The following is a 72089-nucleotide window of genomic DNA, read 5'->3' as shown; positions in this document are numbered from 1 at the left end:
AATCTATAAAAACTCTAAAATTCACTAACAACGAGGCCAAATATGAGGCTATGATTGCAGGTCTCGAGCTGGCAAAGAGCCTAGGAGCATAAGTCATCAAAGCAAAATGCGACTCCCTCTTAGTGGTTAACCAAGTGAATGGGAGCTTCGAGGTTCGAGAATAAAGGATGCAGAGATACCTAGACAAACATCAGGTCATATTGCATTGTTTCAAAGAGTGGACTGTGATACACATTCCCCGAGATCAAAACAGTGAGGTCGATGCACTCGCGAACCTGGGTTCGTCCGTTGAAGAAGATGACGTACTCCCAGGGGTTGTTGTTCAATTGTCCAAATCAGTGATCGAAGAAGGCCATGCCGAGATCAACTCAACAAGTCTAACATGGGATTGGAGGAATAAATATATCGACTATTTGAAAAGCGGGAAGTTGCCCACAGATCCAAATAAGACGAGGGCCCTCCGAACCAAAGCAGCTCGATTTTCACTCGAAGAGAGTGGGACACTATATAGAAGGACCTTCGACGGACCTCTAGCAGTATGTTTGGGGCCGGGAGGTACCGATTATGTGCTTCAAGAAATCCACGAGGGCACTTGTAGGAACCATTTCGGCACCGATTCTTTTGTTTGAAAGGTGATCAGGGCAGGCTACTATTGGGACAACATGGAGAGGGACATCAAAGAATTCGTTCGAAGATGTGACAAATGCTAAAGGTTTGCGACATTGATTCACCAACCTGGTGAACAGCTACATTCAGTCTTATCACCATGGCCGTTCATGAAATGGGGAATGGACATCGTCGGCCCCTTACCAACGGCACCAGGTAAAGCCAGATTTATTCTATTTATGTCTAACTATTTCTAGAAATGGGTGGAAGCACAGGCCTTTGAGAAAACAAGAGAAAAAGAAGTCATCAACTTCATCTGGGATCACATCATATGCCGATTCGGGATCCTTTCCGAGATTGCATGTGATAATGGGAAGCAGTTCATAGGCAACAAGGTGATGGAACTCGAGGATCATAAGATCAAGAGAATCCTGTCAACGCCCTATCACCTGTGTGCGAATGTACAGGCCGATTCCACAAACAAGACTATCATCCAAAACTTGAAAAATAAGCTAGAGAATGCGAAAGGAAAATGGAAAGAGGTATTGCCCAAAGTGCTATGGGCGTACCGAACAACCTCAAAGTTGAGCATAGGAGAAACACCTTTCTCTTTGGTATACAGGTCCGAGGCTCTGATACCGGTCGAGGTCAGAGAGCCAAGTGCTAGATTTCGGCATGCCACTAAGGACTCAAACAACGAGTCCATGACTATAGCCCTCGAACTACTAGATGAAAGGCGAGAGGCTGCACTAGTCCCAATGGACGCCCAAAAACAGAGGATCGAGAGATATTATAACAGGAGAACAAACCTTTGATACTTCGGGGTCGGTGACTTAGTCCTAAGGAAAGTCACCCTCAACACTCGAAACCCAAATGAAGGGAAGTTAGGCCTAAGCTGGGAAGGACCTTACCGCGTCCTCGGTATTGTGGGCAAGGGGCCCTACAAACTTGGTACCATGGAAGGAGTATAACTCCCAAGCAATTGGAATATATCAATGCTCAAACGCTATTATTTCTAAGGTATAATCCCCTTCCCCTTTTTCACTCTATGACTCACACCAATTTCTTACAAGTGTTCTACAAAAGACGCCGAAGAATCCTTCGGCTCGAAAAACTTGGGTTTTTAAAGCATGCACTACGCTCTTTTTTCCTTAAACTGGATTTTGTCCCGAACGGGTTTTACCGGAGAGGTTTTTAATGAGACAACATCCATATGCTACTCAAGGATAACTCATCAAGTACTCGAGGCTTCTCTTCGATCAACCTCAAATACTAGGGGGCATCACCCCGGGAGGTCGCCTTTTCAAAGAACTCAAACTACACCTAGGAGGACCTCGATAGGCGAATGATGTAGTAGGACAAACGGTCAAATGAACCGTGTCCATGTAGAACAACCGGGCCTCCAAAGGCAAAAAACGTGTACGCATACATCAAATAATTGAGGAAGCCTCTTTTGCTTATCAAAACACTCAAAGAAATTCAATACTTTCACCCAAAACGGCTCACACGCCAAAAAATTCTCAAACACTTGGGGACTGTCATCAGTAGTTAGCTTATTGAGCCATCAAAAACTCGAATTCGTAAGACCTCGATCAAGCAACTTCAAGCTCGTAAGCCCTCATTAAGGCAACCCTAAATTTGTAAGACCTCAGCAAGGCATACCAAACTTATAAGACCTTAAAAAGGCATAACCCTGATATTAAGACCAAGGCTATATATCGAATTTATAAGACACCTAAAAAGGCATACCCTCGATATAGATGTCGTTGTTATCTCACCCGGGGACTATCGACTATGGCCATATCAAAAGGCTCCAGCCAAACTAACGCGGCTCGGAGACGTCCGACTGTCGCCGTAAAACTAAAGGAATCTAAATACTTCAAAAATACTTCGAAAAGAACTGGTTAATCAGGCTACCCTTGCATAAGCAAAAGAGCTTCGATCATATCAGCTCCAAACAATGACAAGGCTTCGAGACAATTAGCCTTCAACAAAAGGCTTCGAAAAATCAGCCTTCATGGGAACCTCTCGAGGTACTTAATTATCGTCATATATCGATTCATAATCGAGGTTCTTATTTGAGCCGTCGAAGAATCGGACAAACAAAAACATGCCAAGTCATAATCAAAACTTCAGCCGAAATGGGGAAAACTATAGCCATATCAGAGGTCGCATTGACCCAATCTAAAAAGCGTCTAAGGGCCAGCCTATAAAGCCTCCAGGCTATCTTTACTTCGAGTTCGAGCGAACGCTCGCTCGACTATTAAAGCCTAAGAGATACTCGAGTTCGAGCCAGTTCTCACTCAGGGACTACTCATAAAGACTCAAGGCTATCTTTACTTCGAGTTCGAGCGAATGCTTGCTCGTTTATTAATGCCCAAGGGCTACCCGAGTTTGAGCCAGTTTTCACTCAGGGACTACTCATAAAGCCTCAAGTCTATCTTTACTTCGAGTTCAAACAAACGCTCACTCGACTATTAAGCCCATGGTCTACTCGCGTTTGAGCTAGTTCTCACTCAGGGACTATTTATAAAGCCCCAAGGCTACCTTTACTTCGAGTTCGAGCGAACCCTCTCTCGACTATTGAGCCCAATGGCTACCAGAATTCGAGCCAGTTCTCACCCGGGGACTATTCATAATGCCCTGGGGATATCCTTATTCAAGTACGAGCGAACGCTTGCTCGACTATTAAGCCCTAAGGTTGCCCGAGTTCGAGTAAGTCCCTGCTCGGGGACTATTTGTGAAAGCCTAAAGGCTATCCTTATTTTTAGATGATCAAATGAACACCCCCGGCAGTGAAGCCCAAAGGATATTTCGAGAAAACTCTTAATCAAGAACTATCAACGAGATCCATCTCCCACCCAATTCGGACTCAAAAGTCCCAATGACCTAAGCTCACATCGAATCGATCCAAGCTTAGCCAGAAAGGTAATAAAGGACTTTAAGAAGCATCGTATCAATCAATTAATAACCTAAGGGTTTGTGTTGTTCCGGGCCTAGTGTTCGGACTAATCGTTAGAGTCATACATTAGGAGTCTTCGCAAAAGAAGGCAGAATGGGGCTCAGCACAAATCGAAGGCAAAATTAAGAAATTCTTATATTGAAGAAAGATGTTTACAAAGCCCACGAGGGAACCTTACACAAGAGCAAAAAGAAAGCCTAATTCTCGGCCAGAGTCACTTGGTCGAATGGAGTTCCCTCAAGAGCTATGTCCTTAACTGCTCGACCCTCAGCACCCTGGTCATCAATGGCTTCTTCCCCCTCGGGGACTTCTCCTTCATCTCTGCCACTCTCCGAGCCACTAGTTGAATCCTCATCAGAAGTAAGTGAGGCCGCCAACTCTTCCATTAAGGCCTTCACCTTCTCGATCTCAGCAGCAAAATCAATGTCCCCTGCATATATATCCTCGAGAGCTTGCTTCTGAGACTCTTACTGGGCACGCTTCCAAGCTCGAGCCAGTTCAAACTCGGCATCCTCAAAAACCTTCCTAGCCCGAGCATTTGCAGCAGCGGCATGTTTCTGGTACGTGGCCATGAGCGCTTCGGCCCCAGACTTGGCTGCGGATAGCGCAGCAACCAATTCAGCATGGAGATCCGTATACTTAGAGGGTATCTCTCTCGGAGTCCATCTCATCCACATGCTGCCTAAGATCGAGAATCTCAGCATCCTTGGCTCTGAGCCCCTCTTCCATCAGGGCATATTTCTTCTCAAGCTACAAAAATCCACCTTAGGTGTTAAACGCTAAAGTTGGGAAAGTGCAAAAATAGAGACATGCGAAGACTGTATTACCTACTTGGCAAGATCGGTCCGCTCTTGAGACATCATCTCCAAACGAGCCCGAATGTCGCAAAGTTCTTCCTCCTTCTTGGTAGAAAGAGCTCTGAACTTGTCAACCTCTGATGAGAGCCTTCTGCACTCTTCCTCATGGTGGGCCAGCTCGGCCTGGGACTTAGCAAAGGCCTGATTGTAAAGCACTATCACCTGAAAGCATAAAAGAACAAAATTAGGAAGACGAGGTCAGAGCTCAGAGCATAGTCGACGAATGATTACCTGTTTGCAGAGCCTCTCATCTTCCTAAAAAATGAGCAAGGCGTTAAGATCGGGGCTTTCTCCGACCAAAGTATAGAGTCCTTCAAACAAGTTATTTCCCCCGAGGGATGCCCATGCATCGGAAATTTCTTTATTGTCGGCGTCTCGAATCCCTCTCAGAGGGAGTGTCGGGCCCGGTGGGGAGTCACCAACATCGATAAATCCAGCTGGATCGATCGTGGCTTTCCCTTGCCTCCGGGGAACTTCAGAGCTAGGCTCCCTTTACTCATCTACCAAATGCCCCTCAGCTCGAGAAATATTTTGACCATCAAACGACCCAGGAACATCGTCTGACCCATCCTCGAGAGCCTTATCGGATCCAGATGGGATAACATCTGCAACTTTTAATTTATCTGTCGACACCTCAATAGTCATTGGCTCAGCAAGATCCGAAGCGCTCATGCTTTCTCCTTCCCTGGGCGCTAGCATGGAGTCATCTTTCTCTCCGCCCTCAACTCGGGGGCTCTCTGCTGCTTCCAAAGTTATGGCCGCTAAATCAACCTCGGGCTTTTGAACTTTTTCCTTCTTCGATTTCGTGGATTTAGTTGGCGATTTTCTTTTTCTCTTCTTCTCCTTGGCAAGACTTGAAATATTCGCCTCCCCGGAGGAACCTTCCTTCATCAAAGAAGCCTCTCCCAGGCCTGCAAAAATGCGAAATGTAGTTACGAAAGTTAAGAATACGGTTAAGGAGTACCTTCTAAGACGATTTCAAGTACGGCCGAGGAGAAACCTCACCGTGGTTTTTAGCTTCCCATCGGCCCTTGGCCAGATCACGCCATATGCGCTTAACATATGCGTAAGTCGAATCGAGCTAGCGAACCAAGCCCAAAAGATCCTTCACTGCACCAGGGTACCACTCTGCAGCTGTAGCAACAAAGGAAGTTAGTTCTAGAGGGAAAACGGTCCAAAGAAAAGAAAAAGTACCTAATCGAAGTATTCACGCATGGTTCATGTTCCATTCCTTGGGGAATGGCATCCTTTCAACAGGAATTAGATCCAAAGTCCTAACTCGGACAAAAGGACTCATCCATCCTTTATCTTTACCTTCGTCGGTATAGGCGAAGAAAGCCTTCGGAGCCTGACGTTGAAGCTTAATCAAGCCGCCTCGATACAGCCGGGGGTTATACATTCTAACCAGATAATCAAGGGTAAAAGGTATCCCCTCGGCCATGTTTATAAAATGCCTAATCATGTAGACAACATGCCAAAATGATGGATGAATTTGGCCGAGCATCACCCAGTATTTTCCACAGAAATCAAGGATTACGGGCTCTATCGATGACGAGGATAGTTCTATCGGACCCAAGGTAAAAGGATATGTATATACACTAAGGAAACCAGGTTTGTGTGTAGTTATATCTTCCTTCTGATAGGGCACCTCCACTTGCACCACCTCTCCCCAGCGGTAGTTAGTTTTCACCCTCCCAATATCAGTGATCAATCGGGATATGGGTTCGCACCACTCCGATTTTGAAGAAGGCTTGTCAACTGAAAAATCGGAGGATGTCTAACAAAATCCAAGCGTGCATTCTTCAAGACTAGGGGCGTTATGATTTTGACCTTAGATGAGCGTGAAGATGAAGAAGCTTCATCACCTTGAGGGACAGTTCTAGAGGTCTTCGCCATCTCTACTGAAAGATTTCAAAGGAAAATAGAAAAACTAGGCAACAAACAAGCGCGTGAAAGAAGTGAGGAAAGCTGTTGAAAGTTCAAAGGTATGATAAAGAAAAATGAGTAAAGGATTGAGGTATTTATAAAGACCAGTATTGCGCACTGGGAAAACCTAACGGGCGGCCAACCGTCGTAATCAGTTCGAGGCTTTTCGGGAACCGTGTGAACGTGGCTTTTGAACGTCTCTTTTTGTCACATCAACCGATCACGTAGTGTAACTAACATATTGATGGATGCATTAAAGAATTGAAAAATTCAAATAGTTCCTTGTTATTTTATTTCAAGGAACGTGGGGACTATCTGTATGCGGTTAAAATCGGGGAAGGCCGATTTTACGGTTTTCACGGTGTCTTAAAGCCCGGCCTCGGTAGGATCAACACACAACCTAAGGCTCATCCTCAAAGCACTCACCTCGGCAGGTCACATCGAAGACTCGTTATGACGCACCTTAAGGCATCGTAGAAATCGACGACCGTTAGGAAAAGACGGAAGACCCCTGAGGGCACATGATGAGGACTGACAGAGTCTGCAAAGAATAGTACTAGATCCACATTGAACCGTTATATAGTTGTACCAATAGAATTTTCCCATCATGATTAGACATGTACTATATAAAGATTCTCCCTCCTATATAAGGGGGATCCTTATCACCTTGTAAAATGGGGGGACGATTTTTTATTACGCAACACATTGAATAAAATACAACACTCTCTGCTCTCTTTACTAATATTATTGTTCTCTACATTTATTGCTTATTCTTTCATTGTTCATTTATTTTTTTTCGTTTATTGCTCATTATTAGTCATAAAAGGTCATCATTGTCATTGATCTTCATCGATCGTTCATAGCTATTAGCCTCGTCTAGACCTCGAGGCCCTGTTCCAGCTAGCTCGAGGTCCAGCCTTGGAACCCTATTGGTTTGTATTTCTTATTTTCTTTACTCACACTTAACATCTATTGCCTAACAACTAGCGTCAAGATAAATCACGTATTTTTAGAACCATAAAATCAAATATAATTGCAGTTACCATTTTCAAGGTAAACAGTTTGTTTTCCAAGCTTTAATAGAATTTTCACGACACAATCAACTGTACTAGATATGTTGAAACAATTGAGCTAAACTTCCACTACGAGAAATTAGGACTTCAACGAAAGATCATCAATTATGTACGCATAGAAAATTTCCCTCATTCCCTAAGAGGTCGTTTGGTTGACGGTTAGAGTTATGCAGGTATTAGTTATACACGTATTAGTTATGCAGGTATTAGTTATGCAGGGATTAGTTATGCAGGGATAAGTAATGCAAGGATTAGTTATGCGGGTATTAGTTATGCAGAGATTATTTTTCTGAATGTTTGGTTTGTTGTATTAGAAATTGATATACTTTATATAAATTTTAAAGTAAAATGCTTGTTTACAACTATACCCCTGGCCTTCTTTTGCATTGTTTTTTCTCTCTTTCCATTCATTTAGGCAACAATTTAGTTAGGAACTTTGGCTGTTACTTTCACTTTTTCGTCATACTACTGAACTATGTGAAGTTTAGACATATTTGATTTTCACTTCTTAGTTTTGGTATTTTCATTTTCTAGTGGCTTCTCTAGTTTGATTTTGGTAGTTTGTTCTTTAAAAAGGAGACAAGACAAGGTATATAGTTGGCAAGTGAAAGCAATGGAATTAAATCCGTAAAATGCAATTTACACTATCAAAAGTCATATGATGCAACAATTTAGACAAGACTAGTATTCTATTATTTATATTCGCAACTTACACAATCCATATCGTTAAATTAATGAAACTGGGCACATAGTAGAGTGACTACCAAAGTGAACCAACTCAGACTGAACTTACTCGATTTGGACTAAAGTTACTCTGTTTGGCCGAACCTGAACCTCACCTTATGGCTCTACCCCTACATATACAGTTATAGCAAGGAGGTAGGATGTAGAAACAAAATCCTATAAATCACAACACAATTTGGAAGAACAAAGAATAAACAAGAAACAATCAATAATTATCATGCACCAACTAACAAGGTTGACAGTAGAACTTTAATCCCCTCTTCAGAAAGAAACATAAGAAATCTAAATCACTCAGCTACCGAAGAATTTTTCTTTTACAACTGAACAACATTAAAATTTAAAATGGATTGCACTTTTTGTCACCATTACTATATCATATTACTGTTTGATGTCCTGTAGTTTGACAAACATCCAAAACCAAGACAAACAATAAGCAAATTAATAAAAGATATATTCAACAAAAAGAACCCAAAGGAGAACTACTCTGTCCACCAAAGTAAACACCAGCTGAAAATAATACCAAATTACTATTGGCTACTTCACAAAACACTAACGTCAAAATATAGCAAATTTCTATGTGCATTTGTTATACAAAAACAACCTACTTTAAGGCTAGAACATCCACATATATTTACATTTGTGGATATTGACGAGGTAACAAAATACAACATTTAGATATCATAAAGTAGCAAAAAAAAACCATCGAAATCTTTAAAGCTTGTCATTAATAATCATCCACACCATGGTCTGACGATCAAGTTCACCCACGCTTAAAAAGAATTCCATTCTTTTTACATCTTGAGTAATTTCCATTGTTGCCCTGACTCGATGATCCGAGTTGTATAACTCAAATGTTGGGGATCCAAGGATAGAGAAGATCTTACCACGAATATCAGATAAGTCACGCTCCCCTAACTTGTCAATTAAAGCACCCATTCTTTTATCATGACTTTCAGTAAATTGTTTCATCACATCCACTAGAACTTTAGGAACAGTCCCATTCTCATCCTCAATTGTTCTTCTTCTTCTTTTGCATTTACCTTTTTCATTAGCATTAGAAGATGATGCCTTAGAATTATTACCTTGTTTCTGAGTTTGTTGGGTTTCACCACTCTGAGTTGTTCCGGTGAATGAACTTTGTGCTGCTCCAGTTGATATATTAGGTTCCTCTTGATCAGTAAATGGACTTTGTGCTGCTCCAGTTGGTATATTGGGTTCCTCTTGAGCAGGTTGATCTCCTCCCGTGGCTGGAGCATCCCCATCATCATCTTTATCAACCATAACGAGAGGAAATCCCTAACACATGTCATTAGGAGTTTTCTGAGCTTCAGTTCTTTCTATTTCTTCAAAGACATCTTCTGGACCCTCAGCAAACTCTCCAGTTGCTCTATCCTTGCCAAATATCTCTTCCCAATCAGCAAACAATGGCCATTTCTTCGAGTTCATTGACTTCGCAAGTGGATCAATCTGATGAAACAAAAATAAATACAAGAATAATTAGCAATATTCCAAATATATAGATCATATTTACCAAGAAAAAGCATAAGTAACTAGCAATATTTCACTCATGATTTAAAAAGATGTAATTCACCTTTATAAAGGCATCTCAAGCTTTTGGATAGTCAACTAAGATAGTTCCATCGCTATATTGGAATCCCAAGCCACTTCGACTCTTTAGTAACGATATGCTTGAATAACTCATCTTCCATGCTCTATTTTTAGAATCGATATGTGGTTGAGATTTCAATCCGGAATTAGGATGACGAGCATGCATGTAGCGTTCCAACTCCATTAAATGTCCGTTCTTAAAAGTTTCATTATCTCCTCTCCAACCATTAGTACACAATTCTTTTAATGAATCTACAAAAGTGAGTTCCTCTTCTAGAGTCCATACCCTTCGAGGCTTAGGTGTTATTTTTCTTGTCCTTTTTGAAGTTTCATTAGATGGTGTTGCTGTGAAACTAGTCATTTCAATCTATAAAAATACATAAAGATTTACTATTTGCCAAAAAATAATGTGAGGCATACATAATGACTTACTACTTGTCTTCAAAAAGATGTTGTCAAAGATACATTAAGATTCACTATTTGTCTCCACAAACAACAATGTGAGACATACAAAAAGATTCACTATTTTTCTTCATAGAATAATGAAGCTACTACTATTTACAAAGGTAATCTAAGAATTACAAGGATTAATTTCCAGATCTTTCATTCCACATAGATTTAGCTAACGCATCCCTCCAAGAGGTCCACTCATCAGATGGTTCAACAATATTAATATTTTCATTTTCATGTTGATGCTCCATATGGTTTTCCATTTCCACGTCTAAGGGGTCGACATTCATCTCTCTTCGAATGAAATTGTGTATCAAACAACAAGCAATAATAATTCTATTATGGACATTAACTGAGTACCATGAAGGACTTCTAAGATTTCCCCAACGTCCTTTCAATATACCAAATGCTCTTTCAATAACATTACGCGTTCTAACATGCTTCATATTAAAGAGATCCTCTCGGCATCGAGATGGTGGATTGTCACCTTGCCAATCCTTTAGCCAGTATCTATATCCTCGGTAGGGTGAAAGAAAATCATTTCCATTTGTATATCCTCCGTCGCATAAATAATGATTACCTAAAAAGTATAAAAAAGGATATAATTACTTAGAAATATTAATCTATTTTCTTAATTGGAATAGATAGGTGTGTGTATATAGCATACCCTTAGGTACTTTCAAACCATTCCTTCGTACAACTGCATCTCGCAGTACACGACCATCAGCAGTCGATCCCTCCCAACCAGGCAGTACATAGATAAAATTGAGATTTTTATCACAAACCCCCAATACATTAGTTGCTATATCTCCTTTCCGGGTCCTGTATCTTGATTTATGTAGAGATGGAACTCTAATGGGAATGTAAGTACCATCCAACGCACCTAGACAACCCTATAAAATAAATTAAAGTCTAAATACTAAAATAGAGTTATCAATAAAATACTTTAATAATAATATTTAAATCTTTCTATAGTTAATCAAATGCTAGACTGAAATTTACCAACCTTAAACCATCTTCATCGGTCATCAGTCTCATCTTCTAGCACCGGCTTAGGTTTAACAATTAACAATGGAATTAGTTTGAGAATAGCTCTTAAACATTCATTGAAGGCTTGACTTACACTCCACCCTGATCTAATATAATCAACCTTGATAGACTTGTTCTTCTTGTGATGAGCCAAAATATTTAAGAACATTGCTAACTTTTCACTACTGGACATATTTGTACTATCCGTCAACCCTCCAACGTCCTTGGCTAAGGTAGCTAATATGTGAAAGGCACTTCTATCCATCCTAAGCTTATCAATACATACAGTATCATTGTCACGGATAATAAAATTTAGATGAGACAGGATTTTAGGAATTCTAGCGCTCATGCAATATCTAACCCGTTTATTTCTACTTTGTGTTCTTAAGAACATGCTGTAAATAGCCATAAAAAGACAAATAAGGACAATATAAGATTGCACCACAATCTCCTCAAGGATGATAAAGCATTCGACATCGCATAATTGTTGAGGATCCATAAACACCTATTTGCACTAAAAGATGCAAAATCATTGTTAAACTGAGCATATATAGTGAAACATACATTGTATATGAAAGAAACTTTTTTCAAGTTCTTATTTTCTTCTCCTAAACATATAAATTTCACAATTGCTACACAAAAATAAATGTTTCTGGAGTCTTATCAACCAAAAGTAGCCTTATTAGAGTATCATTTTTTTGTTATTTAATTAATCATCATGTTTTAGACCTTCGATGTTTCTAAATCTTCAAAGAAATAACAATACTTCAAACACAAAGTCAAGGTTGCTCTCATCTTGCAATTTCTGAAGCTAAAGAAACTGATTATACAAGAACCCCCTTTTATTGGAAAGAATTTTTTTTTGCTTTTAACAAACAAACAGAACCCGTATCAAATTTGGGTGTACTCAAAACTTAAACTTTATTAGAAAATATTGAAAAAATTAAAGTTTCTTCCAGAAATTCGTCTCTCAGCAGATTCACAAGAGGAAAAAATAAAAGGAGAAGAAATAAGAAAAGAAAAGTTTAGGGTTTCAAAAACTTCTTACCTAAATGAGAGAACAATCTGTAGGCGCTAGATCAGAGAAATATATGTCAATTTACTGATTTTGTCTCTTAATAGATTGAGAAGGGGAAGAGCCTAGCAGTGAGGTCCATTCTTGCTATCCAAAAGTTTGATACAGATTGATATATCTAAGGAAACCTTATGTGTAAAGTGATCGGGGTAAATTTGTCATTTCAGTATTTTATCCATGTATTACTAATACATGTATTAGTTACTCCATCTTCTACCCCGCATAAAATAATACACAGATTGAGTCATAACTTATACATGTATTATTTATGCATAATTGAAAAATGTCAACTAAACATGGTTTAAGTTATGTTACCCCTTATACATGAATAACCTTTCTTCTAACCAGCTACCAAACGACCTCTAATTGTATCAGTTGAGGGACCTAGCAGATCCAAGTAACTTCAGCAGTATTTATGATCATCTGAGATGAAAAATAGTATCCAATGAAAATTTTGAAACAACTTCAGAAAGTACACTACACACTGAAGTCTGATTGCTAAACTTCTCACTATTTCTTTAAACCTGATTTGCAAGCAAAGAGAACACAATAGTAACAACAAACATAAGTTCGCAAGATATTTCCTATTACTATTACAGTATCCAAAATATATTTCCTATCATTGTTTCTTAAACTTTCCAGTCTTCGTTGGTCCAAGAACTTCCATTGTACCTACAGAGCAACCGCACCTGCCTCAAAATTAAGAATAGCTCTTCCATTAGGTGGAGCCATTCTTTTAAGTTCAGCTTCCAATTCTAGATAATGATCTCTAGGTAACTTGATCATTCCCTTCTTATTAACACCTTTTTTTGCTGAAGCAAAATTTGACTTAAGACAATCTCCTGTGTCTAACTATATATCAAATTCAGCAGCTTTCTTAAGCCTACGACAACCTGGTTTCTCACATCCTCTACTTGTTGTACATACTGTAATTGCTAAAAGAGCTATTGCTGCAAATAAAATGCTAAGTCCTAGATAAATAAACACCATTGGAGCTCTAAAAATTTCATCTTTCACCACATAAGTGAATGCTCCATAAAATTCAACTATTTATGTACCAAAAGATTTATGTAAGGATATAATAAAACCCTACATGCAACAACTACAGCAATTGAAATCACTACATCAATGATAGCAGAGTGAGACTGTTGACAATCACTTGGTGGCATGTTGTTCTTTCTCTTGTGCAACTGATTCATTCGCCTCAATTTAAAAAAGGGACAGTTGAATTCTTGAATTTAGCCCTGGTTAATTTTGTGTCTGCTGGAGGAATTAAGCTATGTAAACAGACCATTTCGGTTGAAAATTCAAGACTGTAACTGGGAATATAAAAAGACTAAATATTTAATGAAAATTAAAACCAGGTTAATAAAGATTGAGAAATTCAGATCGACCCATCTTCTTAAATTCAATAAAGAGATTAGAAACTGTCAGTGGCTATTGGAATTTGGAGGGGCAGTCGATTTGGTTCTTGATTGTCCAATATGTAGAATTCAATCAGATTAAGTTAGAAGATTGAAAGTTATGTAGCTGAGAATTGATTATGGAAATGGCAAAAATTTGGAGTTTTGAGTATTAAAGTTCTTTCACATGAATGGTTTATGGTTCATGAAGTAACACACGTCATACACGCCAAGTGTCTTTTTACTTTTTGGGTTTGTTTGGTAAGAAGTTCCAATCTTTCTCATGTTTGGTTAACTTAAATGTTTTGAAAAATATTTTCCTCGTGACATGGGCTAAATGCGGCTGCAATGCAACTGAGAGTAAGGCATTGGCGCCTGATTCAATGCAAGGCACGCACATGGGTAACAAGCTTTAGTATGACCAAGTAAATGGCGGTTACAAGGCATATGTTGTGCACATGGGCAATAGTTGGCTTTGTTCAAATTTGGCAGGCAGTTGCTAGAACATTTTTGTAACCATGTTTCCATTATATTAGCATGATCTACATGATTCTAGTAGTTGGAGGATGTCAACTAAACTAGGTTAACATGGTGGGTTGTATAGGACAAGCGACTAAGCCTAAGTGTGACAAGTGTAAAGGCAAAGGGTTGTCACATGTTTTATAAATGTGCAACACCCTTATGCTTGTGATAGACAGAAATACGTGTGGGGTGCATGTTTGAGTTAGGAAAGAGTTCCTAAGTCTGTTTTGAAGAGTGAAAACGCCAAAGGCTAAGAGCAATCTTGTGAGAAAATATGAGGGTCAAGAGTGATCTTCTTGTACACAGCATTGTACTTTGAGTTTGAGTTTCTTTGTATGCTCGAATTAAATACAAAGTTGGGAAAAGAGTTTCCTACATATTGTGCCTTCTCTTCTTGTTCTCTATTGCCTTCACTTCAATTCGTTACCTAAATTATTTCTAAACTTACTACGTTGAAAGCTGCATAAAAATATTCTAAGTTCAAAGTTGTCGTAATTTTGGCTAAGTGTTGTGAGAAGGTTGAAGTTGGGTGTGAGGCTTGGCTACCGCACAGGAAGGTTTTGACGGACAAAAATTTTCCCCGTGACAACTGGTATAAGAGCGAAGTAGGTTCATAACGGAGACACGATGAGTAGTAGCTGATTTCGTGATCTTGTTCGAGAACATGGTTGGTGGTACCAACGAACTGCGAGAAAGGCTAACGAAACTGGATGCATTGATTGGAAATGTCCGTAAAGGTGACGAATTTCAGACCCTCATGATAAGGCTTGCCTACCTTGAGGTAGAATTGGCAAGGCTAAGCCAAGATAATGCGGATTTGAAAAGTGAGACAGTGGTACTGCGACATGCTGTGGGCGAGGATGCCCCTCAACGTGGTGCTGATCATCTCAAGGTAAAAATTCCTGAACCTAAGGCATTTGATGGTGCAAGGAGTGAACGTGAATTGGAGAATTTTTTTTGGGATATGAAGCAGTACTTTCATAATATTCATGTGCAAGACTAGAAGGAAAAGTAATCTTGACTAGCATGTATTTGAGTGAAAGTGCTAAATTGTGGTGGGGCACTTGTGTGGTTGAAGATGAAAGTCTGGGCAGGCCAAAGATTGAGTCATGGGAGTAGCTTAAAAAGAAGTTGAAGGATCAATTCCTCCCTAGCAATACGTATTGGATTGCTAGGGACAAATTGAAAAAGTTGAGACAAACCGGATTAGTGAGAGCATATGTCAAAGAGTTCATTTCTTTGATGCCGATTATAAGCAATATGTCAGAAGAAGACAAATTGCACAACTTCATGAGTGGGCTGTAACTGTGGGCACAATTGGAGTTGTGTAGGCAGAATATTCAAAACATCGCAAGTATTGTGGCTGGGGAAGATGTGTCACGACCCAAAATCCACTAGTCGTGATGGCACCTAACCCAACCCGCTAGGTAGCCAACTAATAACTATCCAATTCCAATAATCTTTAATAAGACAATTAAACAAAAGAAATTATTTGAATCTTATGCATTCCCCAAGGACTGGTAGAACAAATCATGAGCTTCTAAGAATAGAGGTTACAAAGCTGAAATGAAGTAAATACATCATCTGTTTGAAAAGTACATAAATGGAGTTTTATAAATCTAAGGCTACCCTAAACAAGAGGCAGCTACAATCGGAACGCAGGTACATCTTCAATCCCAACTCCCGTGGATAACAACAATATCATCGGTCAACATTTGCACGCAAGTATGAGTACAATTGACCCCATATACTAAATAGTAACAAATTTAACCTTAGGTTGAAAGTAGTGATGAGTTGGAACAAAGGTCAGTTCCACCACAAATAGCTAACAACAATTCATACAACGTAAATCAAGTAATTAAAGAAGCAACTCAGAGATAAAATACTCAACTTTCTCATAGTTTTTCCGAAAGATAGTTTCGCTTTTCAAGTATATCAGTGAAAAACTCAAATCCTTTACCAAAATCATCGAAATACAAGTAAGTTTGAAAACTATGATTTTTCCCAAAAATCTTTTCAACAATGAATAAGATGTTTCATTTTTTTTCTTTCTAGATAGCAAGTGTAAAATATCTCTTTGTGCTCATATTTTAATATGTGTGAGAAGTCATGAATGACGTGATACCATATAGCATGAGAAAAAATGTATCTCTATGCATGTATGTCATGTGTGCATGTCCATTCCATATATCTTAGAGATGAATCATGTACTCACACTCTTAGAGTACTCAATCTCACTGTCTCACACTTTTTTCTCATCGTGCCCAATCACTCAGTACCGTATATGGACATTCCGGCCCAGGAAAGATCCATCTCGAAATATATACATCAATTGACCAACAGTCACTTAGTACTGAGTAGGGCCGATCCAGCCCTTGAAGAAGATCCATCTCCAGGTATATAATGCTTCGAACAAGATCCATGTACAGGGAAGATTCATCCCTCAATATAATTAATCGCGCTCATTGGGGGTGTGTACAGACTCCGGAGGGGCTCTTACAACCCAAATGCTATCATAAAAATCAATATAACCGTTGCGTCGTGCAGCTCGATCCCATAACTATCACTCATAATCAGGCTCTCGGCTCACTCAGTCATCAATCTCTCAAGTCTCATTCATGAGCTCACAATGTCATGAAACTAGCCCTACAATAATGATATGATGTATCGATAAATAACAACTGAGTACTGAGATATGATATGATGTATGAATATGACTGAGTACGAAATATCAATAAAATCAGTGAGATGACAGCAAGAAACGATCATTATGGGTCCCAACAATATCTGCATAAAGCCTAAACATAATAGGACCACTATATAGTGCCATGGAAACAACGGAGTCACAATTCACAGGGTGCACGCCCACACGCTCGTCACCTAGCATGTGTGTCACCTCAATACCAATCATACAACATGTAATTCGGGGTTTCATACCCTCAGCGCTAAGTTTAGAAGAGTTACTTACCTCGAACAAGCCAATTCCACTACCGAGCAAGCCAAGTTATGCTCCAAAAATATCATCATGCGCGTAGAGATCTCCGAGCGGATCAAAACTAGCCAAAAGCAACTCAAATATATCAAATAAAGTGCAAGAAAATAATTCCAAATGATAAAGATCGAATCCTTAATCAAAACCCAAAACCAGCCAAAAATCACATCTAGGCTCGCACCTCGGAACGCAACAAAACTAACAAAATACGACAACTCATTCAATTACGAGTCCAACCATACTAGTTTCACTCAAATCCGACTCCAAATCGGTGTTCAAAACTCAAAAATTCATATTATGAAACTTTAGGACCAAACCCTCAATTTCCTCTTTAAAATTCATCAACCAAAAGCTAAAATAGAAGATAATTCATGAAATATAACCAAAAACGAGTAGAGAATACTTACCCCAATTCATATGATGAAAATTGTTTCAAGAATCGCCTCAATCCGAGCTCTCTAGCTCCAAAAATGTAAAAATAACTAAAACCCTCGAAATAGAGTACTTTATAATCTGCCCAAGCATCCTCTTATGCGAACGCGGGAAAGCCATCGCGTTCGAGATGAACAAAAATACACTACCTCCAAACGACTCTATGCGATCGCGAACGTACTCATGCAAACGCGAAGCACACAGGCGACCAAGCTTCGCGAAAGCGTATAACAAATTCCAAATTCCCAGCTGCCCAGCTCAACACGATGCGAACACAGCCTCATTGTGCAAACGCAAAGAAGATCTTGCCCCAACTCTTCACGAATGCGAGACTTGATCACGAAGAATGATTGATGATGTCATCAAAATACATACGTGTTAGCAACACTTGCCACGCGAACGCGATGAAGAAATGTGACACCAGATATCAGCTGAACATAACAGTGAAAAATGAAGGAAAAAATAGCCCAAAATCAACTCGAAACACGCCAAGACCCTCGGGACCACATCCAAACATCCCAACAAGTCCCATGACATAATACGGACCTACTCGAGGCCTCAAAACATATATAACAACATAGAAACGATGAATCACACCTCAACTCGAAATGAATGAACTTTGAAACTTGAAACTTCTACAACCGATGCCGAAACCTATCAAATCACGTCCGATTGACCTCAAATTTTGCAAACAAGTCACATTTGCCATTATGGACCTGCTCCAACTTCCAAAATCAGAATCCGACCCCGATATCAAAAAGTCCACACCCGATCAAACTTTTCAAAATTTCAACTTTTGTTATTTCAAACCTAATTCTACTACGGACCTCCAATCATAATCCGGACACGCTCTTAAGTCAAAAATCACCCAACGGAGCTAAAGGAACCATCAAAAATCCAATTAGAGGTCAACTATTAAAAAGTCAAACTTACAATTCTTTCAAATTTAAAGCTTCTTAATTGAGAACCATTCTTCCAAAATCAATTCCGAATAACCTGAAAACCAAAACCGACGATTCATATAAGTCATAATACATCATACGGAGCTACTCATGCCCGTAATCTACGGAGCAAAGTGCAAATTCTCAAAACAACTGATTGGGTTATTACAAGATGCATTGGGTGATTTTTATTTGGGTGAAGAGACATCTACGTCAAAGTCCATCGATGGAAAGAAGGACAAGGCAGATGAATGGAAGATATGTCAGAATAACAATGCTAATGAAGACCAGGGAAAAGGGAAATCAAGAGGCTGGAACTTAAAGAGCAACGAGGAGGACAGTAAATTTAGTAGTTGTTTCATTTGTGATTGTCCACATCGAGCAAGGGACTGCCTAAAGAAGGCAATGTTGAATGCTATGACTACCGCGGATAAGAGGGATACATTGGAGGCAATGACTAGTGACAAACAAGTGGTTGGGGTAAATGCGATTATGGTTGATGAGAAGGGAGGCCTAGGGGCATTGCATTTCAACCCCTTAGGACTCATAAATTGAGCTAACCTCGACGAGGACGTCGAGTTTCAAAGGGTGCGGGTGGTTTGTTAGGGGTATGCTTCTTTGAGCTTGACTTGACAACAAGAGTGTTGTCATAGGGCAGCATGAGTGTTTCCAAGCTAAGGTGCACGATCTAGAACCAAGGCAAAAAACAAAACGGGCAAGTGATAGCCAAGGCATTGAGGGAGGCAAGGCAGCTTAGCAAAGGCTTGATAATGAGATGCAGATTGTGGGCTGAGGGTGACACTTGGTCATAGCAAAGGCATTAAGGCATGGGGAAGTGATGCCGAGACAAGGAAAAATAAAGTGGGCAATGGCAGGCTAAGTGCAACGAAGACATGCACGCAAGACAGACTTGTCATGACATTGTGGCGCGACAAAGGGCCATGTGTGTGGGCAGTGGCATGGGCTAAATGCAACTGCAATGCACCTAAGAGAAAGGCATTGGATCCTGATTCAAGCGAAGGTACGCACATGGGTATCAAGCTTCAGCTTGACCAAGCCAATGTCGGTTACAAGGCATATGTTGTGCACATCGGCAGTAGTTGGCTTTGTTCAAATATGGCAGGGAGTTGCTAGAACGTTTTTATAGATATGTTTCCATTATATTAGCATGATCTACATGATCCTAGTAGTTGGGGATGTCAACTATACTAGGCTAAAATAGTGGGTTGTGTGAGACACGTGTCTAATCCTAAGTGTGACAAGTGTAAAGGCAAAGGGCTGTCACATGTTCTATAAATATACAACACCCTTATGCTTGTGATAAAGAGAAAACGTGTGGGATTGCATGTTTAAGATAGGAAAAGGTTCCTAAGTCTATTTTCAAGAGTAAAAACACCAAATGCTAAGAGTAGTCTTGTGACAAAATCTGAGGAACAAGAGTGATCTTCAGCTGACAGGGCTGCCACCCAAAAATACAACATAACTAGATACTGATCTTCTAGAATTAGGGCAGGATGCCCAATCAAAATCACAATAGGGAGCAACTGAAAGACCATCTACATTGCTGAAATATATACCCAAAGTAGGGTCCTTCTTCAAGTACCTCAGTGTTACAACCCATATCCACATGTGTTAGTTCATGCCATATATTAGTTAACATAAATCCAAAAAGGAATTATCTTTGAGATGATAAGAAGTCAATCCTATTGGTCTTAAGTGATACAAGAGTGTATAAGGGTGATTAACCAGTATTAGAAGTTAAACGAATCAAGGATGTTGTAACTCGTATTTTTAGGTAATCTAGCGGTTCTTAATACACTCAAGAGGTCATTTATTAATGTATTTTAATCATATAATATCCGTATCATAAGTTTTGAAGTCAAACGAGTTACGAAACAAAAGTCGACAAAAGTTGTCGCAACTTAGGTTCATAATTCTACTTAAACATTAGGTCAAATGTTTCTAATATTTTCTCATAATTTACAAGGAATTATGGGGTGATCTACCAACCAAATTAAATATCTATGAGTCTAGTTTCCAACTCATTAAACCGTTCATCGATACGATCTCGGAGTAGAGAGATATTCACGTTTTCGCGAGACTGCGCCAAGCACCTCTCTATGGGGCCCACTAAGGCGGTTTAAGATATTTGGACCTATATAGGATGACTCCAACCCGTTTTAAGTCATTTCTTTTCACTATTTTCAGACCTTAGAACCCTAGGAACATCCTCTCAAGGTTCTCTCAAGATTCAAGACCCAAAAAAAGGGCAAACAACACAAATCAAGTGTCGGGAATTCCGTGGCGCTAGTAAGTCTCTTGTTCTTCTTGTTGTTGCTCATTTTTGTGTCGTTCCAGCTCGTGTGGGAGGTGGTTTTAAAGGGTTTATGTTCTGTAAATACTCCCTCATGTTCTTAATATCAATCCTAGGTGATTTCAATCCTTCTAAAGTGATTCTAGTGCCGAAAAACACTAATTGATCGCTAGTTTCGCTTTGTTGTTGTTGTGGCAGCATTGGAGGGATATTTCATGGAAATTTAAGGTCAAATTGGAGTTGTTCTTTCTGTATAAAGGTAAGGAACCTCTTACTCTATACGTATTTAAGATTATCCAAGTTGCGGCTAAGCCATTGAAGCTAGAACTTGTGAGATATATATCGAAAGGCTTGGTAGTAATGTTATTATTTTGTGGACTTTTTTGTGTTGTTGTTGGGCTGCATATTTTACTACTATCTTGTGGAGTTTTGGAGGAGGAAGGGTGTGGAGAAACACCATATATATGTAGGTTTATGGGCTGATAGTTATTCGTAATATTTCCAGGTTGTTTGACACGACTACGGTGGTCGTCGTATGTATGGAGTGATTAGGCTGTGTGTGGACTATTTTGGGAGGCTCAATATGTTTATTATTGATGTTGTTTGGGCTGTTTGGTGACTGTTTTGAATGGTGTGAAGTCATATATATAGGGGAGGTGTTGTCCGTTTTATCGTAAAATAGGTTGTGGTCGATACATAATAGTTATGACGCTTAAATGATAACGATAGTATCGTTTCTCTTATTGTAGACTAAGGAGTTTTGACAATTGCATAGCTTGAGATTGGGGCAGTATATACAAGGTATGTGAGACTATCCCTTTCCTTCTTTTGCACGACTCCAATTGTACATAATGTAATGAACGAGCTTCCAAAGATACTCATCTCTTAGAAGCTAGCAGTACTTACATTGTTTTCCCTCTTATGGAACGATTGATGTTAATGTTGCTTCTCTTATTCTTATGTTATCAATGTTATTGGTACTTCCTGATTCTTATAAGGTTCATAGTAAAGAGTTAGTCCTAATAACGCGTATAGAGGATACCGACCTTACGTCACTCCGAAAGGTTTAGAATGTGATTCCATGAGTCGAGCATGCATTATATATATGTATCTATTTTACTCTATCGAGCCACGCTATAGTTGGCCGGGTACGGCACCTATTGTGCAACCACTGATCAGTTGGGTTTTACCGAGCTCCACGTGGCCGTGTATGATTCTACCAAGCCTATTATGGCCGGGTACGATATGATGATGATGATGCCCACAGAGGCGAATGCTTTAAAGGTTTATGTATTTATACATATGTATCATGCATTTCATGTAAGTAGCCCTCAGAGGTACTAAGATGTTACAGGTTGTATATTCTCTACTGATCGTATTTGTGGTTCCTTGCCTTACATACTCAGTACTTTATTCGTACTGACGTCCTTTTATTTGTGGACACTGCATGTCGTGCTGCAAGTTCCTGATAGACAGGCAGGTGCAGCTCCCCCACCACAGTAGACTGTCCAGTTCAGCGGTGATTGGCGAGATCCCTTCTCCGGACTTGCCTTGGTCTTGGTATGCAATTTTTGTTATAGACATTATGGGTATGTCGGGGCCCTGTTCCGGCTATGTTGCAACACTTATGTTCTTTTAGAGGCTCATAGACAGGTGTCGGCTCATGTATAGTTTGGTATGCCTTGTCGACTAGTTTTTGTTGTATAGTCTTTCATAGTAGCGTGGTAGCTCATACCTTATATGTAGTTTCTTGATTGTCTGGCCATCCCCTGCTATGTATGTTCATGCCGTCATATTTTATTGTTGGTTGTCCATGATCTAGGTCTACCATTTATATTGATCTCGTCAGCCCTAAAAGATAATAATGAAGGTTAGATGAAATGTACGTTGGTGCTCGGCAAGTGTGGTCGGGTGCTAGTCATGGCCCTTCAGTTTGGGTCGTGACAAACTTGGTATCAGAGCCAGTCTGTCCTAGGGGTTGTCTATGAGCCGTGTCTAGTAGAGTCTTGATTATGGATGTGTAGCACGCCACATTTATAATCAGGAGGCTACATGACATCTAGGGTTGTTACCTTCTTCCTGAATCTAGATCTGCGTAGAGTTGAGTCGTAAGTGTTCGTCTCTAATATTCACCTTGTTTTTTTCAGTGATGCCTTCGACTAGGAAGCAAACGATTAGTAGACGGCTTGATACAGCAGCGGGAGAGGGTACCAGTCAGGTGCCCCAAGTTAGAGCAGGACAAAGTGAGGCTCAAAGTGAGATGCCCTCTCATACCTCATCTACTCCATCTCCTCCAGAGGATATTAGAAGGCACCCAACGCCTCCAGTTCCTCCGTCTGGCACTCCAGACCAGGATATGCGGAGTGTTTTGCAGTTATTGACTAGCTTGGTAGTTGCTCAGGCTCAGAGGCAGAATACAGGTGTTGCTGAGAAACCAGTTAGTACAAGAGTTCGTAATTTTATTAATTTAGACCCTCCAGTGTTTACCGGATCAGACCCCAAGGAGGACCCACAGACTTTTATTGACCAGGTTCATCGTACACTTCGGGTTATGCATGTTAGTGATACAGAGGCAGTAGAGTTGGCTTCTTATCGGTTACGGGATTTAGCGGTTCTTTGGTATGATAGTTGGGAGAGATCAAGGGGTCCGAACCCTCCTCCAGCTGTGTGGAAGGAATTTCTGAGGCCTTTCTTCGTCACTACTTGCTAGTTGAGATACGACGAGCTAGAGCTGATAAGTTCTTGAACCTTAGACAAGGTAATATGAGTGTGCGAGAGTACAGTATGCAGTTTGATTCTTTGGCAAGGTATGCTCCCCATATGGTGGCCAAGATGAGTGATAGGGTGCATATGTTCGTGAATGGGTTGGGAACACATCTAATAAATGAGTGTACGACAGCCTCCTTGGTGGAGGGCATGGATATTTCCCATATTCAAGCTTATGCCCAGACCCTAGAGGATCGTAAACGCCAGCAGAGGGCAGTTAGGGAGCAGGATAGAGGCCAGCATAAGAGGGCGAGATTTGCAGGGTATTCTGATGACTTCAGAGGCCGCATCAGGCCACAGTTTTCGAGGAGTTCGGCGCCACCTGTAGCTAGTGCTCCTCCACAGTTTCAGAGGCCTCGATATGATCGATCCTATTCTGGTCCAGGTCAGAGTTCGCGGGCATCTGGCTCGCAACATCACAGGGATACTAGTCAGATGAGACCCCCAATACCATATTGTGATCAGTGCGGCAAGGCCCACTTTGGACTGTGTCGTCGAGGTTCTGATGCATGCTATTCGTGCGGGCAGCCTGGCCATATGATGCGGGATTGTCCTAATAGAGGAGGTGATGGTATGGCTCAGCCGACTGGATCTGTGTCTGGTTCTTCCTCATCAGTTCGACCTCCAGCACGGGGTTTTCAGCAGTCGACAGGTCGTGGTAGGGGTAGAGGTGCAGTGCGGAGTTCGAGTGGTGCTCAAAATCGAACCTATGCTCTAGTAGGTCGATAGGATCTCGAGTCGTCTCCAGATGTTATTACAGGTATTATATCTGTGTTTTCTTATGATGTATATGCGTTGATTGATCCGCGATCTACATTATCATATGTTACACCCTTTGTGTCTAATAAGTTTGGCATTGAACCTGAATTGATAAGTAAACCCCTCGCGGTATCTACTCCGATAGGAGATTCTGTGATTGCTAGAAGGGTATATAGAGGTTGCACTGTGATGATTTGTAGTCGTCAAACCTCGGCAAATTTATTTGAGTTAGAAATGGTTGATTTTGATGTGATAATGGGAATGGACTGGTTGGCCTCATGCTATGCAAATGTTGACTGTTGTACGAAGATGGTTAGGTTCCAATTTCCGGTTGAACCCGTCATTGAATGGAAAGGGAACATTGCTACACCGAAAGGTAGGTTTATTTCCTATCTTAAGGAAAGGAAAATGATCTCAAAAGGTTACATTTATCATCTCGTTCGCGTTAGGGATGCGGAGGCGAAACCGCCTACTTTACAATCAATCCCTGTGGTCAACGAATTCCCAGATGTTTTCCCAGATGAACTCCCAGGCCTTCCTCCTGAAAGGGAGATTGAGTTTAGCATTGATGTGTTGCCTGACACTCAACCGATCTCTATTCCTCCATACAGAATGGCCCCGGCAGAGTTGCGAGAGTTGAAGGTGCAGTTGAAGGACTTGCTGGATAAGGGCTTTATTAGGCCTAGCACTTCACCTTGGGGTGCACCAGTCCTATTCGTGCGGAAGAAAGACGGGTCGTTACGGATGTGTATCGACTATCGACAGTTGAATAAGTCTACTATAAAGAACAAGTATCCACTTCCAAGAATTGATGACCTGTTTGGCCAACTCCAGGGTGCCAAGTATTTCTCTAAGATTGATTTACGTTCAGGGTATCATCAGGTGAGGGTTAGGGAGAAGGATATTCCAAAGACGGCCTTCCGGACAAGATATGGGCACTTTGAGTTCTTGGTGATGTCGTTTGGGCTAACAAATGCCCCAGCAGCTTTTATGGATCTCATGAATACTATATGCAGGCCCTATCTTGATGTGTTCGTGATTGTATTCATTGATGACATTCTAGTGTATTCTCGTTCGGAGGCGGAACATGCGGGCCACTTGCGGATAGTATTACAGACGCTTCAGGATCGTAAGTTATAAGCTAAGCTCTCCAAATGTGAATTCTGGCTGAACTCAGTAGCATTCCTTGGCCATGTGATATCTGATGAGGGTATTAGTGTCGACACTCAGAAGATCGATGCAGTAAAGAATTGGCCGAGACCTACAACACCATCAGAAGTCCGCAGCTTCCTAGGACTAGCAGGATATTATAGGCGGTTTGTAGAAGGATTTTCCTCTATATCATCACCATTGACTAAGTTAACACAAAAAGCTACCAAATTCCAGTGGTCTGACACTTGTGAACGTAGTTTTCAGGAGCTGAAGAATCGATTGACATCTGCACCAGTGCTCACTCTTCCTGAAGGAACAGAAGGTTATGTGGTATATTGTGATGCCTCAGGTATAGGTTTGGGGTGCGTATTGATGCAGTGTGGGAATGTGATTGCTTATGCATCAAGACAATTGAAAAAGCATGAAAAGAATTATCCAACCCATGATTTGGAATTGGCTGCAGTAATATATGCTTTGAAGATATGGCGGCACTACTTATACGGCGTCCATGTTGACAACTACACATATCATAAGAGTTTACAATACATCTTCAAGCAGAAAGAGTTGAATTTGAGGCAGCGTAGGTGGCTTGAATTATTGAAAGACTACGACGTCGAGATATTGTATCATCCCGGTAAAGCCAATGTTATGGAAGACGCTCTCAGCCGTAAATCAATGGGGAGCTTAGTACATATTGAGGCAGGTAGATGGGGGTTGATTAAAGAGCTTCATCAGCTAGCCAATATGAGAATCAGATTGTTAGACTCTGATGACGGAGGTGTTACTGTACAGAATACATCAGAATCATCTTTGGTAGCCGAGGTAAAAGCACGACAATATGAAGATCCTATCTTAGTACGATTAAGAGAAAGCATTCAACAGTGTAAAAGTATGGCTTTTGGGATCGGAAAAGATGGGGCACTAAGATACCAGAGCCGATTGTGTGTGCCTAATGTGGCAGGGTTGCGAGAGAAGATTATGAATGAGATTCATCAATCCCGATATTCCATCCATCCCGGCTCGACAAAGATGTATCATGATGTCAAGGAGCAGTATTGGTGGGATAATATGAAGAAGTCTATTGCAGAATTTGTGGCCCAGTGTCCCAATTGTCAACAAGTAAAGATAGAACATCAGAAACCCGGTGGATTGCTTCAAAATATAGAGATTCCGACCTGGAAGTGGGAGGTGATTAATATGGACTTCATTATTGGATTACCTCGCTCTTATCATAAGTTTGACTCCATCTGGGTGATAATTGATCGACTTACAAAATGTGCCCATTTTCTGCCAATGAAGACACCTTACACGGCTGAAGATTATGCGAAGTTGTATATCAAGGAGATTGTTAGGCTTCATGGTGTTCCCATATCTATTATATCAGACCGAGGAGCTCAATTTACGGCTAACTTTTGGAGGTCTTTCCAGAAGGGTTTAGGCACACAAGTAAATCTCAGCACTGCATTTCTTCCGCAGACTGACGGACAGGCTGAACGTACCATTCAGACACTGGAAGATATGCTACGAGCATGTGTTCTATATTTTAAGGGGAATTGGGATGATCATCTTCCACTCATAGAATTCGCCTATAACAATAGCTACCATTCCAGTATTAAAATGGCCCCATACGAGGCACTATACGGGAGGAGATGTAGATCACCAGTTGGATGGTTCGAAGTCGGTGAAACAGAATTATATGGGCCAGATTTGATTCACCAAGCTATTGAGAAGGTGAAAGTGATACAGGAGCGATTGAGGACGGCACAAAGTAGGCAAAAATCTTATTCTGATGTCCGACGTCATGATCTAGAGTTTGAGATTGGTGATTGGGTTTTCCTGAGGATCTCACCAATGAAGGGTATTATGCGTTTTGGGAAGAAAGGTAAGCTGAGTCCAAGGTATATCGGGCCGTATAAAATTCTTCGACGGATTGGACAGGTTGCTTATGAGTTAGAATTGCCATCCGAATTGGAATTTGTCCACCCGGTATTCCATGTATCTATGTTGAGAAAATGTATTGGAGACCCTTCTCAAGTCGTCCCTATCAAAGATGTACAAGTTACAGAGGACCTATCATATGAAGAAGTGCCAGTGGCGATATTAGATCGGCAAGTCCGCAAGCTGAGAACAAAAGATGTAGCTTCCGTCAAAGTATTGTGGAGGAACAAAAATATGGAAGAAATGACATGGGAAGCAGAAGAGGAGATGAAGTCTAAATACCCTTACTTATTCCAGAATGAAGATAACAAGGATGCTGGTGGAAGACAGGATACATTGGAAGGTGAAACGGCTCTATGAGGTAAGCAATAATTTGAGAATACTCCTCCTTAATACAAAATGGTGATATGTAGATAATGTAAATACGCATAATGCTTTGTGTAGCCTTGTGAAGCCATATGTTGGGCTTAATTACTTGCAAGTTTTGCTAGTGACCATTTTATAGGGGAAAATTGATCGGAAATTTCCATTGGAATCCACGATGATTTAAACTCCCCATAAACCCTTACATTCGAGGACGAATGTTCCTAAGGGGGAGGGTGTTACAACCCATATCCACATGTGTTAGTTCATGCCATATATTAGTTAACATAAATCCAAAAAGGAATTATCTTTGAGATGATAAGAAGTCAATCCTATTGGTCTTAAGTGATACAAGAGTGTATAAGGGTGATTAATCAGTATTAGAAGTTAAACGAATCAAGGATGTTGTAACTCGTATTTTCAGGTAATCTAGCGGTGCTTAATACACTCAAGAGGTCATTTATTAAGGTATTTTAATCATATAATATCCGTATCATAAGTTTTGAAGTCAAATGAGTTATGAAACAAAAGTCGACAAAAGTTGTCGCAACTTAGGTTCATAATTTTACTTAAACATTAGGTCAAATGTTTCTAATATTTTCTCATAATTTACAAGGAATTACGGGGTGATATACCAACCAAATTAAATATCTATGAGTCTAATTTCCAACGTATTAAACCGTTCATCGATACGATCTCGGAGTAGAGAGATATTCACGTTTTCGCGAGACTGTGCCAAGCACCTCTCTATGGGGCCCACTAAGGCGGTTTAAGATATTTGGACCTATATAGGATGACTCCAACCCGTTTTAACTCATTTCTTTTCACTATTTTCAGACCTTAGAACCCTAGGAATATCCTCTCAAGGTTCTCTCAAGATTCAAGACCCAAAAAAGGGCAAACAACACAAATCAAGTGTCGGGAATTCCGTGGCGCTAGTAAGTCTCTTGTTCTTCTTGTTGTTGCTCATTTTTGTGTCGTTCCAGCTCGTGTGGGAGGTGGTTTTAAAGGGTTTATGTTTTGTAAATACTCCCTCATGTTCTTAATATCAATCCTAGGTGATTTCAAGCCTTCTAAAGTGATTCTAGTGCCGAAAAACACTAATTGATCGCTAGTTTCGCTTTGTTGTTGTTGTTGTGGCAGCATTGGAGGGATATTTCATGGAAATTTAAGGTCAAATTGGAGTTGTTCTTTCTGTATAAAGGAAAGGAACCTCTTACTCTATATGTATTTAAGATTATCCAAGTTGCGACTAAGCCATTGAAGCTAGAACTTGTGAGATATATATCGAAAGGCTTGGTAGTAATGTTATTGTTTTGTGGACTGTTTTGCGTTGTTGTTGGGCTGCATATTTTACTACTATCTTGTGGAGTTTTGGAGGAGGAAGGGTGTGGAGAAACACCATATATATGTAGGTTTATGGGCTGATAGTTATTCGTAATATTTCCAGGTTGTTTGACACGACTACGGTGGTCGTCGTATGTATGGAGTGATTAGGCTGTGTGTGGACTATTTTGGGAGGCTCAATATGTTTATTATTGATGTTGTTTGGGCTGTTTGGTGATTGTTTTGAATGGTGTGAGGTCATATATATAGGGGAGGTGCTGTCCGTTTCATCGTAAAATAGGTTGTGGTCGATACATAATAGTTATGACGCTTAAATGATAACGATAGTATTGTTTCTCTTATTGTAGACTAAGGAGTTTTGACAATTGCATAGCTTGAGATTGGGGCAGTATATACAAGATATGTGAGACTATTCCTTTCCTTCTTTTGCACGACTCCAATTGTACATAATGTAATGAACGAGCTTCCAAAGATACTCTACTCTTAGAAGCTAGCAGTACTTACATTGTTTTCCCTGTTATGGAACGATTGATGTTAATGTTGCTTCTCTTATTCTTATGTTATCAATGTTATTGGTACTTCCTGATTCTTATAAGGTTCATAGTAAAGAGTTAGTCCTAATAACGCGTATAGAGGATACCGACCTTACGTCACTCCGAAAGGTTTAGAATGTGATTCCATGAGTCGAGCATGCATTATATATATGTATCTATTTTACTCTACCGAGCCACGCTATAGTTGGCCGGGTACGGTACCTATTGTGCAACCACTGATCAGTTGGGTTTTACCGAGCTCCACGTGGCCGGGTACGATTCTACCGAGCCTATTATGGCCGGGTACGATATGATGATGATGATGCCCACAGAGGCGAATGCTTTAAAGGTTTATGTATTTATACATATGTATCATGCATTTCATGTAAGTAGCCCTCAGAGGTACTAAGATGTTACAGGTTGTATATTCTCTACTGATCGTATTTGTGGTTCCTTGCCTTACATACTCAGTACTTTATTCGTACTGACGTCCTTTTATTTGTGGACACTGCATGTCGTGCTGCAGGTCCTGATAGACAGGCAGGTGTAGCTCCCCCACCACAGTAGACTGTCCAGTTCAGCGGTGATTGGCGAGATCCCTTCTCTGGACTTGCCTTGGTCTTGGTATGCAATTTTTGTTATAGACATTATGGGTATGTCGGGGCCCTGTTCCGGCTATGTTGCAACACTTATGTTCTTTTAGAGGCTCATAGACAGGTGTCGGCTCATGTATAGTTTGGTATGCCTTGTCGGCTAGTTTTTGTTGTATAGTCTTTCATAGTAGCGTGGTAGCTCATACCTTATATGTAGTTTCTTGATTGTCTGGTCATCCCCTGCTATGTATGTTCATGCCGTCATATTTTATTGCTGGTTGTCCATGATCTAGGTCTACCATTTATATTGATCTCGTCAGCCCTAAAAGATAATAATGAAGGTTAGATGAAATGTACGTTGGTGCTCGGCAAGTGTGGTCGGGTGCTAGTCATGGCCCTTCAGTTTGGGTCGTGACACTCAGCATATAATAGGTTGCATGCATGTGAGGCTCTCTAAGATCTTGCATAAACTGACTGAGATATTGAACCACATGTGCTATGTCTAGCCTAGTATTTGTAAAGAAGTTCAGTTTTCCAACTAATTTCCTGTAGAAGGTAGGATCAGAAAATGAAGCCCCCTCTTTAGCTTTCAACTTTATTGTAGGATCAAGGGGAGAAGTCAAACCTGGGGAATGTAGACACTCATATTCCTTTAACATGTCTAGGACAAATCCTAGGAAGTAATGTAAAGGATTTCTAGCCCTAGGAAGTAATGTAACTTCCCCAAATCCTTAATTTTAAACTTGTCACGTAGGAAAGCCTTGAGCTGGTTGATTTCTTCTGTATCAGTCCCTGTGAGCAACACACAATCAACATATACTGCTACAAAGACAATAGAGGAACCTTGTTTCCTGTGGAATGTGTGTACCCTTTTGGGTATAGGACTTCAGTCAACTTATACACCATTGTCTACTAGCCTGCTTCAATCCATAGAACTTGTTCAGCTTGTAAACTAACCCTGGAGAGTGCACTTCAAGACCTGGAGGAGCCTGCATATACACTTCCTCATGCAAATATCCATGGAGAAATGCATTATTCGCATCCAGTTGTGAGATTTCCCATTTTCTCTTTGCTATTATGGCAATGAGGGACATGATAGTTGTCATCTTGACTAATGGAGAGAAAGTCTCCATGTAGTCTATACCAGCTTGCTGAGTGTATCCTTTACAACTAATCTTGCTTGTACCTTTCTATACTGCCATCTGCTTTATGTTTTCCTTTATACACCCATTTACATCTATTGGCCTGTTTTCCTTTAGGTAAGGGGACTAGGTCCCATGTGTTATTAGCATACAAGGCCTCAAATTCCTGTGTCATGTCACTTTGCCAAGCAGGATACATGGCTGCTTCTTCATATGAAGTTAGTTCTCTATCATTACAGATGTTCTTTACAACATGTTGACTATCAGAATGTAGGGCATAAGAAGTAATGTGGTTATTATGAGAAAACATAGTATGCAGGGAGAAATTAGAATTAGACTTTAGGTTTGGTAGATTGCAAACATAATCATTCAGATGTGATGGGAGTTTGTGCTCCCTGTGAGATCTTATGTATCCTAGTGGTTATTCTATTGAAGGCTGAGTTGGTGTTATATCTTGAAGGTGTTCAATTGGAACATGTGTCTCATGTGAGAAAGGTGTAGGTGAAGGAGAAAGAGATGGCACATCAGGGAATGGAAGATTTATGTTCTCCTGATCATTAATGTTGTGAGGTATACAAGCATCAGTATGATCAGGTGAGTTGTTAGTGGTTGGTACATTATGAAAAATAGGTTGAATGTTGCCTACAACAAGATTGAAAGTGAAAGGAAAGATTGATTCATAGAATCAAACATCTCTAGAGATATGTATTTTCTTAGTGGTCAGATAGTACCTTATACCCCTTTGTGCCAAGGATATCCTACAAACATATGTGGGGTAGTCCTTGGTTCAAGTTTGTATCTTATAGGCTTTGGTACAGTTGGATAACACAAATATCCAAAACTTCTCAAGTGAGAGTAATTGGGCTTCTTTCCATATAACAGTTCAAAAGGACATTTGTTCTTTAGAAGAGTAGTTGGAAGTCTGTTAATGAGAAAGGTTGTTGTAAGTACATATTCTCCCCAATATTTCAATGGTAGTTTGGATTGAAAGAGTAGTGCCTTGGCCACTTCAAGAAGATATTTATGTTTTCTTTCCACCACTCCATTTTGTTGTGATGTATAATGACATGTTTTCTGGTGATTTATTCCCTTTGATTGAAAAAAAAAGGCTATTCATTTCTAGTAAACTCTAGGCCATTATCAGACCTTATACATTTAATAGTGGTTTGGAATTGATTTTCTACCATACTCACAAAAGCTTTATGACTTATAGTGCATTACTTTTGCAACTCAAGAAATGGGTCCAAGTAGACCTACTATAATCATCTACTAGGATAAGGAAGTATTTGAAGTTATTATGTGTGGACACATGGTAGGGACCCTACATATCTACATGGAGTATTTTAAAAATTTTAGTAGTGTCAGTTGTTCTTTGAGGAAAGGAAAGCCTAGATTGCCTGGCCATAGGGGAAATGGTACACATGAAAGGTTGTCTGGTAGAAAAGGTTGCAAGTATAGTAGAAATGCCTCTCATTTTATTGAAAGATACATGATCAAGTTTAAAATGCCACAATAGATCCACATTATCACTAAGAGATGAGCAAGAAGACAAACCAAAAACATTGTCTTTATTATTGCAATTGGAATTATTTACAATAGGGAATGGATTGTAAAAATGAGATAGACAGTGTAATATCATTCACATTATCAGCATGAACAGAAAAACAAGGAAGATCACAATTTTGTTCAGGTGTAAGACTACATTTCTTCAGACACTTAGAACAGAGGAAGTACAGTCCATCATACATCTTACCAATCTCCAGAGTCCTCTTCAGTAAAAGGGCCTGCAGTAGACAAGAAGTGTCAGAGAAGGATGCAATGCATTTGAGATGTATTTCTAAGGAACTGATAAACACTAAATTACATTTGAAGGATAGAATAAACAAGACTCTGTACAGAACAATTTTTAGGTGTTAGGGGTACATCTCCAATTTCAGTTACTTTAATTTTGTAACCATTTGGAATTTTAACTAACAGAAGATATGGTAGGCTTACAATATTTTATAGGTGAGTTTTGTTAAAAGTTATATTGTGTGATACCCCGAAATCTAACATCCATAAGTCAGCTTTTCCACTAAAATATTTGCATGATGGATTATCAAAATCAATTGAAGAGGTGAAAGCAATCATACCTGCAAAGTTCACAGAAACTCCACTAGACATATTTGCACTGGCTGAATTTTCTCCAATACTTCCAATCTGAAAATGCTACAGCAGGCTGACAATTTTTCCATACTGCTCTTTTGAAAAGCTCATGCTTTGATTTTCTCCTTGGTGTTCCACCTCCTCTCCTCTAACGATGTTTGCAACTGCATTTGACATGGTGTTATTCCCTTTGTTGAATCTTGTATTGTTGTTGTATCCTTGAGAACTCTACTTGTATTGTTGTGACCCTTGATTAAAACCCTGGGGGTATTCATGCAGCTTATAACACTTGTCCTTGGTGTGACCTGGTTGTTTGCAATGGTCACAAAAGGGTCGAGGTCTGTTGTTCGTAATTTGATTTTTAGTTGAGTAGTTTGTCTTGAAGGTTCTTCCTCTAGATTAACATTCAATTCAATGGAATCAACATTTAATTGATTTCTTGGCATGAATTCCCTCTGCTTTTCCTCTTATATCAACAGAGCAAATGCATGTGCCATGGATGACAGATGATTCATCATGAGTATGCTTCCTCGAACAACTGTATAAACTTCATTGAGTCCCATTAGAAATTGTATCAACCTTCTATCTTGTTCTGCCTTATGCATATTTTCCTTTGTCCCACAGGTACACACACAACTACAATGAGTTTTGATGCTGAGAGTGTTCAATTCTTCCCAGAGCTTCTTCATTATTGTGTAGTAGCCAATGATATCAAGCATTCCTTGACTCAAATCATTGATTTCTTTCTGGATTTGGTACAACTTAACTCTATTCGTCTGGTCACATCGATCCTCTAGTTCTTTCCATAGCTCAACAGAATCGTTCATATACTCAACACTATCAGCAATGTCCTTTGCCAGAGAATTTAGGATCCATGAGGTGACCATATCTTCACATCTCTCCCACTGACAAAAATGTGGAGACATTGCATCGGGTCTCTTACTATCCCAATTAATAAAACCTAATTTGTTTTTCACTAAAAGAACTCTCAATACACTTCTTCTCCTGGAACGATATCCAATTCCATCAAATGGAACATGTACTAGTGTGGAACCAGCAATGTCAGAAGGATGTATGCAAAGAGGGCTAGGTGCATCGATTACCGTCTACGTTGTTGCCGCTGTGGTCGTCTCTTCAGTCTGTTTTGCTATCACCATCGAAACTATGTAAAAACAGTTGAATTGATGTTCGTGTAGCTAAAATGTAGCTTAATTTCTTCTATTTGTTGATGAATCGTCAATGCATGCGTCCAATCGAGATTTTCCTCAAATTCTGATTGACGAAGAATCCTAGATTACTCAGTGACTAGAATCAACAAAAAAAACAAAGAAAGGGTGTGGTCGATGAGAGAACTTCAGCTCTGATACCATGTCAGGATGACAGATGTTGACTGAGCTCTGTATCTCTTCCAATGAAGGATTCAGTAGCTTCTAGAAGATGGAGTTTGTAGAGAGAGAAATGAGAACTGTAGAGAGTCTCTAACTTTATGAAATGAAACTCTAACCTTTTTATTGAGTACTGTTCAGTTATATACATGTGTACAACTAGGATACAACTAGCAAGAAAATAAGAAATAAACTTCCACTAACTAATATGCTAATAGCTAACAGATTATTCTAGCTAACACCAACTATACTAACTAATAATGTGCTCACTCAGCATAATTACAAGATAAATATAGTCTTAATAATTGAATTATTTAGTGTCATCATTTTTATTTTGACATTGTTACAAAACTTTTAAAAAAATAGCTCGCTGCAAAATCGTAAATTATGCTGCCAAAACTAAAAATTTCTTGTCAGCTTTAAAATTCTGGCTCGAGGATATTTTCCCAAAAAAGAAAGAGATTAATTTTACTAGTAAAAATTTATACATTTTATTAGTAATCTTTCCTTTCAAAAAGAATGAATCTATTCTTTTGGGAAGTCAAACAAGTTTTTCTTTGATCATTTGTTTGCAAATAGTTTTTAAATATTTTCAATTGTTAACTATTATGACTTAAGGAGCTATTTGGCCATATTTTTTTCCCGAAAAATATTTCAAATCATGTTTTGTTTTACATTTAAGGGGATTTTTGAAGACGAGTTTTAAAAAATTATGAAGACTAGTTTCTAAATTTACCACTTTTCATGTAAAATTTCGTTTCCGCTCGCAATACTACTGTAATATTATTTCAAGTGAAATACATATCCAAATATATTTTCAAATATAATTTTTCAACTTAACTTCAAAAATTACATTTTTTCCAAAATTCACATATTTTTAAAGATATAAAATTTATTTTAAAATACTTAAAAATTAATATGCGAATTCACCAAAAATTGGTCCAGTTGACTATTGTACTATGAAGAGGTCCAAATATAAATTGCAACAATGGAAGTATTTTGTGGCGTTTGGACATAAGAATTCTAAATTTTCAAAAAAAAAAGTAAAACAATTTTTCACGTGAAAATAATATTTGAAAATTAGAGTTTTGTTTGGACATGAATATAATTTTGGGTTGTTTTTAATGTTTTATAAGTGATCTAAGTGAAAATTTTGAAAATAATTTTTTGAAATTTTTTAAAATTTTAAAAAATTCCAAAATTTATCTTTAAATAAAAATTAAAATTTTATGTTCAAATACTAATTTCGGGAAAAAGAAAAAATTTGTTATGTCCAGACGGCCTCTAGTATGACTAATTTTCGAGAGACTACATTTAATTGATTTCTTGGCATGATTTCCCTCTGGTTTTCCTCCTATATCAACAGAGCAAATGCATGTGCCATGGATGACAGATGATTCATTATGAGTATGCTTCCTCGAACAACTGTATAAACTTCATTGAGTCCCATTAGAAATTGTATTAACCTTCTATCTTGTTCTGCCTTATGCATATTTTCCTTTGTCCCACAGGTACACACACAACTACAATGAGTTTTGATGCTGAGAGTGTTCAATTCTTCCCAAAGCTTCTTCATTTTTGTGTAGTAGCCAATGATATCAAGCATTCCTTGACTCAAATCATTGATTTCTTTCTGGATTTGGTACAACTTAACTCTATTCGTCTGGTCACATCGATCCTCCAGTTCTTTCCACAGCTCAACATAATCATTCACATACTCAACACTATTAGCAATGTCCTTTGCCAGAGAATTTAGGATCCATGAGGTGACCATATCTTCACATCTCTCCCACTGACAAAAATGTGGAGACATTGCATCGGGTCTCTTACTATCCCAATTAATAAAACCTAATTTGTTTTTCACTAAAAGAGCTCTCAATACACTTCTTCTCCTGGAACGATATCCAATTCCATCAAATGGAACATGTACTAGTATGGAACCAGCAATGTCAGAAGGATGTATGCAAAGAGGGCTAGGTGCATTGATTACCGTCTGCGTTGTTGCCGCTGTGGTTGTCTCTTCAGTCTGTTCTGCTATCACCATCGAAACTATGTAAAAACAGTTGGATTGATGTTCGTGTAGCTGAAATGTAGCTTAATTTCTTCTATTTGTTGATGAATCGTCAATGCATGCGTCCAATCGAGATTTTCCTCAAATTCTGATTGACGAAGAACCCTAGATTACTCCGTAACTAGAATCAACAAAAAAAAACAAAGAAGGGGTGTGGTCGATGAGAGAACCTCCGCTCTGATACCATGTCAGGATTACAGATGTTGACTGAGCTCTGTATCTCCTCCAATGGAGGATTCAGTAGCTTCTAGAAGATGGAGCTTGTAGAGAGAGAAATGAGAACTGTAGAGAGTCTCTAACTTTATGAAATGAAACTCTAACCTTTTTATTGAGTACTGTTCAGTTATATACATGTGTACAACTAGGATACAACTAGCAAGAAAATAAGAAATAAACCTCCACTAACTAATATGTAATAGCTAACAGACTATTCTAACTAACACCAACTATACTAACTAATAATGTGCTCACTCAGCGTAAATTACAAGATAAATATAGTCTTAATAATTGGATTATTTAGTGTCATCATTTTTATTTTGACATTGTTACAAAACCTTTGAAAAAATAGCCTGCTGCAAAATCGTAAATTATGCTGCCAAAACTAAAAATTTCTTGCCAGCTTTAAAATTCTGGTTCGAGGATATTTTCCCAAAAAAGAAAGAGATTAATTTTACTAGTAAAAATTTATTCATTTGATTAGTAATCTTTCCTTAAAAGAATCAATCTATTCTTTTGGGAAGTCAAACAAGTTTTTCTTTGACCATTTGTTTGCAAATAGTTTTTAAATATTTTCAATTGTTAACTATTATGACTTAAGGAGCTATTTGGCCATATTTTTTTCCCGAAAAATATTTCAAATCATGTTTTGTTTTACATTTAAGGGGATTTTTGAAGACGAGTTTTAAAAAATTATGAAGACTAGTTTCTAAATTTACCACTTTTCATGTAAAATTTCGTTTTCGCTCGCAATATTACTGTAATATTATTTCAAGTGAAATACATATCCAAATATATTTTCAAATATAATTTTTCAACTTAACTTCAAAAATTACATTTTTTCCAAAATTCACATATTTTTAAAGATATAAAATTTATTTTAAAATACTTAAAAATTAATATGTGAATTCACCGAAAATTGGTCCAGTTGACTATTGTACTATGAAGAGGTCCAAATATAAATTGCAACAACGGAAGTATTTTGTGGCGTTTGGACATAAGAATTCTAAATTTTCAAAACAAAATAAAGTGAAACAATTTTTTAAGTGAAAATAATATTTGAAAATTAAAGTTTTGTTTGGACATGAATATAATTTTGGGTTATTTTTGAAGTTTTATAAGTGATCTAAGTAAAAATTTTGAAAAATAATTTTTTGAAATTTTTTAAAATTTCAAAATTTATCTTTAAATAAAAATTAAAAAATTTATGTTCAAATACTAATTTCGAGAAAAAGAAAAAATTTGTTATGTCTAGACGGCCTCTAGTATGACTAATTTTCGAGGGAGTACAGGTTCCTAATCACACTGTACTGGCATTTGCCATTTTGAACAAATGATCTTTGCGTTATCGGGACAAGAGCTTCGTAATCGATAAGTCTCTTCCACTCCCGTAAAGATAACTATGAAAATAAATGGTAATAGTCGGTGATTGAACGGGGAATAAATAAAGCCAATTGAAATAAAGGGTTTTACGTCCACGAGGTTCACTAATGTTGATCTCTTCCGATTACAACATGCCCTTTATATTCCTCTGGTTCTTTCCCAAAGTTAATACTATGATGCTTTAAATTTCTTTTCATTTCCGCTAGTCATTTCTCATCGTTCCAAAAATGCCACGAAGAAGAAAGTTTCTGTGGAAAACTCCAAAATATCCAAATAGCCATGAAATTGCAATTACAGAGACCACAGTAGGAGGACATGATATAGCCTGTGTCGATAGAATTTCCAATTTGCCAGTCAAAATAATCCGTGAAATTTTTTTCCGGGTTCACCCGAAAGATGCAGCCAGAGCTAGTGTTTGGTCCAAGAGATGGCTAAGACTTTGGGCTTCCCTCTCAGATATTTATTTAGAGAACGGTGAAATTGGCATGCTCTTTCTTCGAATAACAGTTGATAAAAACTCTTCTTGTGAATTGCTGGTCAAAAAATGGATAAATTTTGCCATAGAAAACAAGGTTAAAGCGTTACATCTTGCTATAGAAGCGCTTACTTATGAGGAGCCTTTCCACCTTTTCTCTTTATCTGGTGTTACTTTTTTATCTGCTACATTAGTTGTTTTAAGTATCAAAGATTGTGAGATTAGTTCAGACTCTAATTTTATGGTTCCTAATCTAAGATCACTCTTTCTATATGATGTCTCGCCGGTGGGGTGATGATTTTGTATTCGCAGATTTCATAGCCGGGTTCCCTCGAATCGAGGAATTAGTCATAGAGCCTTATCCAGAATACTTGGGCACAATAGTAGTTCCAAATCCTACCTTAAAATTTTTGAAGGTGGAATACACTGCGTGTGAATCCAAATTACAAGTAAAGTCTAAAAAGCTGGAGTCTATTGTATTTTCATATTTAAGGCTTGAAGTGGATAAGTACGAATTCGAGATGGCTTCTCCTACTACGGTCAAGAATTTGACATTGGAAAGGGTTTATGCCCTAGAAAAGACATTGAGTCCTTTTATAAACAGATTCCCTCAACTTGAGAACCTTGTGATAGATGGTTGTCGCCGTGATGTTTTTTCTGGAGTTGATATGCTCCGCGAGCATTTTGAATTCCTTTTTGTTTCTCCAGCATCTGGCGAAGTTTGTGCTGAAGTTAGAAAAATTTGATAGAGTTGACGAGATAATATTACAGGCTCCTAACTTAAAATCCTTGGGAGTACTATGGTGGTCTTACTTCTTTTCGTGGAATTAAAGCTTGTAATGGGTTGGAATTTGTTAAATTCCATTTAAGACTCAAAATGCTTAATGCTCGCTGGTATATTTGGTTAAGAAATATTTTGGAGTCTTTTGCTCATTCCAAGCACTTGAGTTTGATTTGCGAGAATGAACAGGTAAACCCTTAATTTCGTCTTTTTTTGTTTGCAATGGATCCGGTAATGTACAACTTTTTTTACCCAACATGTTTACCCAAATCAGTAGATATATAGTTTTTTTTGGCAAATTATAGCATTTAATCATGGTTATTTGATATGCATTCTTTTCTCATTAAACTAATTAACGGACATGGGTTGCTCTAGATAGATTGAGTACGTATGTATTTTTACTATGTTGCGAACAATACTACATTTTTGTAAGTGTCTTTGGACATGACCATGGATACGATGACCATGGATAGGATGGTGTGGAGGTTGAGAATTAGGATAGAGGATTAGTAGTCGAGCTTTGTCTTTGTTTTGTTACAATAGCTTTAGTACACCATGTCTTTACGTGTTTTCGCCTTTCTGGACTTCTATTATTACTTGTTGTTTTTGCTTTGGTTTTAATTGTACTAACTAGTGCTAGTTGTGTGTTTTTCGCTTGATTTTACGATTGGTTTGCTTGTCATTGACCCTTTCCTTTATCTTCCTTGAGCCGAGGGTCTACTGAAAACAACATCTCTGCCTTTTTAAAGGTACGGGTAAATTCTGCGTACATATTACCCTCCTTAGACCCTACCGTTGATGGAATGCACTGGGTTGTTGTTGTTGTTGTTATCTTTATTAGTCAAATACAGAAAGTGCATGCAAATAAAAGCAGATGAAACGTTTGGTTCGAGATTGCGTACTAGCTTGCTCATCCTGCTTTTATTTTTGTTTCAACTATTTGGGTTTTTGACATATAAGCAGCGCTGATTTTTACTGTTATTTGTAACTATGTATGTGACTTGATCTCTGTAACTCAATTTGAGTTTCTACGACTATTCAACTGTTTGGTTATTGATTATGTTGAGTTGTTTTTTGATGGTGTTGTCAGGATATCATCTTTCCTGATGAGCTAACTGAGACATTACTTCCACCAATCCATGATATCAAGAATCTGGAATTGCAAATTTATTCATCTACTGCAACTTCTCAAAAAATTCTAGATGGCTTTATTTGGATTCTTCCAGGTTTGAGAACTTTGTCATTGACTTTCGGGTCCATTGCAAAAATCATTGAGGTACTCATAAACTCCATTTGTTTTTTTCACTTACTTTTTTTCCCATTTTTCTGGTTAATCTTAGTTTGCTCGTCATTTTTGGGCACATTGAATTAACCTTCAAAACTAACATTGCTGCACCACATGCAAAGATTTGTTAAAATACAATGACTGGGTTGGAATTACGTTTTGCTGCTCTTCTATTATTACTTACTCTCTATGTATTGTGCTTGACAAACTTCATGTGTTTATTATTGCAAAATACAGTTTCAGAGAGAGGATGATGTGGAGGTGATTTTAGCCAGAGCATTAGCCAGAGTAAAAATTGGATCGCAAGCAAAAACTAACAAACGATGATTAGAGAGAATGTTTTTTTTATATTTTGAGAACTTTTTCGTGTTTTAAGCTCTGCTTTTGGAAGTAGAAGCACCAGGAAAATTTTGTTCTCCGTTTAAAGACATAGCTAAGCTGTAAGGCTTTGCTTGATCAATCACACTATGCAAAAATATGCAGTTGCCAGTTGTTAAATGTGCATGTTGGAACTGTTGAGTTGTATAGACTATACTATGATGCACTTGTAACTAGTTGAGGGGCTAAAGTGTAAATAGGAAATATGGAGTTAATTGGAGTCGGTTAGAGTGTAGTGATGTAGTCTATGAGTGGGACCACTCACGTGTAATACACTTACCGAAAATATAAGGCATAATAATTTAAATGACGCCTGTACTTGTGCCAATTTGTCATGCCGGTCCTCCTACTTTACTTTTTTTTTTCATCCAGACATTTTAACTTGTTTAAACTCTATATTTTAAACTCCTCTCACCATGTGTGTATCTCACTTGCTTGATGTGGATGACACATCATATTCCATGTCATTTTTTATATTTTTTTACTAAAAACACTTATTATATACTATTTTCTTAACGAAAAAGAAAAAGAAAATCAATGCCTCCATCTCTATCTCTTTTTCCTAAAATTCACAAATTTCTTCTTCCTAGGAAATGGCAAAATTAAATAAAAATATAATAAACAGTGATGCAAAGTTAACAGAAAAAGAAGAAAACATAATTAAGATCTCTTGAAAATTTTGCTAGAATTTTAAATAAATATCCTAATAAGTTATTTGTCAAACAACATTTTTCTCTAATAAAATACGGTTCACTGTAACGCTAGCTACATTTATGAGTTTGAATTCACAATTAGGTATTTTCAGAAATTGCCATAATATGTATTTTACTAAATTTTCAGCCAGCATAAAGAGAAAAATTAACTGAATTACAAGTAATAAACAAACATTGTGATATTTTAACTTTAAAGTACGGCAATAAAAATGAGAACTTGAAAATCGAATTGCTGGAAATTGAACGTCGCAAAATCAAAATATTGTGTGTGTAGAGAAATCATGATGTAGCTTCTTATGAGGGGGGGAATATAGGGGACTGTGGAAGAAGAAGAAGAAACGTACATGGGGGAGGGGAACGAAAAGGGGAGGAGTGGGGAAGAAGAAGAAGAAGAAGAAACAGAAGGGGAGGAACGAGGGAATGGTGTGAGAAATGGGGGAGTGGGGAAGAAGAAGAAGAAGAAATAGGAAGGGGGGGGAGAAGAAGAAGAAACATGAGGATGAGGAAGAGGAGGATGGAGTCACAACTTACTAGTATCTTTTTTGTTTTTTTACTTATTTATTTTTATTCTTATTTTAATGATTTTTTCTTTTTATTTTAATTTTTTTGGTTCAAAGTGTTCATAGTCACGCTCATTATCCACGTGAATTATACTCACTTTGTCCAGCTCAACCATTATTTTGCTACATGTATTTAACGGTCAGAGGGGTTTAAAATATAGATTTTGAACAAGTTAAAGTGTCTGGATGAAAAAAAGTGAAGTAGGAGGACCGGCATGACAAAGTGACACAAGTATATGTGTCATTTAGGTCATTCTGCCAAAATATAATTCTAACTCATCTTCTTCATCTCATCTCTCTTCTTCTCACCCTCTCCTTCGATTAATGCGTGTTTGCATGTCAGCTTATCTCGATGAATTGAGCTAAATTCATCTAAACATGTTTTAAAATAATTGACTATCTGACTGATTTAAAAAGTAAAAGAAAAAATAGGATTAAAGGTTTATACCAACAATGTGAATGCAACTGGACAATTCTTTACAGAAGAACATACAAGCAGCTGCTCAAGTTGTTGTCCAAACCAACAACATCAGAGTGTTCCACAAATATGACACGTATAATTTCCTTATTATCCAATGCAGCTATGTGTGATTAGGTAATAGACACAGACGCAACACATCATGTCACATATTGTAAGGATATTTTGAGCAGTGTGAGAAGAACTGATGATAAAAAAAAAATGAATTGCAGTTGCTTACAGGAAATAAGGACAAATAACACACACAAGAGAAACATCTATATGGGAATAAGACAGTTAAAAATGTCTTGTATGTACTAGATTTTAATTTCAATCGACTGTCAGTATCAAAACTCACCAGAGATCTCAGTTGCTCGGTCACATTCTTTCTTGATTTCCGTATGTTTCAGGAATTTTACAGTGACAGGGTGATGGGATTGGTAGAGAGAACAATGGATTGTATCTGCTAAAGGAAAACATTACTGTAGCTGCAGCATATTTCTTCGTGAACACGGAGCAGAAAGTGAACTTTGGCACTTGAGGTTAAGACATGCATCATTGAAGACAATGCAGCATATTCCAAAGTTAAAGAATAAAGTGGATATACAGGTGCAGAAAAATTGTCATGCTTGTCCATTAGCTAGACAATGTAGGTTAAAATTCCCTCTAAAAACATCCAATTCTATTAGTTGTTTTCAACTTGTTCAGTTAGATGTTTGGGACCCCCACAGAGTGCCTACATATGATAGAAAATATTATTTTCAGTATTGTGGATGACTACAGTAGGTATACTTAGATATGATTGATTCAATTAATATGTAAGGAGTTGGTTGTAATAAAGAACTTTCTTGCTATGATAAAAAATCAATTTGGTGTGACTGTGAAAGTGTTAAGATCAGATAATGATAGTGAGTTCTTTAATTCTCAGTGTAATGGAAATCATACATCAGAGTAGCTGCCCATATGCACCCCAGCAGAATGGCACAATTGAAAGAAGGCATAGGCACATCCTAGAAGTTGGAAGGACACTAATATTCCAAAGCTCACTGCCAATGAGATTTTGCGGTAATTGTGTCAGAACAACAGTATATTTGATAAATAAATTGTCCAAAGGACTATTGCAAGGCAAGTGTCCATATGAAGTATTGCATGATAAACCAACAAAGATAGTTTTGCACGTAATTTTCCTGGAGGTGATAAGCTTGCTCCAAGAGCAAGAAAGTCAGTTCTTATAGGCTACTCAAAAACTCAAAAAGGATATAGATTTTATGACCTAGATAGCATAAGAGTGCTTGTTAGAAGAGATGTCTCATTTAGGGAACACATCTTTCCTTTCAAGGAAGGAACTCAGATCACAGAAGACCTGTTTTCATGTGGTGAACCTTTTGTTGTTACAAATGAACTCATACTTGGACAAATGGTTCATGCCCTTCATGATGAGTAGCAGGCAGATACTAAAGAACCAGACATTTCCACCACCCCAATTGAATTTGCACATGATCATCCATCGCCTGCACTAGTCGTGGAACCAACATCTGTAGTAGACCCTCACACAATAGATTCAGTTGATACATCCATACATTAGTCTGTAGAATCAGTTGAAGTGCAACCATTCACAGATCAATCTCTTGTGGGAGGAGTTCCTGCAGATGAAACTACTATCAGGAAATCTGGTAGGATTTCAAAACCTTCCATCTGGCTGAAGGATTATGTTACAACCTCTAGCATCCAGAACCATCCTTATTGTATCTCAAATACAATGTCCTACACTCATCTGTCAGCAAACTATAAAGCCTATATGGGTGTGTCTTCAGCAACAGTTGAGCCAAAGAACTTCAAGGAAGCTTGTCAGGACAAAAATTGGGTAGAAGCAATGTCAAAATAGATTAAAGCTCTTGAAAACAATGCCACATGGGAAATTTTGACCTACCTGTTGGAAAAGGGGCCTTGGATCCAAATAGGTGTTTAAGATAAAGTATAAGGCAAATGGGGAAATAGAGAGATACAAGGCTAGACTGGTAGCAAAGGGTTCACACAGCAAGAAGGGTTGGACTATCGTGAGACCTTCTCCCGTGTAGCAAAAATAGTTTCTATGATAACAATCATAAGCATAGTAGTTTCTAGAGGAAGGAATTTGTTTCAAATGGATGTCAATAATGCATTTCTGCTGGAGATCTATATGAGCATGTTTACATGGATCTACCTCAAGGTTTCCAGAAACAAGGGGAGTACAAGGTCTGCAAACTACTTAAATTACTGTATGATCTAAAGCAGGCTTCAAGGTAATGGAATATCAAATTGACTAAGATTTAATTATAATTTTATCCAATGTAAGAACTAGTAAAATTTGTTAAAAATAGAGAAAAGGTCCGATGAAAATATGAAAAAATAGTAGAAGAAATAACTTGATAGAGGTTGAAGCATATAGTCTACTTAGGGGTGGTAAATGGGCGTGTTGGACTAAATTTGGGCGGGTCAAGATGGGTTAGGTCAATAAATGGGTCATTGCCTAACCCGGCCCAAAGTGTACTTGGGCTGAGATGGGATAAACAATGGGTCATACCTCAACCCGCCCAACTTGATCCATATTTTAGAACCATGTCCATCTTGCTTTAAAAAGCCTTTTACCTTAAAATGTGTAAAATAAAAAATATTTTGGGGTTGGGGGGTGGGTTGGGGTGGGTGGGTGGTGCAGAAAAAAAAATAAAAAATAGAAAATTGAAAATAAAAAAAAAATTTGAGGGGGTTTGCGTGGAAGGGGGTAGGTTGGATGGGTGGTGCACAAAAATAAAAAAAATTGATTTTTTTTTAAAAAGTAATTTTTTAGGGGGTTTGCGCGGGGGAGAGGGGAGGGGGGTAGGGTGGGTGGTGCAGGAAAAAAACAAAAAATTCAAAAAAAAAAAAAGTAAAAAAAAAATTAGGGGTTTTTTTTGGGGGGGGGGAGGGGAGGGGATAGGGTGGGTGGGTGGTGCAGAAAAACAAAAGAACAGAAAATTAAAAATATATAAAATAAAAAAAAGTAAAATTGGGGCAACTAAGTAAATTTCTAGATAAGTTAGGTTGAGATCTCTTTGTTTTGGGTAAGTTTTATGGATTGTATTTGGGCTGCTTAATGGGTCAGAATGAGCTATAAAAAATAATGGGTTAACTTGAGCTCAACCCAAATTGACCCATGAGCTAAAATATTTGTAGCACACCTTATTAATCTCTGGGCAGGTTAGGCGGGTTGAATGGATTTGGGCTTAAATTGTCACCCCTAAGTCTACTACAAAAAAATGACTATTTAACTAAGGTTCACAATAAAAAAAACGCTAAAATAAAGATATATAGGTTGAATATGTGTATGAAAAATTCAACTACTAATTAAAAATTTAACTACGAATATAAGTAAGTGAATGAAAAATTCAGCAACTAGTACAAGAAAAGTTTGCTAGAAAAAAAAAAGAGAACCTGAAACCATTAATTTTGTTGTTGCTATAAGTTTTAATGATAAAAAGATGGAATTGTAACTTCTTTTTGTAGAAGTACCTGTGTATATAAGATTACATAGAAGTTTTATTAAACAAAAGACTCTTATAAAAAAGAAATTCACAAAGAACTAGTTTTCACCTAATATATTCTATAAAAGATTTAGTATAAAAATTTTAAATAAAAACTTTCCTAGTATATTTGTAAATTAGTCAAAATTTTGTTAACTTAAAAAACTTTTCAAGTGTGAAATTTTGATACTCCTAAATTTAAATTTACTTGAACAGTTGAAAGTATCGAAAGTTCCGCAAAATTTTTATTAACAGGCAGAATGGCCTAAATGACAATTGTACTTATACCACTTTGTCATGTCGGTCCCCAAACTTAGATATTTGTCAATTGAACACTTATACTCATTCAAAACGTGAATAATAAACGCTTATCCAAGGAGGCTGCCAGTGCGTGTATGATAATCGCCTACACATAGGACGCCACGTCAATAAAATAAAACCACGTAGGCTCCAAGTCACATATGATGGCCAAATAGGATAAAAAATCGACAAAGGATTATTTACCCCCCTAAACCCATTTCCCCCCCCCCCTCATTTTACAATTACTCGTGTACTTAGGGCTTAGATAGTAACGAACAACAGTGAGTCTCTCCTCTTTTCTCCGTCGCTGTTGCCAGGATTTTCATCTGTACAGTTGTTATCGAAGTTTGTGGGGTAAGTTTCTTCATTTGTTCTTCATATTTTGTCTTTATTGTTCTTCATTTTCCTCTATTTATAGGGTTTTTGCTATGTTTAGGGTTTTTTAGGGGAAGGTTGGGTTAGGTCGTAATTGCTGTTTAATATCCCTTAATATATAGGGCTTTTGTTGTGTTTTGCTACATGTTAGAGTGAAAGCCCTTTTTAATGTAGTGTCATGCATGTAATGACATATTTGGTTATTCCATTTAGTGTTTTGGGTTTTTGTTGTCAAAGCAGAATTTCATCCTATGTTTATGCATTTTTTTGTGATGTTTGTTGGGTCTCCTTCTTGTTAGTGGTCCACCACAGTATTTCTGAATATTATAAGGCATTGCGGGGACGAAAAAGGAATCTGGAAGCTTTTTTACTTTAAAAATCTATCTGGTTTGTTTATGGAGTTGTGTAAAGGTGCAACTTTTGATAACAAATAGTCATTGATAACACTGTTTTTTTTTTGTTACTTTGCAGGTATGAAAAGAAAATGGCTTCAACCCTAGTTAACCTACAAATCCACCACAATGGTAATTTTGTATTCGACCCTGACCTAAGGTATGCAAATGGGCTAACTTGTCCTCAATTATCTACAGTTGATGTTGATGAGCTACATATTATGTTGTTTCACAAGTTTGCTAGTGACTTAGGATTTTTAGAAGTTGATTTGTTTGGATGCAAAGTTAACAAAAGGGGTGGCTATTACATTTTAAAAACAGATGCTGATGTGTTAAAGTTTCTTAATACATTGAAAGGCGGTGACTTTGTTGATATTTGTATTGTCCATAAAATTAGTGAGCCTATTCTTGTTGAGGTCATAACTGAACTAGACCCCATTATACAAACAGATGGGCATGATAGTGGGTTAAATGCTAGGGTTGATGTGTCACCTCTCAACTATGATATAAATAAGAATGAAACGGGGGCAGATATAAATGAAGAGATATAAGAATCAGATGAAGGTGAAGGTAATAACTTCTCATCCTATCACCTTCAAACATCAGAATCTAATTTTGATGAGGACCTTGATGATTCTGAAGGGTCTAACTCATTGTTTGATATAGATGAGAACATTGAAGAGTGTAGTGATTTGGAAGATGATTTAACTGAAATTAGACAGTCTAAACTCAACAAAAAGAAAGATGCCCAAGTAAATATAGATGAGATACCATTTGGTCCAGTTGGTATAGATGCTGGTTTTGAAGATATGCATAAGAACAAAAAGGAAAAATATGAAGGGAAACTAGGAGGGGGTGACAAGTATTTTGATAGCTCAGATACAGGTAGTGAGTGTAGTGATGATGAAAGAGAACTTGTTGGCCCTGATGAAGTAAGGGATGCACCAGCTAGGAATCCAAGTAAGAAGGTCTACTTTGACACAACTTGCAAAAAATATTTTTTGAACTGTATATGATATTTGAGAATGCTGTACAGTTTAGAGAGGCATTGTAGACATATTCTATTCAAAAAGGTGTGAACATTAAGTTGAAACCTAATGAGAAGGAAAGGGTCAGGGCAAAGTGCATAAAGAAAGGCTATACATGGCATATCCTTGGTAGCATAGAAGGCAGCACCAGTAATTTTAGGGTGATTATATACTACCCTGTTCATAAATGCTACAAGAAAACAAGGAACAAAATGTGTTACCCACCATGGATTGCAAAAAAATTCAAAGACAAAATAATTAGTGAGCCTCAAATTAAGCTTCATCAGATTCAAGCCTTACTTAGGAAATCATATGACTTGTATGTGAGTAAAACTTCCTGTAGAAGAGCAAAAAAGACAGTTATGAAGGAGAATATGGGTGATTACAAGAAAGAATTTGCTAGGCTTCATGATTATGCAGAAATACTAAAGTCTACTAATCCTGGCACTACTGTAGTAATAAGGACATCTAAGGATTCAATTCCTGGCAAGGAGGTGTTTATGGGCATTTATGTCTGTCTTGAAGCATTAAAAACTGGATGGTTATAAGGGTGCAGAAACATAATTGGCTTTGATGGTGCATTCCTAAAGGGGACATGTAAAGGTGAACTGCTTTCCTCCATTTCAAAGGATGGAAATAATCAAATGTTCCTTGTGGCTTGGGCAGTAGTTGAAAAGGAATCAAAGGATACATGGTCTTGGTTTATCAGATGTCTCAAGCATGATCTAAACTTGACAGAAACTGAAGGAGAAGGGCTGACAGTCATGTCTGATATGTAGAATGTATGGTTTCTAATACTCTTTCTTTAAAGTGTAATTGTTTTCATTTATGTTTAAGTTATAACAATATAGTTTTTATGATTGTAGGGTCTTCATCTAGCAATAACTCAGTTATTGCCAAATGCTGAGATGAGATGGTGTGCTAGACATATCTGGGCTAATTGGAAGCAAACTTGGCCTGGTGAGGAAAGAAGGAAAAAATTCTGGCAGTGTGCAAGAGCTACATTTGAATTTTACTTTAGCAAGAAGTTGGATGAAATGGACCAGCTGGATCATGGCAACTCAAAGGAATTCCATGTGCACATGCAATTACAACAATGCATTATACGAACTATGAGTTTGAGCCATATGTTGACCATTGGTATAGAAAGGATACCTACCTTAAGGCATATAGCAGATTCATTCAACCTTTAACTAGTATGAATTTGTGGCCAAAAAGCACACTGCCAGCTATTTAGCCACCTGTTATAACTGCAACGCCAGGAAGGCCAAAGAAACAAAGGAGAAAAGCTGTTAATGAACCAAAGAATAAGTTTGGGAAGGGTACAAGGATAGGGAGACAAATGAGATGTTCTTTGTGCAAGACTCTAGGACATAACAAGAAAGGATGCCCATCAACAGTAAGTATTAGTGTTTGTTTTGTTACTAATATTGAAATAATTCAATTACTAGTGATAGTTTTGTTATGTGTATGCAGAGAAACCAAGGGGGAAGGGCTAGAACTAGTTCAGTTAGAGGTGAAACTGCTGAAAGTTGAACATCAGCATCAGCAGCAGCTGGAAGTGCATCAGTAGCAGCTGGAAGTGCATCAGCGGCAGCTGAAAGTGCATCGTACCAACAGTTGGATCATCAGCAGCAGCTGGAAGTGCATTAGTACCAGCAGCCGGATCATCAACAGCAGCTGGATCAACAACAATACCTTTAACTATGGAAAGTGTTACCTTCACTCCACCAATCATTGATCCAAGCATACAACAATCAACTAATATTGCAGGAGGTCCAAAAAGGAAGACCAATGAGCCTAGAAGATGTGGTGCAAATGCAGGGTCTAAGAGACCAAAGGCAGCAGTATATGGTGTGCTATTTGATTCAAGTGGCACTGTTATACAAATGGTAAATATTTCCACTCAATTACACAATGGTTTACTACATAATTCCTCACTCACAACCTTTTATTTTTGTGCAGTCTGGAACTACTGATAGAGTGGTACACAATTCTTCTACACTCATAAGTTCTGCTCCCACCAACATTGAACTTAGGTTCAAACTACCTGGACTAAAGTGAAAGGGCCGAGCAGCAGTTACACAAAGGCAGCTGCAAGAATAGAGTTACAGAAGGGCAAGGTCTGCTACAACCACTCAAGTCACACCAGTTACACAATCCACACCAAGCAGCCAAGCCACAACAGACATTAATTGAAGTGCTCAACTGATATTTACATATGTCTGTTTTTGCTGACTGTGGTAGACAATATTTTGTAAAGCTACTTCATTATGTATGTTTTTGTTGACTTCCTATCGTTGGCAATATTTTGTAAACCAACTCCCTTATTTTGGATGTTTTATTAACTGCTTATAACACATGCCATTATATTAGTACTTGTTGTTGTAATGGAGCCTTTGTCAATATATTCTATGAACAAAATTTTACATCAACACAAAATATGTAGCCTAAACCCAGGAAATAAGAAAGTGCACTATCAATCCTAAAAAAATAACATAATAGCTAACATTAGAACAACTACAACCACAATTATAATAGCAGCAAATCTGAACTTCGACCTTCCTTATCTTCTTTGACAATGGCATCGATCACTCTTCTTAATAAGAGCCGCAAGAAGAGTCTTGTAGTGTTCTTCCTCAATCGCAGGATCAACACATCTGAAAAAGCCACAACCTTCACCAATCTCATATCTTCGGCAGCCCAGGAACCTCCTTCCAGGATTGGTGGGTGTTCGTGACATTTTAAGATCTGCAGCAACTCCACAATAACTCAAAGGTTCCTTCCTCATTGTTGAAGGAGAAGAGGCGGCAGTAGCTTATTTGTTGCAGGAGAAGCAGAAAAAAATCGACTTTCAAAACAAAAGGAAATGGCAAAAATTGATGGGCAACGAAGAATCACAGGAAAATAAAATTCTATTTTTCACTGTTGAAGCTAACAAAGAAAGAAGAAGGCATCAGATTTGCTAAATTTAGCTTCTATAATGTTCAACAATGGAGAATAAGGTAGGAAGAAGAAGATGACTGTTAAATAGTCTAAATTATTATCATTAGAGCTTTTTTAACTGTCTTCACGCCCCTTACAAGCGTGTGAATCATGCACTGAAGCCACATATGACACATAAGATAAGCCACGTTGGATAAGCATTTATTATTCACGTTTTGAATGAGTATAAGTGTTCAATTGATAAATATCTAAGTTTGGGGACCGACATGATAAAGTGGGTGAAGTACAGGTGCCATTTAGACTATTCTGCCCTTAAAAAAACCAAAGGTTTCCTATTGTGTGTGAATTAGACAAAATTTTATCAGCTTAAGAAAGACCCTCCTAAATTTAAAAGGAGCACTATACTATATTAAAAACACGAAACCCTTTAGCGAAATATCGTTCGCCTTTTTTACCCTTTAAGTAATTTTAAACTAGACAATATCGTCATTTAACCATTTGCCTAATTTAGGATTCTGAAATAAATAAAATTCTAACTATTAAGTCTTTTCTTATTTGAACTACGTACAAATTCCTACTAATATTTAGGAATTTAAAGTCAAATAAACTTTAAGATATATATAAATACATTCCTTATTTGAATTTGGTAGAATTACTAAACTTTTACTCAAAAAATATGAACTCTCCCACGTTAGGTAGACGTATAATTTATTTTATTATAATTATGAGTATGTTTACCTAAACATTTGTAAAGCTTAAAAGTACAAACAAAACCAAAAAATAAAAAAAAATTAAAATAAAAAAACTGATTGGAGACAATGAGGATTTTAGATTTGGAAGTATTAATTAGTGTAGTTTCGAAGAATTAATTTTGAAAATTACCTACATAGTTATTTTTTATATGTCAATTTTGGAAAATAAATAATTTGAAAGTATAAGATAAATATAAAATTCTGGAAGTAAACCTAACTAAAATAAAATATTTAAGGTACCTAACAATCTAAAAATTTGTAGAGAAATTTATATGAAGTCAGCTGTCACAAAGTTGAAGTTGATCGGCATCTTCACTTTTGCAACTTTAAAAAACTAAATTGTTCCTTCAACAAACAATTTTATGATAATAAATTATAGAGAATTTTTAGAAATGACTATTGTTTAGTGGCTATTAACTTTCTATAGCTATCATATACATAATTACTTTCTGTAGCTACCTTTCAGTTGTTATGGTAATGTATTCGATGTATTCGAGCCACTGAATTCATGAATACAGTAGCAAAAATCAGCTAAAAAATAGGGCAGTCCAGTTGGCAAACGTTGTATTCACATGTATTCATACCATGTATTCGTGAATACAACGTAATAGTAGGTCTCTGAAGTTGTTTAATAACGGAAAGCTAACTCCTAATATAACTCACCAAAATCAATAATAACACATAACGTTATCTATCCAATTATGAGAAGATTTATCAGACGCTAAACACCTAAAAAATGGAGCATTCTTCAGAGTTTCAGTCCCTCTTTTTTTTTCTGATACAATTCGATTTTTTTTTCTAACATTGTTCGAGGTTCTGCTTAGAATTGATACAAGTATCTACATAAATATTTTGAAATTCGATTTTCTGTATATGAATACATCATGTATTTATGCCGGATACAACCTGTAACTGGAACCTACTGCCTGAATATTTTATAATAAATCTAGTGCTTGTATTCGTTGTATCTAACAGTTGTGTTCAATGTATTCAAGTTTATTTTTGTATTCACAATATTTTGCTTATTCCTAACACATGGTATTACTACTTTATGGAGTATATTTCATTGGTTGTATTCATTGATTTTCTATTTGTATTGAGAGTATTTTACTGTATTGTTGTTTTAAATACAGATGGATACAATTAGGTTTAAAATACGGATAAATATAATTAGATTGAATGCATAACTAATTGATGAATAACATCAAAACGATAGAACTAACAATGTATTTAAAAATATGGTTGTAAGAACTCAAATACATATAAATACTTCTAAATACAACAATCAAAAAGCACTGTACAAAATAAAAATCAGTGCATGCCTTATCAAATACATATAAATACATCTAAATACAAGAAGAGAAAACCATGGTAGAAACTAAAAATCAATATATGCGGACTCGAATACATCTACAATTAGGGTTATTGCATATTTTTGTTCTCCTTTCGGCTTCAATGGTTGCTGATGAACCTACAAATACAGGTTCCTCTTGAGTGATATGCAAATAGAAAGATGACCCTTTCGAAATTGAGTACTTTAGTGGGTATTCTACAGAAAACCTAACAATGATGAATATTTAAAAAAAAACTATTGAAGAGAAAACGAAGAAGCTTTAACCGACAAAAATCCAAAAAATTTAGTGGTGACTGGTAAAAATCTGTGTTGGTGATTTACGACTTGTACAATTTCATAGTTCTTGACAGAAGTAAGAAATCATGAATCAGAAGGGAAATAATTTGGTGTCACGCCTCCACCTCCTTTGGAATTGGGAAAGAACAATTTTAAAAAAGATGTTAAGAAAACTTGCAGGAAATCATAGGAAAGCTCACTGTTTTCATGGCTGAAGAGTAGTGATAACCATGGAAATCATGAAAAAGCTCTATCGAAGGAAACTAGTTTTCTGGTTCATATAGGAAAGAATGAGAGAGAGATCGTGGAGAGAGAAATAAGATACTATGTGTGATTTTGGGAGAGAATAAACTGAAAGAATGAGAGAGAAAAATCTTAGACAACGTATTTAATGGCTTAACAGTAGGAAGTGACCATAAATACATATTTTGCTATAAAAACTAAAAGGTAGCTATAGAAAATAATATCTTAAAAGAATTTTTATATATAATAAATAGGGTGTAAAGCTTTGCTATAGGAGGTAAAATTTCCTAAATTATATTAACATTTATAATTTTATGTAATATTTAAAATTTTGAATCAAACTAATTAAATTTTGCCATAAATTTGATGGAATATGATTTAAGGATCAATAATTGCACCATTTATTTTTGATAGACAAGTCTAATCTATATATCTATCTATATGGACACAATATATCATAAAAATATAAATTATTAACATGAAATTGTGATCAACTTTTATCCTTCATAGGTACCGTTAATGTTTAATAAAAATCATAATTATAATTAATAATCTATTTTTAGTAGAACTAACATTTAAGATTTTAAGGACTTCCATGAGGTAGAGCTTTTTTCTTTATTAAGTTAATTAAATAGGATCGAGATTAATCATCATTTTCATGATTTTACACTTTCTTCTTTTAACTTTATTATATAACTCAAGCATAATTCCTAAAATAATATTTATAGGACCTTTTTAAAAAAAATAATACTTATTGAAATAAGGTACACGCGCGAAGCGCGTACTCTAAGACTAGTACTCCTAAATATAAATGGAGTGTATTGAACGAAAATGTGTGTTTGACATTCTAGAACTACAACAATAACAATAATATATCCAGTATTATTCTACACCGTGGGATCTGGGGAGGTTAGTGTGTACGCAGACTTACCCCTGCCTTGTGAAATTCTAGAACTGATAAAAGGAATTAAAGTATCCATTTTATAAATATTAAGGGAGTATTAAATGACTATATCCTAAATAATAGGAAATTAATTAAATAATTATTTCTAAATAGTAGAAAATTAATTAAATGACTATTCTTAAAACTAGAAAAATAATTAAACGACTATATTGTACAGTGAACTCTATTTCAAAATGATAAAAAGACGAATGACACGCTGATAAGAATATTTGTCCTTTTAATATAATATAAATATAGATAATGCCATAATATTACCGACTATATCCTATCATCAACATTACCTTAGTATTATTTTGTACATTCTAGAAGTTTCTCGTGTTTGGTTCCATGTGGAGTTTGGTTGTGTGCGAAGGATGTTGTGATTAAACTAGGGGTGATAAATGGGCGGGTTAGGCTGAATTTGGGCGGATCAAGATGGGTTGGGTCAATAAATGGATCATTGCCCAATCCAGCCCAAAGTGTACTTGGGCTAAAATGGGCTGGGTCAAGATGGGCTAAACAATGGATCATAACCCAACCCGCCCAACTTGACCCATGTTTTAGAATCATGCTCATCTTGCATAAAAAAAACCTTTTACCTTAAAATGTGTAAGTTGAAAAATATTTTGCGGGTACGAGGTGTAGAAAAACGAAAAACAGAAAATAAAAAATTAAAAATACAAAAAAAAAGTAAATTTTTTTGAGGGGGTTTGCGTGGAGGGTGGGGTGGGGGTGGGGTAGGGTGTAGCGTGGTGCAGAAATACAAAAAAAATAAAAATTAAAAATACAAAAAATGTAACTCTTTTTGGAGGGGGATTGTTGTTAAAACGAATTTTTGTGTTCTGAGGCCTTGAAAACCTCACTTATCATCACCTCGACTTGTGTGCGCAGTCCGGGCGCGTAGCCAGAAAGCTTAAATATGAAATTGTGTGAAAATGATAAAAATTTTGTTATAAAATGAGTTAGTTTGACTTCGTTCAATATTTGGGTAAACGGACCCGAATCCGTGATTTGACGGTTCCGGAGGGTCCGTAGGAAAATAGAGGACTTGGGCGTATGCCTGGAATCGAATTTCGAGGTCCCAAGCCCGAGAAATGAATTTTTAAGTGAAATTATTTTCTGAAATTGTTTAAGGAAATTTAAAATGAAATCTGATTAGAAAGTAATGGTATCGGGCCCGTATTTTGGTTCCGGCGCCCGGTACAGGTCTTTATATATGATTTAAGACCTTTCTATAAAAAAAATTGGTTAAAACAGACGTCGTTTGACGTGATTCGGACTTGAATTGCTAAATTTGATGCTTGAAGAAGTTTGAGAAAAACATTCATTATTTTGAGGTTTGATTCATTATTTTGAGGTTATTTTGGCGATTTGATCGCACGGATAAGTTCGTATTTTATTGATGAGTTAGTACGTATGTTTGGTTAGGAGCCCCCGGGGCTCGGGTGAATTTCAGGTAGGTTCCGAGATGCCTTAGGCCTAAACACACAGTTGTTGCAGGTTCAGAGAAATTTGCAGGTCTCTGAACCCGCTAGTGCGGTCCGCGAAAAATCGTGTGCGACCGTGGAAGGTCCAGTGCGATCTGCGTGAGGTTCGTGCGGTCCGCGGTGGAGAGCTGTGCGGCCGCAGCCAACTTTGTGCAGTCCGCGGTGGAGGGCAGTGCGGCCGCGGTTGGTTTTGCTCGGTCCGCACAGGGGCGCTGATCTACAGTATTCCAGGAAGGACTGTGCGGCCACGGTGCATTTTGTGCGGTCCGCACAGGGCACCTGAAAATAGTATAAATAGACGGAATTTTCAGCTATTTTTCATTTTTCAAAACCCCAAAAACATAAGAGGCGATTTTTCAAACAACCTTTCTTCTCCAAATCAATTGTAAGTCATTTTTAACTAGTTTTCTTCAATTATTAACATCTTTTAACATCATTTCAACTTCAAATCAATGATTTTCATGGGGGAAATTGAGTGTTTTGGGTAGAACCTAGGTTTTTCAAAAATTGGGAATTTGGACATCGATTTGAGGTCCGATTTCAAAACAAATCACATATTTGAGCTCGTGGGGGAATGGGTAATCGGGTTTTGGTTCGAACCTCGGGTTTTAACCATGTAGGCCCGGGGGCGATTTTGACTTTTTGGGTAAAACTTTGGAAAAATCCATTTTCACGCAATCAAATTGATTCGTTTAGCATTTATTAATATAATTATGTAATTTATGACTAGATACAAGCGAATTGGCGGTGGAATCAAGGGGTGAAGCTATAATTGAAACTTGAGTTGTGTTCGAGGCATCGAGGTAAGTGTTTGGTCTAACCTTAGTTTGAGAGATTATGGGTTGTGTCCTATTTGCTATTTGTTTCTTGTTGAGTACGACGTATAGGCATGGTGACGAGTAACTATACGTTGGTGTCAAACATGACCGTGAGTCTTATATTGTGATTCTCATGATTTCGTTATATTATTCATGCCTTGGTGAAAATTTCTATTTGTTGTGTAAAATTGTGCTAAGAATTGTGACCTATAAACATTGAGGAGCGTTGGTTCTAGTCGTATAACAAATTGTGAAAGTATAAGTGATAATTGAAACTCTAGAGCATTGGCTCGAGTTGTAAAGTGAATTGTGAAGTAAAAGTGAGAAAGAGAAGAGATCATCATATTGGCCCCTTGTCGGGCTATTGTTGAGTTGTGATTCTCTTGCATTGTGTTCTTAAATGATATTACGGACGCTTAGGTTGATGATTCTTTGTGTTGGGTAAGGATTGTGGTTATAGTTGTTTCTCCATTGCCGGGATGTAATTACTTATGCCGTTGAATCCCTTGCCGGGATAGTGTAGACCTTATTGTTCCCTTGCCGGGACACTTATAATAATTGTAAATATTATATATAGATCGGGTTGCACGCCGCAACAATATTATATATGGATGGGGTTGCACGCCGCAACAATATTATATATGGATCGGGTTGCACGCCGCAACAATATTATATATGGATTGGGTTGCACGCTGCAACAATATTATATGTGGATCGGGTTGGACGCTGCAATAATATTATAAATGGGAGCGGGTGGTACGCCTACCAAAAGATCGAAGAGTTTTCCTTCTGTTCGTGTTCAGTGGAGAGGTCAGCCCCCGAAGGCATCGACCTGGGAGTCCGAGTCCGATATGCGGAGCCGTTATCCCCATCTTTTCCCCGACTCAGGTACTTCCTTCTTCTGTCCGTTCGAGGACGAACAGTTGTTTTAGAGGTGGAGAATGTGATGACCCAAAAGGTCATCACTTGTTTTAAAATAAAATTTTGTGTTCTGAGGCCTTGAAAACATCACTTATCATCACCTCGACTTAAATATGAAATTCTATGAAAATGATAAAAAATTGGTTATAAAATGAGTTAGTTTGACTTCGGTCAACATTTGGGTAAACGGACCCGGATCCATGATTTGATGGTCCCGGAGGGTTTGTAGGAAAATATGGGACTTGGGCGTATGCCTGGAATCGAATTTCGAGGTCCCAAGCTCGAGAAATGAATTTTTAAGTGAAATTGTTTTCTGAAATTGTTTAAGGAAATTTGAAATGAAATCTGATTAGAAAGTAATGGTATCGGGCCCATATTTTGGTTCCGGCTCCCGGTATAGGTCTTATATATGATTTAAGACGTTTCAGTAAAACAATTTGGTTAAAAACGGACGTCGTTTGACGTGATTCAGACTTGAATTGCTAAATTTGATGCTTGAAGAAGTTTGAGAATTTTTTTTGATTTTGAAGTTTGATTCATTGTTTTTGAGGTTATTTTGGCGATTTGATCGCACGGATAAGTTCGTATGATGTTGATGAGTTAGTACGTATGTTTGGTTAGGAGCTCCAGGGGCTTGGGTGAATTTCAGGTAGGTTCCGGGATGCCTTAGGCCTAAAAACACAGTTGTTGCAGGTTCAGAGAAATTTGCAGGTCTTTGAACCCGCTAGTGCGGTCCGCGAGAAATCGTGTACGACCACAGAAGGTTTAGTGCGGTCCACGGTGGAGAGTTGTGCGGCCGCAATCAACTTTGTGCAGTCCGTGGTGGAGAGTTGTGCGGTCGCAATCAACTTTGTGCGGTCCGCAGTGGAGGGCTGTGCGGCCGCGGTCGGTTTTGTGTGGTTCGCACCGGGGCGTTGATCTGCAGTATTTCAGGAAAGACTGTGCGGTCACGGTCCATTTTGTGCGGTCCGCACAGGGCACCTGAGAATAGTATAAATAGATGGGATTTTCAGCTATTTTTCATTTTTCAAAACTCCAAAAACATAAGAGGCGATTTTTCAAACAACCTTTCTTCTCCAAATCAATTGTAAGTCATTTTTAACTATTTTTCTTCAATTATTAACATCTTTTATCATGATTTCAACTTCAAATCAATGATTTTCATGGGGGAAATCGGGTGTTTTGGGTAGAACCTAGGTTTTTCAAAAATTGGGGATTTGGACCTCGATTTGAGGTCTGATTTCAAAACAAATCACATATTTGAGCTCGTGGGGGAATGGATAATCGGGTTTTGGTTCGAACCTCGGGTTTTGACCATATGGGCCCGGGGCCGATTTTGACTTTTTGGGTAAAACTTTGAAAAAATCCATTTTCATGCATTCAAATTGATTCGTTTAGCATTTATTAATATAATTATGTAATTTGTGACTAGATACAAGCGAATTGGCGGTGGAATGAAGGGGTAAAGCTATAATTGAAACTTGAGTTGTGTTCGAGGCATTGAGATAAGTGTTTGGTCTAGCCTTAGCTTGAGGGATTAAGAGTTGTGTCCTATTTGCTATTTGTTTCTTGTTGAGTACGACGTATAGGCATGGTGACGAGTAACTATACGTTGGTGTCAAACATGACCGTGAGTCTTATATTGTGATTCTCATGACTTCGTTGTATTATTCATGCCTTGGTGAAGATTTCTATTTGTTGTGTAAAGTTGTGGAAAAAATTGTGACCTATGAACATTGATGAACGTTGACTCCAATCATATAACGAATTGTGAAAGTATAAGTGATAATTGAAACTCTAGAGCATTGGCTCGAGTTGTGAAGTGATTTGTGAAGTAAAAGTGAGAAAGAGAAGAGATCATTATGTTGGCCCCTTGCCAGACTATTGTTGAGTTATGGTTCCTTTGCATTGTGTTCTTAAATGATATTACAGACGTTTAGGTTGATGATTCTTTGTGTTGGGTAAGGATTGTGGTTATAGCTGTGGTAATTAGATGTTGGAACAAATTTGGTTATAGCTGAGGTAGTTAGGTGTTGTAACAAGTTTGGTTATAGATGTGGTAGTTAAATGTTGGAACAAGTTTGGTTATAGCTGAGGTAGTTAGGTGTTGTAACAAGTTTGGTTATAACTGTGGTAGTTAGATGTTGGAACAAGTTTGGTTATAGCTGAGGTAGTTAGGTGTTATAACAAGTTTGGTTATAGCTGTTTCTCCATTGCCGGGTTGTAATTACTTATGCCGTCGAGTCCCTTGTCGGGAAAGTGTAGACCTTATTGTTCCCTTGTCGGGACACTCGTTATAATTGTAAATATTATATATGGATCGGGTTGCATGCTGCAACAATATTATATATGGATCGGGTTGCACGTCGCAACAATATTATATATGGATCGGGTTGCACGCCGCAATAATATTATATGTGGATCGGGTTGCACGCCGCAATAATATTATAAATGGGAGCAAGTGGTACGACTACCACAAGATATAATGAAATGGGAGCGGGTGGTACGCCTAACACGAGATGTGAAAAGAAAGTAAAATCTGCCTTTGTTTTTCTTACTCTTGTTATTGGTTGGATTTTGATTCCTTTATAGTTCTTTTGATAATCTGTTCTTACTTGTTATTCCCCAAATCATGTTTCCCCCTCCCATCTTTACTTGTTTATTTCTGGTTTACGTTCCGTTGTATATCATATAACTACACAGGTTTATTTGATAGTCTGGTCCTAGCCTCGTCACTACTTTGCCGAGGTTAGGCTAGGTACTTACTAACACATGGGGTCGGTTGTGCTGATACTACACTCTGCACTCTTTTGTGCAGACCCCAATGTTGTGGACTTTGGACCGCAGTGAGATTGCTGAATATCGTTCATTAGGCGACCCGAGGTAGCTCTGCAGGCGTTCGTAGGCCTTGGCATCTCATTCTATCTATTTTCCCGTTTCTTACACGTATTTCCAGAGACAGTGTTGTATTTAATTCTTTCAGACCTGTATGTGTAGTATTCTTAGACCGTTTGTGAAACTGTGACACCAGTTCTGGGTAGTTGAGACTCAAACAGTTGCATTAGATATTCATGTTCAGATGATTTATTGTTTTCTTCCGCTTATATTAAATTTCGCTGTTTAAATGTTATTACTTCGCAATTATTAACGAATATAAAATGGGTAAAAAGAAAAGGTAAATTGTTCACTTAATTGGCTTGCCTAGCTCACACTAGTAGGCGCCATCACGACTCCCGAGGGTGGAAAATCCGGGTCGTGACAATTGCGGGAAGGGGGGAATAGGGGTGGGTGGTGAAGAAAAACAAAAAAAAGTAAATTTTTTTGAGGGGGTTTGCGCGGAGGGGGTGGTGCAGAAAAGCAAAAAAATAAAAAATAAAAAATACAAAAAAAGTAATTTTTTTTGAGGGGTTTAGCGCGGGGGTAGGGGGTTAGAGGTGGGGTGGGTGGTGCAGAAAAACAAAAGAACAGAAAATTAAAAATACAAAAAAAATAAATAAATTGGGGCAACTAAGTAAATTTCTAGATAAATTGGGTTGAGATTTCTTTATTTTGGGTGAGTTTCATAGGTTGTATTTGGACTACTTAATGGGTCAGAATGAGCTATAAAAAATAATGGGTTAACTTGGGCTCAACCCAAATTGACACCTGAGCTAAAATATTTATAGCCCAACCCATTAATCTCTGAGCCAATTGGGCGGATTGGATGAGTTTGGGCTCAAATTGCCATCCCTAAATTAAACTAAGGTTTGCTGTGTGTGCACGTTAAAAATTGCACGGGGCGACCAAATAACCTATACCCATTTTTTAAAGTTTTAACTTATACCTACTTTTAAAACAACTTCAGCCCCCTTTCTCGTCCTCCTTCTCCTCCTTCATTTTCTGCTATTTTTGTTTTTGGTTTGTTCCCAAATTCATAAAGTTATGATCTTTGGTTTAGAACTTGGTTCGGTTGGAGAGAAAATCTTGAAGAAATTGTTCGTTTTCAGAATGCACATAGTAAATTTTGATGGTATGGTGTTTTTTATGAGGTTTCTCTATGACATTGATGGTTTGGTGTTTGTTATGAGGTTTCTCTATGACAAACAGAGTATTCTTGGAATTCTTAAATTTCAACCTTTTACCTTTCCTTTGAATTCAAGAAACTTTTTGGTGGACTTTAATTTTAGGCTCTATCCTCATTTTTATTATGTTAGAAAGTTTTTTCAAAAACTTAAGCTTATATAGTGCTGAAGTTTTTACAAATAAACTAAATAATTTTAGCATCTTCTGCTGAAGTTTTTGAAAAAACTTTATGACAAAACTAATAAATCCAGGACAAAAAAATTTCAGCTTATGTAGTACTGAAGTTTTTACAAATGAACCAAATAACTTCAGCATCTTCTGTTGAAGTTTTTGAAAAGGCTTATCCAGGACAAAAAAACTTCAGCTTATTTAGTGCTGAAGTTTTTACAAATGAACAAAATAACTTAAGCATCTTCTGCTGAAGTTTTTGAAAAAGTTTTATGACAAAACTAATGAATCCAGGACAAAAAAAACTTCAGCTATTTTAGTGCTGAAGTTTTTACAAATGAACTAAATAACTCTGCATCTTATCCACGACAAATAAACTTTAGCGTATTGCCTTTGCTACTTCAGGCCCGTCTACTAAAATGCTGAAGTTTTGCGTGATTGCCTTTGCTACTTCAGCCCCGTATGCTGAAGTTATGCGAAAAAGAGGGTACGTTTGTAATTTTTTTTGCAAAGCGAGCACAAGTTCAAACGTAACCCAAAAAACGAGTATAGATACAAATCCCGTGTGAACGTTTTGCAGCGTCTATCGTCTGGGTCAATTTGCAGTATCATCCTCATGTAGTTACCGTTCAATTTTTACACTTTGATTAGGCACGAATGTTAAAAGAAGATTTTTAAAAATTTTGATTTTAAATATGTGAATAATTTTTTTATAGCTAGAAATGCTAGTCACTAATCTCATAATCTTCAATTGAAGATGTATCTTAACATGGTTAAAAGTTCCTATTGAATCAGATATGTTATAGTAATAAATAAAATGATAATATTAAAATTAAAACAGTATAGATATCACAAGGTGACATTATCCTTTAAACAAATTAAAAGAAGAATAATAAGCTACATTGAAACGGATAATAAAAAAAAAGAAGGAAGAAAATCCCCAAAAAGAACAAAAAAGAAAAGCCCCAAAAGCTGGGCGATCTTTTGAAAGGGGTGGGCGGTTTAGTCAAGGAAAAAGCGAAAGGCAGTGCTGACTCAGATCAAAAAGTCATCCACTTTATTGAGAGAATCAAGAAAGAGAAAGAGAGAAAAAGCGAAAATCTCTAGGCCACATACTACTTGTGGCTCACAAATAAAACCCCCTTTTTCTTACTGACGTGGCATACCCCCCAAAGGGTATTAAGTAGTAACCTATTTTTGGTTTCTCGCCTGGCGTTCGATATTTACGTTGGGACCTGACTTAATTCTAATTCGCGCCGGAAAATTCTATATTGGAGGATAATGTGCTCCCTAACAAATGCGGCTCCATACCCAGGGTTCGAATCCGAGACTTCTGGTTAATGATGAAGAAGTACTTATCACTTAACCACAAACACTTATCAGTAGGTATTAACCTTTTCTACACTTAATATCTACAACATTGTTGAATACTTACTACATTTCATTTTATAAATTATCACATCAAATAAACTTAAGCAAATAGATGTAATTTTAAATTCTTCAAAACATTTGAAAATAAATATTAATGAGGTGCTGTAACAAATTATTTAACATATGAAAATGGAAAAAAGATTTATATAATATAAAGAAGAGAAATATACGAGACTATCTGAAACCTTCCATTTTGGTAAACTAGAGCCCATTTGGACGTAAGAATTATTTTAATTTTTTTCCGATTTTTTTTTTAAATTAATATTTGGCCATAAAATTTTCAATTTTCATTTGAAGATGAATTTGAGAATTTTTCGAAAATTTAAAAATTTTAAATTTTTTTTCACTCAGATTACTCACAAAAATTCAAAAACAACCCAAAATTATATGGTATCTTTACACAAAGATAACTCTTCAAATTATATTTATATCGAGACACAACTCTAATTTTCAAATATACCATTTTAATTGAAAAAAAATTCAATTTTTTGGGAATTTTACAACTCTTATGTCCAAACGCCCACTAAAGACCAATCCTCAAACCAGACCCAAAGTCCCATAACTCAAAAGCACGCACAGAGTGAAAGTGTTTTGTGGGTGTCAGATCTCTTTTTCTCTGTTGAATGAGTAAAGTGTAAACATGTCAATTGAGAAATAATCTCAAAACCACTTCACTTTATCCATTTCATTCTCTTCTATTGCTACTTATACTAAGCTTTTCTATTGCTTAAATCTTTGGGACTTGCTAATGTCTGGATCAATTGCTAATAAGGACCCAGCCATTAAACTCTTTGGTCGGACGATTCAGTTGCCCGATTTTCCGGCGCCGTCTCCGGCAGATACCGGAGACTATAGTTCCTCAGCTGGAGAAGCTGAGCTAGAGCACAAGGTATATGATTATAAATTCTTCTTCTTCTTCTATATAATGACTTTATTTATTAAGTATTGTGTTTAAGTCATCCGAAGACTATTTGTTGACTTTCCCTTTGGACCATCTTGTTAGGGTTTTGGTTGATTAATTTTGTTAGGTTATGCTGAAATGGAAGGGATTCGTATAGGGTATACTTTGGTTCTTTTGTTTGGGTAGGAAATTTTACCTCGTTTGGCTATTAGGTCATGCAAACTGAAATTTTCTAATTTGGTTTCTTTCTTTATCTTGAACATATAAATTTCTCCTTTTTTATTTGTCTCCATAAATGGTTGGCTATTTTCTAATGAAAAATTTACTGAATTCACCATTTTATGCAGGAAGTTAATAGAGTTGTAATTTCTTGTGTTTCCATTCAACTAAACTCAATCTCAATATAGAGGGTTCTTTGTAACTTGTAATTTGAGGGTAAGTACCCACACCGGGTGTTTACACCTAACTAAACAATTAACCTTAACGGTCAACAAATCAAAGTGAAAATGCATGTCATTTAACCATGGTTAACTGTCAAAAAGTGTATATGCAAGACAATGTCTCATGTTAATTGGCTTGGTGTTAACACCCGGTGTAGTTAAATGTTTACCATAATTTGACTATTTTATGCTGGTTGTCAACTTACCACAACTCTCCTCCTTTTTCGAGCTTGGGATAGGCTATGATTTGCACATAGTAAGAGTTTTGTTATGCTTAAACAAGTTTTCCCCCACTATATTTGGCGAGCTGTGTTTGCATAGTTCAAGCAACAGCTTTGCTTTGTACGCTGCATGGTTGTTACATGTCCTGTCAAAGTTTCGTACTTCACATGCTCCAACATACTTCAGATATTTATATATGAGCTAGACTTGTTTAGTTTTGAACTTGTCAATTGTCATTGAATATAAAAGCATCAGAGGACACAGGCTTATGCTGTCTTGTGTTAATTCCTGTAACTGATGATATGATATTATGGAAAAGTTGTTTAATTTCTATGTAATGTGAATGATGAATCTTTTCTTAACAACGATATTTAGTGCTCTAACTATATCATGAACCGTCCAAAACATACTCAAGCTGTAAAAAGTACTCAAATCCTCTGTCCTCCCTCACTAGCATCTAAATGATAATATGATTTCTATGTCTTCCTTTTATCTTTAGCCTCAATGTTCTCTGAATGACCTCGTCATCCTTCAATGATAGGGAAGTCAGTAGTCAGTGTAGGTATCAGGATCTAGTGAAATCTTGTTAAACACTTGCCTGACTTTGCCACGTCCATAAGTTATCTGTTATCTGAATAAAGCGTAATAAACTAACTTGTTTTACACACATTCTACGTACAGGGTCAGTGTGATGATTGTAAGGATGAGAATGAACATTTGATTGCCGAGGAGTTGCAGGGTCAGAATCCAATTCCAGAGAAAAGTGATATTATAGAGGAGTCACCTTCTTATAATGACTGTTCAACAGCCAAAACATCAAAAAGTGAAGAGGAACAGGCTGAAACAAGTAATTCACAGGAGAAAATCCTGAAAAAACCAGACAAGATACTTCCATGTCCTCGCTGTAATAGCATGGAAACAAAATTTTGTTACTTCAACAATTACAACGTCAGCCAGCCTAGACACTTTTGCAAGAATTGTCAGAGATATTGGACTGCTGGTGGGACTATGAGGAATGTGCCTGTAGGTGCTGGCCGTCGGAAACACAAGAACCCAGTTTTGCATTACCGTCACATATCCGTCTCTGAGACACTAACAGATCTTTCAAATGGAATCCAGCCACCTCCGCTCAAGCTCAATGGAACCATTCTTGCATTTGATACTGACAAACCCCTGCGCGAGTCAATGGGTTCAGTTTTGAACATTGCTGATAAAACTATGCAGAATTGCTCTGGGAATGGGTTCCACAGATATAAGGAGCTTGGAATTCAGGCTGGAGACAATGGAGATGATCGTTCCAATGGATCTTCAGTTACTGCTTTAAGTTCAAAGGATAGTGATAATGGGTTGCCCGACATGCCGAGACAGAACTGTGATAGCTTTTCACCTCATTTACCTTGCTTTACTGGAGCTCCTTGGCCATATCCATGGAGTTCTGTGCACTTGAGCAATGCAGTACCTCCACCTGGTTACTATCTTCCTGGCTTTCCTATGCCGTTCGTCCCTGCTTATTGGGGTTGTGCAATACCAGGTTCTTGGAATGTCCCTTGGATGTCCCCACCCACTGCATCCCAAAACCAAATGCCTCCAACTTCTAGTCCTAATTCTCCAACTCTGGGGAAACATCCAAGGGATGAGATTATTCTGAAATCAATGGGCAGTGAAGAAGAACCATGGAAAGAGAGTAATCCACCTGAGAAATGCCTATGGTTTCCAAAAACATTGCGAATTGGTGATCCAGGGGAAGCTGCAAAGAGTTCTATCTGGTCAACATTGGGAATAAAACATGACGTAGTTGATTCAGTCAGCGGAGGTTCTTTCAAAGCCTTTCTGCCAAAGAGTGATGAAAGGAACCATGTTTCAGAAAACTCTTCTGTATTAAAAGCCAATCCAGCAGCAATGTCTAGGTCATTAAATTTCAATGAGAGCTCGTAAACAGGTGTCTTTGGAATCTTCGTAAAGGTTAAATGGCGGTGACAATGCAGGAAGTCTTCAGCTGTGCTATCTCCAGATTTATCTGCCACTGGCACTACTTACCCTTTTTTTGCCCCCTCATGTAGGACCAGTTATTTACACAGTTTAGTAGGAGAAAGTTTAGGGGTAGATTCCTCAACTTATATTTACAAAATTAGAGTAGATCAATCTAGCTGCTAGTTCCTGCCTTTTTGTTTGAGTGAGGTCGGTGCTTTTTGTTTCGTAAATGGTTTTCTTGGAGTTTAGCTTTCTTAGTTGATGTGCATATCTGTATTTGAGAAAGTGAGAAACATACTAGAGTATTTGTATAAAGAATCACCCCTGTGGTAAAATAAGTTGGAGGTAAAATGAAGAGTTCCTTATTTACCTTGTTTTGTTTCAAGTGCTATTTTAATTTACCATCATGAATGGAGCTCCACTATAAATAACTTGACCTTTCCTTTCTTCCTCTATTTGTTAACCCTCTTTTCCCTGTTTTTGGGGACTACATCTAAAATAGTTGTCGATGAAATGTACTAGATGTAAATTGAACTATCCTGCAGTGGTTGTTTATGTTTTTCCTCTCCAGAGACTTAATGGGGTTATTCTCCAACTCTTAGCAGTTGTATATACGACTACAGATTGCCTGCACTGAAAAGGGCATAGTAATGGCCGATGTTTGAGAGATTAGTTATCTGGTGAATAACCAGGCAACATTCCTTTTTAGTGCCAGTTGCCAAGGGCGAAGTATAGCTTGTCATAAAGTTGCATGCTTTGTTCCCGTTTGATTACCTTTCGGGACATGACCATGGATAGGAAAAGTGTGAAGGTTGAGAATAAAGATAAAGGGTTAGGTGGCCGAGTGTTGTCCTTGTTTGTAGCAGTAGCTTTGATACACCATTTGGTGCCTTCCGCTTTTTTTTTTTCCTGTACCCCTAGTCTTCTGTTACTACTTGCTGTTGTCTTGTATTTCGGTTTTGATTGCATTACCTATTGCTAGTTTTGTATTTTTGTATTGGTTGTCAGATCGGTTTGCTTGTTAATGCCCCTCCCCTCTCCCCTTCCTGAGCTGAGGGTCTACTGAAAATCGCCTCTCTGCCTTTTTAAAGGTAGGGGAAAGGTCAGCCTACACTTTACCCTCCCCAGATCCCACTTATAGGAGTAAGTGGATATGTTGTTGCATTGTTGCATTCCTTCTTTTTCATTTTATGGGGGATGGGGTGGAGAGGGAAGTGGCTGCTGCGGAACCTTTGTTGCTTTGGCATCTGAGCTTTTAATACAAAAATAGATCTAGGGCAGGTTTCATGAGTTTACTTGAGCTCATTGCTTTCAGCTTGAACGATGAATATATTTGTAAAAAGAAATTAAAATATGTATGCCTATAATAAGATTATACTCATTTTGAATCAATTAACTCTATACATATTATTCGCTGAACTGCTACTAAAAATTGGTGGCAGAAGGAATGCAGGTTGTTGTTATCTAATGATCAACTTGTTGTAGGGTGAAGATGGAGGGCTGAAAATGTTTAATTCAATAAACTCTGCCAACCCTTATTGTTGATACCGCTAAAAATAGTTGAATATACTTTTATATGGTGTCTATGAGAGATTCATCGCTCGTATTGGTGCAGTAATACAACATGCAGTCGAATGGATAGACTCGCTTTCCCTTTAGTAAGTCCTACACAATACAAACTTGAATTAGTCAGATCAGTAGGTTTTGAATATCTAATGCATAAAGAAAAAGAAGTACATCAACCCGATGCACAATGCAGTGTCTATGTCTTGTTATAATTTCCTTGACTACTATATTAACCACAGATTTTAAATGGTGGGTCTTATTTGATTTGAGAGAATCCTAAACAACTATTTATGTGATAAGTCTTGTTGCTACCAAGGATTTAATTCTTCTGTAGCCTGGAAAGTTCAAGGCTATATTTGCAAGTTATTTGTGCTTCAAGCCTTCAAATGCTTTGTTAAGGTTTTATATGGAGCGTCCAAGTATGATAAAGTTATTGGGATTGAGAATCAAAAGTCAACTTCCATTAATATTAGCTTAATTCTGGCATTACTTTCAAGTAAAAGTAATTCTTGAAGTACTGAAACCTTCGGCCTCTACTAAAAAGGACAAAAAGAGTTTAAGCAAGCATTTATTAAAGGAGTTAAATTTATACAAGAACTATCTCTCTTTATTTATCTAATATCGAAAAAACCAAAAGAAGAGTAGTTGAAGCAAGCATTTATTAGAGGAGTTAAAATAGTGCTAGTAAATACTTCGTCCGTTTACTTTTAGCTATCCATTTTTAATTTTACACTTCCTTTAAAAAAATAAAGTATGTATTTTATAATTTTACCTATAATAATAATAATATTTTTAAAAATTTTGAAAAATAATTTTTTTCTCTTGATTTAATATAATGAACAAGCAAAAGTGAACGAGAGAGTAAATTAAAGAAAAAGAAAAGAAGAATTGGTGTGGCAAAAGAAGAAAGCTGCGTCTCTGCCTTACGGCCCAGATAAAGTACATTTGTTTGTTGAAGCTGAAGTTTAAGCGTGGAGATGTCCCCCTCCAAAACAACAAAGAGGAATTGAAAAGTAAAGTCTTTAATAGCAGGAGAAAACATTTAAATGGTGACACGTGATGCTTCCGAAGTTCTCATAATTCAAAGGCATGCTTAATTATTTTGGTTAATGAAAGGTAAAGGTGGTTAATTAAGAGTTAAAACCTCATTTCGATTTGCGAACATTCATGTGCATGCACACAAGTGATTTGACAAGCTTCTTCACCTCCTCCAATTCAATTTATGGTATTTATTGCCGTGGTAGAGCCAGAATTTTTATTAAGAAGTGTCAAAATATAAAAAAAATTAGATATACCGACAAGTCAAGAGGGGTCAACGTAAATTCCAAGTAGTGAAAAAAATTTATCTAACAATATTAAGTAATTTGGTTGAATGCGACTCCGCCACTGAATTATTGCAACTACTAAGATTAAACTCTAATAGGAGCGTTTTCCCTTAAATGGGCACAATGCAAATCTGAATTCAAAAATAGCTAGATTTATAAGTGGTCATTCAAAAATAGCCACAGTTTCAAAAGTAATCGAAATTTAGTCACTTTTCATGTAAAGATTGAACGAAAACATTGTTCAAAATCCGGAAAAATACTCCAACATAATATTTGGAGTTCCAATATAATATACCGGTCCAACATAATATACTGGAGTTCCAATATAATATACCGGTCCAACATAATATACTGGAGTTTGGAACACCGGTGCTCCAGTCTCCAGTATATTATACTGGAGCCACCAAAGTATACCGGTCCAGCATAATATGCTGGAAGTTCATACAAAGGTGCACCGAACTCTAGTATATTATGCTGAATCAGGCTCTGTTGCAACAAAATAGTGACTATTTTTCATTGACTTGACAAACGTTGGCTATTTCTGAATGACCAGTCCGATAACTCGCTAGACCATACTATTCTAACGTTAATAAGCAAATACCAGATGATAAGGTTGGAATGGGTTTAAACTCCCCAATAAAGAGTATATATTAAGATGGAGGAACCATTGCTTTTATCACATCATCTAGTCCTTGTATTGTACGTGGGTAAGATTGATTTTATTGCAGTATCAATTGTTGAGAATTAGAGAATCTGAGATAGCTCTTCTACCTGAATAGTCTTGAGACCTAAAAATATAAAATGAAAATAGCTCCTCTTCTTCTTCTTCTTCTTTTTTTTTTCGATTTTTTTTCTCAAAATTGTGTATGTCCATAAAATTTTGTAAGGTTTTAAAAAAAAGGTCGAAAATCTTTTCTTAAAGTTAGTTAATCCGAAGATAGAAAATTGTGTATACTAGTATATAAGAAAAGTATCCCCTTGGCTTTTTAGGAAGAACACTGTTTGCAAGAAGAAGAAGGAAAGAGCTGAGATTGAGTGAATAGAAGAATTTTTAGTAAAGGAGGAAAGAGCTACGTCTCGTTTAGAAGAAGAGGTTTTTTCACTTTCGAGAGGGATGATACATAAGCACTCCTGATCTTCTATCTGTATCCGCTGCTCTTAGACTTGTTAGAATCCAATATTAAAAGGAAGAATTCAATAGGTATCTCAATATTCATTTTCTTAGATAGATAAGAGATCAGCTAAAATAATGG

General features: G+C 37.4%; 4 protein-coding genes and 1 pseudogene across 7 annotated transcripts; 2 read left to right on the top strand and 3 right to left on the bottom strand.

Moving 5' to 3' along the window:
- Positions 1 to 12949: 12949 nt before the first annotated feature.
- LOC107778293 (uncharacterized) lies at positions 12950 to 13624 on the bottom strand (annotated as a pseudogene).
- A 20515-nt stretch (positions 13625 to 34139) lies between these two features.
- LOC107788985 (uncharacterized) lies at positions 34140 to 34598 on the bottom strand. Its single transcript, XM_016610736.1, has one exon. The coding sequence runs from the start codon at positions 34596 to 34598 to the stop codon at positions 34140 to 34142; it is 459 nt and encodes a 152-aa protein (XP_016466222.1).
- A 1813-nt stretch (positions 34599 to 36411) lies between these two features.
- On the bottom strand, positions 36412 to 37101 carry LOC107788984 (uncharacterized). The gene has a single exon (XM_016610735.1). The coding sequence runs from the start codon at positions 37099 to 37101 to the stop codon at positions 36412 to 36414; it is 690 nt and encodes a 229-aa protein (XP_016466221.1).
- A 1615-nt stretch (positions 37102 to 38716) lies between these two features.
- On the top strand, positions 38717 to 41956 carry LOC107788987 (putative F-box/FBD/LRR-repeat protein At1g78760). Of its 4 annotated transcripts, XM_016610740.2 has the most exons (3): positions 38753 to 39299; positions 41074 to 41259; positions 41506 to 41956. In XM_016610740.2, the coding sequence occupies exons 1-3, from the start codon at positions 38955 to 38957 to the stop codon at positions 41593 to 41595; spliced, it is 621 nt and encodes a 206-aa protein (XP_016466226.1). In that variant the 5' UTR covers positions 38753 to 38954; the 3' UTR covers positions 41596 to 41956. The 4 variants fall into 4 exon arrangements, 1 of the variants encoding a protein (XP_016466226.1); XR_001648739.2 differs by having other exon boundaries at positions 38717 to 39201; positions 41074 to 41956; XR_001648738.2 differs by having other exon boundaries at positions 38717 to 40172; positions 41074 to 41956.
- A 23013-nt stretch (positions 41957 to 64969) lies between these two features.
- LOC107788986 (cyclic dof factor 1-like) lies at positions 64970 to 68312 on the top strand. Its single transcript, XM_016610738.2, has 2 exons — positions 64970 to 65300; positions 66656 to 68312. The coding sequence occupies exons 1-2, from the start codon at positions 65160 to 65162 to the stop codon at positions 67907 to 67909; spliced, it is 1395 nt and encodes a 464-aa protein (XP_016466224.1). The 5' UTR covers positions 64970 to 65159; the 3' UTR covers positions 67910 to 68312.
- Positions 68313 to 72089: the final 3777 nt, after the last annotated feature.

The sequence above is a fragment of the Nicotiana tabacum genome, chromosome 3 (assembly GCF_000715075.1).
Source record: "Nicotiana tabacum cultivar K326 chromosome 3, ASM71507v2, whole genome shotgun sequence".
NCBI classification, from domain to species: domain Eukaryota; kingdom Viridiplantae; phylum Streptophyta; class Magnoliopsida; order Solanales; family Solanaceae; genus Nicotiana; species Nicotiana tabacum.
Note: the sequence above shows the minus strand (reverse complement) of the source record. Positions and strands in the feature narration are given on the sequence as shown.

Coding starts and splice junctions, on each gene's coding strand:
- LOC107788985 (XM_016610736.1), bottom strand. CDS start 34,598: ATGTCTCCACATTTTTGTCAGTGGGAGAGATGTGAAGATATGGTCACC.
- LOC107788987 (XM_016610740.2), top strand. CDS start 38,955: ATGCCACGAAGAAGAAAGTTTCTGTGGAAAACTCCAAAATATCCAAAT. Junction 39,300..41,073: donor ATTTTGCCATAGAAAACAAG/GTTAAAGCGTTA, acceptor TGGTGTTGTCAG/GATATCATCTTTCCTGATGA. Junction 41,260..41,505: donor CCATTGCAAAAATCATTGAG/GTACTCATAAAC, acceptor TGCAAAATACAG/TTTCAGAGAGAGGATGATGT.
- LOC107788984 (XM_016610735.1), bottom strand. CDS start 37,101: ATGGTGATAGCAGAACAGACTGAAGAGACAACCACAGCGGCAACAACG.
- LOC107788986 (XM_016610738.2), top strand. CDS start 65,160: ATGTCTGGATCAATTGCTAATAAGGACCCAGCCATTAAACTCTTTGGT. Junction 65,301..66,655: donor AAGCTGAGCTAGAGCACAAG/GTATATGATTAT, acceptor TTCTACGTACAG/GGTCAGTGTGATGATTGTAA.